At 52.5% G+C, this 69,565-nt stretch overlaps 3 protein-coding genes and 1 long non-coding RNA gene across 5 annotated transcripts; 2 read left to right on the top strand and 2 right to left on the bottom strand.

Annotated features, from left to right (window-relative positions):
- Positions 1–12,585: 12,585 nt before the first annotated feature.
- On the bottom strand, positions 12,586–17,458 carry TMEM270 (transmembrane protein 270). Its single transcript, XM_005549392.3, has 3 exons — positions 17,387–17,458; positions 13,055–13,483; positions 12,586–12,899 (listed from the first exon to the last, which is right to left on the bottom strand). The coding sequence occupies exons 1-3, from the start codon at positions 17,456–17,458 to the stop codon at positions 12,603–12,605; spliced, it is 798 nt and encodes a 265-aa protein (XP_005549449.3). The 3' UTR covers positions 12,586–12,602.
- A 19,016-nt stretch (positions 17,459–36,474) lies between these two features.
- On the top strand, positions 36,475–44,427 carry METTL27 (methyltransferase like 27). The gene is given in 5 exon segments (XM_015447222.4): positions 36,475–36,993; positions 37,816–37,869; positions 37,872–37,954; positions 38,488–38,622; positions 38,912–44,427. Coding segments are annotated over 5 exon segments (780 nt in total). The 5' UTR covers positions 36,475–36,884; the 3' UTR covers positions 39,311–44,427.
- On the top strand, positions 36,475–54,944 carry LOC135970111 (uncharacterized). 2 transcript variants are annotated; one of them, XR_012432318.1, is made up of 4 exons: positions 36,475–36,551; positions 48,642–48,798; positions 52,424–52,597; positions 52,902–54,944. It is a non-coding gene; the product is annotated as an uncharacterized lncRNA (long non-coding RNA). The 2 variants fall into 2 exon arrangements; XR_012432319.1 differs by having other exon boundaries at positions 50,363–54,944.
- On the bottom strand, positions 42,740–44,427 carry CLDN4 (claudin 4). The gene has a single exon (XM_005549393.4). It carries the CDS (start codon positions 44,218–44,220, stop codon positions 43,591–43,593), a length of 630 nt encoding a protein of 209 aa, XP_005549450.1. The 5' UTR covers positions 44,221–44,427; the 3' UTR covers positions 42,740–43,590.
- Positions 54,945–69,565: the final 14,621 nt, after the last annotated feature.

The following is a 69,565-nucleotide window of genomic DNA, read 5'->3' as shown; positions in this document are numbered from 1 at the left end:
ATCCAGGCCGGGCACGGTGGCTCACACCTGTAATCCCAGCACTTTGGGAGGCAGAAGTGGGCAGATCATCTGAGGCCAGGAGTTCGAGACCAGCCTGGCCAACATGGTGAAATCCCGTCTCTACTAAAAATAGGAAAAATTAGCAAGGCATGGTGGCGGGCACCTGCAATCCCGGCTACTCTGGAGGCTGAGGCAGGAGAATGGCTTGAATCAGGGAGGCAGAGGTTGCCGTGAACCAAGATCACACCATTGCACGCCAGCCTGGGCAACAAGAGCGAGACTCCGACTTAAAAAAAAAAAAAAAAAGAAGAAGAAAAAAAGTCACATCCAGAAACTTGACCCATCCTGGGTACCCAGAACAAGGCTGAGTCTTTCCATCTTGTCCGTTGGTATCATGTGTGACAATCCCCAAGTGAGCGCGGCTGCAGGGATACAGGTGTTCAAGGCCGCTTTGAGAACTAGTCTCCCATCTCACAGGACTCAGGCAGGACACATCCTCCGGGGTGACCAACCAGAGCACCGAGGCCCAGAGATACACACTCCTGGGGACCAGGGGTGGAACAGGGCAAGTGGCCCTTAAACACTGCCAGACATGTGCCTTAGGACCATAGCAAGGGACATCAAAGATGACTCAGACTGACCCGGGTTGCTCATCTGTACTCAGGCCCTCAGGGCAGGCGAGGGACCAGGAAGGGCCACCCTGAGAGACTGTGGGGGTAGCCAGACTGGCTGGCGGTAAAACCAGAGCCTTCTGTCCAGCACCAGGCAGGGGTACTGAACCCATCACCCCAACTCCCTGCCCAGCGGCTGAACCAGCAGCTTCCTTCTCATGCCAAGTTCAACAGTGTAAAATCAAGTTAATCTTAGACTTCCCAGAATCACAGCACTTTGGGAGGCCAAAGTGGGAGGATCACTTGAGGCTAAGAGTTCAAGACCAGTCTGGGCAATATAGCAAGACTGCATCTCTACAAAAAAAAAAAAATTAGCCGGGCCTGGTGGTATGTACCTGTAGTCCTAGCTACTCAGGAGGCTGAGGCCAGAGGATCACTTGAGCTCAGGAGTTGGAAGCTGCAGTGAACTATGATCATACCACTGCACTCCAGCCTGGGTGACAGAATAAGACCCTGTTTCCAAAAAGAAAAAAAGAAAAATAAAGAGGCCGGGCATGGTGGCTCATGACTGTAATCCCAGCACTTTGGGAGGTCGAGGCAGGCAGATCACCTGAGGTCAGGAGTTCGAGACCAGCCTGGCCAACATGGTGAAACCCCGTCTCTAATAAAAATACAAAAATTAGCTGAGTGTGGTGGTACATGCCTGTAATCCCAGCTACCTGGAGAGCTGGGGCACAAGAATCTCTTAAACCTGGGAGGCGTAGGTTGCAGTGAGCCAAGATCGTGCCACTGAACTCCAGCCTGAGTGACAGAGCAAGACTCTGTCTCAAAAAAAAAAAAAGAGAAAAAAGAAAAAGAAAAAAACCGTCTCCACTGGCCCCGTCAGGCCACAGCTCCCCAGGGAGAGCCAGGCCCCTAGGACCTCAAGACAGGGCCCATGTTGGTCCTTCCTGACTCAGTCTCCCCATGCAGGGCCAGGCCAGAGCACCTCAAAAGCACACAGAAAGCATGGCCGGGGCGCCCCCTTTCTCCCCACCTCTGCCCCCTGCCCCAGGGGCCCCAGGACCCAGCCTGTATGGAAAGCCCCGCTGGCCTGGCCTCCTTCCCTGCACTTGCTACCCAGAGAGTTTCTGCTCCCTCCACTCCATTGTTCTCCCAGCACTGCCGATCCCCTCCGCTGCCCTCGGCCCTGGGCCAGCCCCCACAGGCCAGGTTGAGCCCAGCTGAGGCACAGGGACATCACGCCAAGGCTCTGGGAAGCCTGATCCCACACCTGGAGTTTGGGGAATGTGGGGGGTTGCCTCTCAGCCCTCCTGGTCGAAGTGTGAATTAGGGGCTCAGTGGGGCAGCACCACAGAGACACACCAATGGAATTGGAGGGCAGACAGCTCTGCTTGGTCCCCAGCTGAAGTTCCCCTTGGGAAATGCCAACCTTGGCTAAACTAAAGGCTCGGGAGATTGGCACACACATGGCTGGGATGGGCTAGGGCACCTGTCACCAAATGTACCTGCAGCCGTGTGGCCGCTCCACCATGGAAACTACAGGATCACTGCATAGTTAGCAAAACCAGAGGTCCTGTCCCCATGTTCGATAAAGACTCCGATGCCTCCTGGAGTCCCCTCCCGGCAGCCTTTCCCATCCCCTCTAATGGGACGTCCCTTTGCCAACCTCAACACAGCCCTGAGGTGATGAAGTCACCTGCACTGGAGTCCCAGCTCTGCCACTTCTCAGCTATGTAGATACATGACTTTGCCTCTCTGAGCCTCAGTTTCCTCATCTGTAAAATGGGGATGACACCGGGGCCTTCCAGCCAAGGGTGTTGTGGGGAGTATGTGGGTTATCACATCATGTAGAAGTCCCCTCTGTGTGCCTGGCACGAAGGAAGGGCCTCATGAAGAGCACCTCTCATGCTTCCTAGAGAAGGTTGGGGACTCTGGGTGATGAGAGAAGTTGCTAGAGCATACCTGCGGATGGGATGAGATGGGAAGGTCCATTAGGGTGGTCCAAGGATGATGCCAAGGGCCCCAGGGTGCTTTCTGCTCGTTCTGTCTCTGTAGGTCCGCTAGCAGGTCAGACAGCTACAGACACAGAGGGAAGCCCCCTCACACACACCAGCGGAGACCCCTAACCCCAGTCTTGGAAGCCCTGGTGATCATAAAAACAATTAGCCAGGTGTGGTGGCACATACCTTTAGCCCCAGGTACTCAGGAGACTGAGATGAGAGGATCACTTGAGCCCAGGGGTTTGAGACTAGCCCTGGGCAACATAGCAGGACCCCATCTCTATAAAAATTTAAAAATTAGACAGGCATGGTGATGTGCACCTATAGTCCCAGCTACTCGGGAGGCTGAGGTGGGAGAATCGCTTGAGCCTAGGAGTTTGAGGCTGCAGTGAGCTATGACTACACCACTGCACTCCAGCCTGGGCAACAGAGCAAGACCCTGTCTCAGGAAAAAAAAAAAAAAAAAAGAAGGCGTGGGCCGGGCACAGTGGCTCACGCCTGTAATCCCAACACTTTGGGAGGCTGAGGCAGGTAGATCACCTGAGGTCAAGAGTTTGAGACCAACCTGAGCAACATGGTAAAACCCCGTCTCTACTAAAAATACAAAAATCAGCCAGGCATGGTGGCGCGTGCCGATAATCCCAGCTACTCCGGAGGCTGAGGCAGAAGAATTGCTTGAACCCGGGAGGTGGAAGTTGCAGTGAGCCAAGATCGCACCACTTCACTCTAGCCTGGGCAACAAGAGTGAAACTCCATCTCAAAACAAAACAAACAAAAGTGTGGAGGTACACAGGCTTTGAAGTCAGACCCTCTGGTTTGAATCCCAGGCAGCACCCTCACCTCAGGATCAGCTGTTCCCCCAGGAGACTGGGCCACAGTGGGTGGGTTCTCCAAGGTTGACCTCTTGGCCCTCCGCAGCCCCAAACTCCCACCCTTTAGAAGAGCCAGGGGAACCCAGCTCCATCCCTGGCCATCGGGATCAGATCATGCAAAGCCCTTCTTTGTTTGACGTTGGAAGGCTTGATAAGGCAGGGCACTGCCCTTCCACACCTGGACACCTCGTCTGATGGCCTGGGGGAGATAGGACAGATGGCCCTGGTAACTCAGCCAGTTCTGCTTCTCCTCCTGGGCAGAGCCCAAGGACATCACCTCTGAGGGCCTCAATGCCATCCCTCTCGCTGTCTGGCTCTGTCTACCCCCGTCTCTGCTCTTTCTGTCTCCCCCACCCCACCCCAACTTTCAGAGAGTTTGAAGGAGCAGTGGTCAAGGACACAGATTTGGCCAGGCATGGCGGTTCATACCTGTAATCCCAGCACTTTGGGAGGCCAAGGCAGGAGGATCACTTAAGTCCAGGAATTTGAGACCAGCCTGGGCAACACAGTGAGACCCCATCTCTACTGTTTTTTTGTTTTTGTTTTTGTTTTTGAGATGGAGTCTCACTCTGTCACCCAGGCTGGAGTGCAGAGGTGTGATCTCGGCTTGCTGCAACCTTTGCCTCCCAGGTTCAAGTGATTCTCCTGCCTCAGTCTCCTAAGTAGCTGTCGCTACAGGCACCCACCACCACACCCAGCTAATTTTTGTATCTTTAGTAGTTTCACCATGTTGCCCAGGCTGGTCTTGAACTCCTGAGCTCAAGCGATCTGCCCACCTCAGCCTCCCAAAGTGCTTGCTGGGATTACAGGCATAAGCCACCGCATCCAGCCAAGAGATTCCATCTCTTAAAAAAAATCATATATATATATATATATATATATATATGCACGCCAGGTGTGGCAGCTTGCACCTGTGGTCCCAGCTAATCAGGAAGCTGAGGCAGGAGGATTGCTTGAGCCCAGAAGTTCAAGACTGCAGTGAGCCATGATCATGCCACTGCACTCTAGCCTGGGCAACAGAGACCTTGTCTAACAAAAGGACGTGGGGGACACAGACTTTGGAGCCAGACTTCCCAGTTTGCATCCCAGCTCTGCTACCCAATAACCAAGCAGAACTTAAGCCTCAGGTTCCCCATCTGTAAAATGGGTTAAATGGTAACAACAGTGCCTCCCTCCCAGGGAGACTGGAACAAGTTAATACAAGCAAAGCCCTCAGAACAGTATCTGGCCCATAGCGAATATTTAATAAATGTTAGCCCTCATTATTTTTTATTTGTGTCTTCATCCCGCATGTTTGCTGACTCAAATTTTCCATGGGTAAGGAGGTACAGGAGAAGGCATGGGGCTCTGTGGTTTGAATTGCCTGTTGCTCCAGGCCTCCGGGCTGCAGGCTAAAACAATAAAGAACTTCTTTCAATCAGAGCCAATGATGCCTCGATAAAGCCTGACCACAGGATGCAGGATTGCCAGGCTCTGCAAACACACCCCAGGTCTCGGAGGCTGGGCCAGCACCAGAGCTGAGACCATTCGGGCAAGCAGGCAGCAAGGTCACTAGTTCCAGGCCACTGGCTCTGGCCATCCCCTGCTTCCCTCCTTACCCCCACTCACCCCAACCCTGCACGCCAAATCTCCAGCCTCCATCCCAAGGCTATTCACATCCCCTATCCTAGGAGACTGAGAATCTGGGAAGGCAGCATTACAGAATCCTTGAATCTTGGAGTTACAAGGCTTTAGCGTAGTGCTAGGAGGTTGCCTCACACAGCCTCAGGCTCCTTGCAAGAATAACCTCGGCCGGGTTCGGTGGCTCACGCCTGTAATCCTAGCACTTTGGGAGGTCGAGGCAGGCAGATCACCTGAGGTCAGGAGTTCAAGACCAGCCTGGCCAACATGGTGAAACCCTGTCTCTACAAAAAATTAACCAGGCGTGGTGGCGTATGCCTGTAATCCCAGCTACTCTGGAGCCTGAGGCAGTAGAATTGCTTGAACCTGGGAGGCAGAGGCTGCAGTGAGCCGAGATAGTGCCATTGCACTCCAGCCTGGGCGACAAGAGTGACACTCCATCTTAAAAAAAAAAAGAAAGAAAGAAGAAAAAAGAATAACTTCTGCCATTGCCATGTTCCTGACAAAGAGCAGTCTCACCAGCTTGGATCCCTCCATGACGGGGAGCTCACTACCACAATTGTGACTTAAGACTCCCACATGCTTTTAGCTCGCGTGCTTTAGCTCACATGTCCCTAGTGAGGTCAGAGGGGCCTACAACCCCACGGAAGAGGAACCTGTCCAGGCCACCACCAGGCAGTTCCCATGGGTGTCTTTGCCCAGGCAGTCCTTTGTGCCTGAGATGTCCATTTCTTCCAAATGCCCTCGGGTGACCTCATCCTCAGGCTTTCTTCTCTGAGTCTGGGGCCCCTGGGGGGACATCCAGCCTCTCCCCTGCCGAGCACGGGTGTCGGCAGGGAAGGAGGGAGGAGAAGAGAGGACTCCTGGGAAGGGACAGCAGGGCTGGTTGTGTGAAGTGAGTTTCGTGATGGGGACCCAGTGCAGTGCCCCGCCCTCCAACAGTTGGTGGCACCCCCTGCTGTGCCTGAGGCATCCCAGGAGGCCGTGGGCAACCAGGCGATCCAGGGGGGGCTCAGAGGCTTTTTCAAGTGCTGCCAAGGGGCTGCCAGGTGTGTTGGTGCAGAGTGACAACTGTCACCACCCCTGGCAGGGGACATGTGTCCAGATTATGTCTAAACTAAGCTGTTCCCCAGGCAGCACCCAGGAGAAGCCGCATGAGCCCTCTGCGCACAGGACCCTGCCTCAGGACAGGGAACCCAGGCAGCACCGACTCCAGACCCAGCTAGGCACGGGAAGAGGCGGGGTGACCACAGGGCCCCAGCTGTCCAGATGTGCAGCCAGCATTCTGCCGTGGAGACGGGGCGGAGCTGCCGCGAGGGGCCCAGATGGGCCGCGTTAACCTGGGAACAGGCTCTTCGGGGCCCAGATGCTCTATGTTTAGCCGGCTAGCTGGTTTTGGTCTCCAGATGTGGGCCTGGGGTGAGGGGCAGGACACAGATCCAGATGCATGCAGGCGAAGCTGCAGGGCCCAGCTGCAGCACCCAGGCCCAGGGGCTCCCCCATCGGGCCCTTCTCCAGCACCCCAATCCACGCCTACTGGCCCCTAGGCTAAGAGGGGTTCAAGGTTCACTCAGGCTCAGAAGCTGGCAGAGCCCACAGGCACCCTCATGGCAGGAACAGGGACAGAGCCCAGGGACCTGCCCAATGCCACACAAGCCAGGGACAGGCAGGACCCCCAACAGGAGTAGAGAGTCTGGGGTCCCTCCAGCCACAGGCAGCTGCAGATGAGGGGTCTGGGGAAATGCCTTCCTCTCCCTAACCCACACAGACACTCTCAGACACTCACAATTAAGTAATCTGGACAGCCCTGGCCAAGCAGTGGGAGGAGGGGCTGCACTCACGGTGGAGGAGAATTCCCAGGGGACACAGTCCTGCCCCAGGGGGATCTCAAAGAATCCAGCCTTGTCCTGGGGGCCCCACCCCTCAGCCTCCTCCCAGTCCATCCAGAGAGTGCAAGAGCCCCGCTAGCTGGAGGACTTGGGGCTGCCACTGACCCCCCAATCCCAGGCACTTTTGGGGTCTCAAGCCCCCAACCCCAAGCCAAGGTGGTCAAAGGCGAAGAGGGGTGAAGGAAGAGAAGGCACTACCACTGCTAAGCAGGCACTGGACGGGGGCGCTGGAGAAAGCCTCCAGAGGGATCCCAGACACGACGGCTTCCCGGGTGCCCAGCCATCCTCACCCATCTAGCACAGATATGGGGAGCAGCTGGGGAAGGCCAGAGGCCCCTGCATTAGCCCCCAGCATGGTCCTGAGACCCTGTAGCCTCCCCTCCTGCCACGCAGAGGGCTCCATCCTAGAGAACCCCAAATCTCCTAGCAGCCCCCTTCCCAATACCAACAGCTGCCCAAGGTCTGCAGCCTCTTCCCAGCACCCTCCATCGGCCCCTAGAAGTGCAACCGAGAGTCCAGGCACGGTGGCTCACGCCTGTAATCCCAGTAGTTTGAGAGGCCGAGGTGGGCGGATCACCTGAGGTCAGGAGTTCGAGACCAGCCTGGCCAACATGGCGAAACCCCATCTTTACTAAAAATACAAAAATTAGCTGGGCATGGTGGCACGTGCCTGTAATCCCAGCTACTTGAGAGGCTGAAGCATGAGAATTGCTTGGGCCCAGGAGGCGGAGGTTGCAGTGAGCCGAGATCATACCCCTGCACTCCAGCCTGGGGGACAGAGCAAGACTCTGTCTCCAAAATAAAAAAAAAAAAACAGTGCAGCCGAGAAGGCAGAGACCCGCACAGGGCAGGAATGCAGGAAAGCCCCTTGTCCTCTAAGTTGCAGTCCCATGACTGTCCAGTGGCCCAGCTCTGGACCCTGAGGCAGGAAGTCATCATGGCCACAGCGGTCACCGGTCAAGGTCAACGATCGAGTCCACCTGACCACAGGGCAGCCTAGCAGGGGACGGGCAAACAGGCACAGCTACTCTTGGGGCCCTCGGGCATCTTGCCAGCTCCTTCTCACCCTGTCGGGGCAAAGCAGCTCAGGAGAGAGACAACAGGACCGGCACAGTCTGGCCTGGGTGGGGAGGCTGGCTGGGGGAGCTGGATTGAGGCGAGAAGCACTAATAGGTTATGTCAGGCGAGCGCTCTGGGGAAGGGGCCGCGCCTCTCAGCTCTGGCAGCCCCACCTGGGGCCTGAGCCCAAGAGCTGGGGCCTGGAGAGAGGCGCTGGCTCGGTGCTGAACCCAGCGTGCAGACCGGGGAGCGGGGAGGCAGGACAGAAGTGAGCCCCCCATCCCCTGCCAGGCCTGGGGCAGTAGGGCGGCTGGCGATAGACACAGAGACCCCTCTGGTGGGCTAGGCAGGTCCCAGGTGACAAAGGCCACCCATGCTTACATGATGGGACTGGGCTTGGTGGAGAGCGAAGCTCCAGGGATGGGACCTGCTCAGGAGATCCCTCTTATTATGTATCCCCTCATTTCCTCTTCTGTCCAGTCCCCCCATCCTGGGCCCCAGGATCCCATCCCCAAACCCTCCCGACCCTGGTCTCTCCCCTGAGCTCCTGCTGCTCTGGGTGGACTTCGCCACCCCTCCCCCATCCTCCAGTGTGCACTTTCACAGCCCCTAACACCGCAGCCTTTCCTGGGGTTGGGATGAGGTCAGGATGAACTGGGGGACAGGGAGAGGCCTGCAGATGAACCCCTCTCCAGGGAATGTGGGTTCCAGGAGCTCCGGGAGGTAGAGAAGGTCTCAGAACAAAGGGGGGTCAGGGAAGGGCCAGGAACTCGGGCCGGGGCCTGCGGGCAGACTGAGGAGGGGGCCCCTTACAACCATAGCGGGGCAGCCAGGGCCTTGTGTGTCTTGGCGAAGCGGGACCCCTGGCCCGCCAGGTATGTAACAATTCCAGCCATTTCCTGCCCTATTAATGAAAAAGGGACTGATATAAATACACGCTCAGCATAAATAAATACAGGCCAGGCCCGGGACTGCATAGCAGACAGATTGCGTGAAGCTGCTGGCCGGCCTTGCAGCCAGCTCCCCCCACCCTGCCCGTGCCCCCTCCACCCCCCGACACCGGCCACCACTTGTTTTCCTCCAGCAGGCCAGGGCCCCTCCATGCTCACAGGCCTGAGACAGACGGACTGACTGCTCCCACCCCAGGCCTCAGAAGCTGCAGTCCCCGGGAAGGCGGCAGGCCTGGGAAATGGGGAGCCAGGGAATGGGGTTCCAAGAGCCTCCCATAGCTGCCCTGAGTGGGGACCGCACGTGCACAGACCAGGCAACAGCCCTGTGACATCTGGGGTGCTGTGATTATACCCTGATCACAGGAGGGGAAACTGAGGCTCTCAGGGTTCAGTAACTCGCCAAAGGTTACACAGCCGAGAGGTTGTGGATCCAGCATCCAAACCCAAGGCTCTCTGATCCCAAGGCCTCTGCTGTGCCTACCACTGTGAGTGGCAGCTGAGGGGAGATTCTGGCCTTCTCCCTTTTCCCCAGGATGCCAGGGACCTTGGAAGGCCAGGAAGACTTCAAATCCTAGAAGAGACTGCAAAAGCAGCAATAACTCCAGGACAGGGGATTCGGGGAGCCAGAAGTCAGCCAGTGTAGGGCCTTATAGGCAGGCTGCATAGACAGAGGGCCTGCTCCTCTCCTGCCCCACCCCACCTCCTATCTGGGCATTCAGAAACAAGGCCTGGCATCGAGGAACCCCAAATGCTGACTCTCGGCCAGGCACAGTGGCTCACATGTGTAATCCCAGCACTTTGGGAGACCAAGGTGGGCAGATCACCTGAGGTCAGGAGTTTGAGGCCAGCCTGGCCAATATGGTAAAACCCCGTCTCTACTAAAAATACAAAAATTAGCCGGGCATGGTGGCGCACACACGTAGTCCCAGCTACTCGAAGATTGAACCACAAGAATCGTTTGAACCCGGGAGGCGGAGGCTGCAGTGAGCCGAGATCATGCCACCTCACTCCAGCCTAAGACCCTGTCTCAAAAAACAAAACAAAAACAAACCAAATGCTGACTCCCTTATCGGGGATCACCCCACCCATCCCGCATTGCACAGACATGGGAACCAAAGCCCAGAGCAGGCAAAGACAGCCTCATCCAAGATCACACCCAGTGACCTCGGCAGGGCAGAGGCAGAGGCACAGAATCCAAGCTTCTGTCCCCAAGCCCGGATCTTCTCCAGGGGGCTTGGGCCACATCCTTGTCTGTCCCCACCTTGGCGCCAGACTGTTCTGGGGCCTCTTCTTTTCCTCCAGTCCCCACCTCAGCAATGGGCTGACATCACCTACTCCTGCACTCACGCTTCCCTGAAAGTTGTGTGTATGTCCTAGAATTCCAGTCGTGTTACCCCTCTGACCAGGCGCTTATAGGTCCTTCCGGGTACATGTTCTGCCTCGTTGGCCAGATGGGACCTCTCAGATGTACCTCCTAGGGCAGGACAGGCTTGCTGCTCAGACTTGGAGGAAGGGTCTGGAAGTTCACCCCACATCTACCCTGGGCTATAAGGGAGGCCCTCACTGAGCTGGGAGCCTGAGTGGAGAAGGGCCACGTTCACACCACCACCCTCTGGCTTGGGAGTGGGTGAGAGGTGACTGCAAACACTCGAGAAACCATCCCTTCCCCTCTCAGCAGAATCACTCACCTGAAGGCTGAGTCGTGGGGATGGGAAGCACCACAGCCTGAGCTGGCACAGCAGCATGAGCCGAGCCACCCCTGCAACAGGACCCTGTGTCCTTACTCACAGGTTAGAGGAGTGCTGAGATACTGGATAGGTTTCCCCTTTCCCCAGGGAGACAGATGGCTCTTCAACAGACTGGGTGGGTGAGTGCGGTTGGTTCTGCGAATGAATGGATGGGTGGGTGGGTGGATGGATGGATGGATGGATGGATGGATGGATGGATGGATGGATGCATGAATGGGTGGATGAATGGGTGAGTGGATGGGTAGGCAGATGGGTGGGTGAATGGATGGGTGGTTGGGTGGATGGATGGGTAAATGGATCAGTGGATGGGTAGATGGATAGATGGATGGATGGATGGATGGATGGATGGATGGATGGATGGATGGATGGGTAAATGGATCAGTGGATGGGTAGATGGATGGATGGATGAATGGATGGATAGATGGGTGGATGGATGGGTGGATGGGTGGGTGGGTGGATGGGTGAGTGGGTGGATGGATGGATGCATAAATGGGTTGATGAATGGGTAAATGAATGGGTGAGTGGATGGGCAGACAGATGGGTGGGTGAATGGATAGGTGGGTGGGTGGGTGGATAGATGGATGGGTAAATGGATCACTGGTTGGATAGATGGATAGATGGATGAATGGGTGGATGGATGGGCGGGTGGGTAGGTGGATAGATAGATGCATGAATGGGTTGATTAATGGGTAGATGAATGGGTGAGTGGATGAGTAGGTAGACAGGCGGGTGAATGGATGTGTGGGTGGGTGGATAAATGGATGGGTAAATGGATCAGTGGGTGGGTAGATGGATGGATGGGTGGGTATGTGGATGTATGGGTGGATGGATGGATGTATGGGTGGATGGATGGGTGGATGGATGGATGGATGGATGGATGGATGGATGGATGGATGAATGGGTGGACGGGTGGATGGATGCATGAATGGGTGGATGAATGCATAGATGAATGGGTGATTAAATGGGTAGGTAGATGGGTGGGTGAATGGATGGGTGGTTGGGTGGATGGATGGGTGGATGGATAAATGGATCAGTGGGTGGGTGGTTGGAGGGATGGATGGATGAATGTGTGGGTTGGTGGGTGGATGATGTATGTATGTATGTATGGATGGATGGATGGATGGATGGATGGATGGATGGATGAGTGGATGAGTGGATGGATGCATGGGTGGAGGGATGGATGGATGGATGTGTGGGTAGATGGGCAGGTGAATGGATGAGTGGATGAATGGATTGGTGGGTGGGTGGATGGATGGTTCTGTGGATGCCTTTGTGGCAGGTGGATAGGTGGATGGATGAGTGGCCAAGTGCATGAATGAATGGGTTCCTTGAAGCCTGGCTCACAACTGTTTCTCAAAGGAAGTTTCTAAATCTCTGAAATGTGAGGCCCTGGCACCCCCCAGAGGCCAAAGTCTCTAACTGCCCATCTCCCCTAAAACCCTGGGCACCAATACTTCTGAGAATCAGGGGCACGCACCTAGAGAAAGTTAAGGATTCTGGGAAACAAAAAATCTAGAGACCCAGTGCTGGTTCTGCCCTTGACAGACTGTGACCTTGGGAAAGTTCAACCTTCTGAGGCTCAATTTTCTCAGCTGTAAATGGTGCTAATCAAACCTGATGCCTGTGTTGCTAGGAGATTTAAACCCGATTATGAGTAAATTGTCTGAGATGGTTGATATCTGGCCCATAGAAGATGCTGACAGAATGTAATTTCCTTCCCAGAGGCAGTCCTGGGCTCACATGCACGCACACACATGCACGTCATTCACACAACGTCTCTCCAGCCCATTAGGGAAGAGGGAGTGAGACCGTGAGCCAGGCCAGACCAGGAGAGGCAGATGGGAATACATTTATGCTCTGGGAGTTTCTTGCTCTGACAAAACTAGTCCAGACTCCGAGTCCGAGGACCCAGATAGTGAGGGCAGCAAGGAAGACCCTGAGACCTCCTGGGGTTCAACCTCCTGGGCCTGGGCCAGCTGGGCCGTGTGTTCAAAGGCAGCCTGCAGCAGGTGGGAGGCCAGGCAGGTGGTCCAGGTGATGAGATAGGCCAGGTGCCAGGAGGTGAGGGCAGTCATAGTCTCCACCCACCAATACAGACGTCTCAGCTGTGCCAGGAGCTTCCTCACCACGCAGTTCATTTGCAAGGCCTGGAACAGGGAGACAGATGGGCGGGTGGCCCTTAGGAGCTCATAGGGTTACACTGCTTGGCTGTGGCTCCCCCGCACAAGCCCAACCAGCCCTGGTCACACACAACACCCCAGGTTTGCCCTCCACACCCCAGTCTCACCCCGAAACCACCCACCTTACTGAGCTGCCTGTCCGGTCGGAAGCAGTGGGCCTTCTGACACACCCTCCAGGTCACTATCACCAGGAGCAAGGCCACCAACATCAGGCCGTGCAGACATGACAAAAATAGGTCTGTCCAGATGGCCACAGACAGGCCCAGCTGCTCCCAGGCACTGAGCAAGGCCAGGCCCAGGGCCCTGGTGCCGCCCCACATGCCAGCCCACATCAGCCTGGGTCCCTGTAGCACGAGCCACACGGGGACCTGGATCAGAGCCAGCCCAGCCCGGAGAGCCCGGCCCAGCGGGCAGGCTGCAGCTCCCAGGGGTAGGTGGGCCTGCCAGTTACAGGACCCCCGGGCCTCCTGGGCCAGCCCTGATACCCAGTGGTTGAAGAGGTTGATCTTGAGGAGCAGGAAATTATAGAGGTGATCTCGGTTCTGAACCAGCTGCCGGAGAAGAGAGAGAGACAATCATCACCCATCATCACCCTCCTGGGGCAGGAACCCCACTTTTTTTTTTTTTTTTTGAGACGGAATTTCACTCTTGTTGCCCAGGCTGGAATGCAATGGTGCTATCTCAGCTCACTGCAACCTCCATTTCCCGGGTTTGGGTGATTCTCCTGCTTCAGCCTCCTGAGTAGCTGGGATTACAGGTGCCCACCACCACGCCTGGCTAGTTTTTCTATTTTTAGTAGAGATGGAGTTTCACCATCTTGGTCAGGCTGGTCTTGAACTCCTGACCTTAGGCGATCCACCCACCTCGGTCTCCCAAAGTGCTGGAATTACAGGCGTGAGCCACTGCACCTGGCCAGGATCCCCACTTTTATTGTAGAGGTGAAGCTGCTGGACCACCTTGAGTCAGATCCCCACCCAAAGGCCTCAGCTCCCCATATGTGCAAGGATGAACTCTGTCCACTTTGAAGGACTCCCTTCTGAGAAGGGAACATTAGAAGGTGTTTCATATTATATTTGGGTTCCTTTCCATTGGATTTGGATTTTTTTTTTTTTTTAAGAAACAGGATCTCACTCTGTTGTCCAGGCTGGGGTGCAGTGACGTCCTCATAGCTCACCGCAGTCTTGACCTCCCACACTTAAGCAATCCTCCCATCTCAGCCTCCCAAAAAGCTGAAACCACAAGTGCATGCCACCATGCCTGGCTAATTTTTATTTTTTATTTTTTTTTAAGAAATGGAGTCTTTCTATTATGCCTGGCTGGTCTTGAACTCCTAGGCTGAAGCAATCCTCCCCTCATTAGCCTTCCAAGTAGCTGGAGCTATAGGTGCATGTCACTACGTTCAGCTAATTTTTTTTTTTTTTTTTTTTTTTTGTAGAGGTGGAAGTCTTGCTATGTTATCCAGGCTGGTCTCGAACTCCTGACCTCAAGCAATCCTTCTGTCTCAGCCTCCCTAAGTGCTGGGATTGCAGGCGTGAGCCACTACACCTGGCCTCCATTGGATTTAAATGATTATTTACAATACTCCAGACTGAAGGAGGTTGCGTGGCTATTATTACCATGTGAGGATCCCCTGCCCCAATCTTGTGGGCTTTGAACCCAGGTCACTTCTTCTAAGTAGCTGGGCTTTGCCTCTGCACCAGTTGTCCTCTGGCATCAGGAGGGCTGCTGGGGGCAAAGGACAATGCCATTGGGGGCAGGGAGGCGTGAGAGACGTGGGGCAGGGGCCACAGAATTCATGACAGACCTAATGAGAAGGGTGAAGGAGAGGGACCCAGAAAGACTTCAGATTTTCGGCCGGACACAGTGCTTCACGCCTGTAATCCCAGCACTCTGGGAGGCCGAGGCAGGTGGATCACCTGAGGTCAAGAGTTTGAGACCAGCCTGGACAACCTGGTAAAACCCCATCTCTACTAAAAATGGAAAAAATTAACCAGGCATGGTGGCGGACGCCTGTAGTCCCAGCTATTCAAGAGGCTGAGGCAGGAGAATGGCATGAACCCAGGGGAGGCGGAGCTTGCAGTGAGCCGAGATCCCACCGCTGCACTCCAGCCTGGGCGACAGAGTGAGACTCCGTCTCAAAAAAAAAAAAAAAAAACTATAAAAGTTAGCTGGGCATGATGGTGCACGCCTGTAATCCCAGCTACTTGGGAGGTTGAGGCAGGAGAATCGCTTGAACCCAGGAGATGGAGGCTACGGTTTGCCAAGATCGTGCCACTGCACTCCAGCCTGGGTAACAGAGTGAGACTCCGTCTCAAAAAAAAAAAAAGATTTTCTGATCTGGGTGGCGAGTTGGACAATGGGGTCTGCCATTCACTGAGATGAAGCGTGCAGGACTGGGGTGAGGTGGGGGAAAGCTGTTCTTGAGTCCTGGAGTTGAAAGATCCTTCATCAGAGCTGGAAAGCCCCCAGCCCTTCAGCGACACCGATCCACCCATCTGGACTCCCATCCCCGTGTCCACAGGCACACCATCTGAGATTGGCTGCAAGCCCCCCACTCATGGGCTGGATTTGCAGAGCTTGGGGCATGGAGGGTGGAGCTATGCTGAGACCAAAGGGTCCAGCAGGGAGAAGAATGAGGGTAGAGGTAGGAAATAGGACCTCCCAGGTTATGGTGCTGAGACCAGGGAGGAGGGAAACCTATGCTATCCCACGTGATCCCACAAGATCATTTCTATAGGAGAGGAAACGGGGGTTCGGAGTGGTGAAGTGATTTGCCCAAAGTCACACAGCTAGAGAGTGAAACAGCCGAGATGCAAATCTTTTTTTTTTTTTTTTTTTCCTGAGACAGAGTTTCACTCTTGTTGCCCAGGCTGGAGTGCAGTAGTGTGATCTCGACTCATGGCAACCTCCGCCTCCTCCGTTGAAGCGATTCTCCTGCCTCAGCCTCCCAAGTAGTTGGGATTACAGGCATGCACCACCATGCCTGGCTAATTGTGTATTTTTAGTAGAGATGAGGTTTCTTCATGTTAGTCAGGCTGGTCTCGAACTCCTGACCTCAGGTGATCTGCCCGCCTCGGCCTCCCAAAGTGCTGGGATTACAGGCGTGAGCCACTGCGCCCGGACCCAAGATGCAAATCTAATGGTGTCTGTCTTTCTCAACTGCACCCTGTTATATGATCATGGCTCACTACAGCCTTGGCCTCCCAAGCTCAATCTATCCTCCCACCTCGGCCTCCTAAGTGTGACTGAGCTGTGACCCCAACCGCAAGCATTTGTATGTTTAAAAAAGATGAATGGCCGGGCACGGTGGCTCACGCCTGTAATCCTAGCACTTTGGGAGGCCGAGGTGGGTGGATCACGAGGTCAGGAGTGTGAGACCAGCCTGGCCAATGTGGTCAAACCCCGTCTCTACTAGAGATACAAAAAATTATCTGGGCGTGGTGGCGCATGCCTGTAATCCCAGCTACTTGGGAGACTAAGGCAGGAGAATCGCTTGAACTGGAGGCGGAGATTGCAGTGAGCCAAAATCATGCCATTACACTGCAGCCTGAGCGACAGGGCAAGAGTCCATCTCAAAAAAAAAACAAAAAAAACAAAAGATGAATGGGCCGGGCACAGTGGCTCATGCCTATAATCCTAGCGCTTTGGGAAGCCAAGGTGGGCAGATCACAAGGTCAGGAGATCGAGACCATCCTAGCTAACAGGGTCTCTACTAAAAATAAAAATAAATAAAAAATAAATTATCAGGCGTGCTGGCAGCCGCCTGTAGTCCCAGCTACTCGGGAGGCTGAGGCAGGAGAACTTCTTGAACACGGGAGGCGGAGCTTGCAGGGAGTCGAGATTGCACCACTGCACTCCAGCCTGGGCGACAGAGTGAGACTCTGTCTCAAAAAAAAAAAAAAAAATATATATATATATATATATGGGAAAAACAACGATCCACCCATAGGAGGGACCCTCAATAGAGAAAACTCTGCCAGGTGCGGTGGTTCACGCCTGTCATCCCAGCACCTCGGGAAGCTGAGGTAGGAGGATCATGTGAGGCCAAGAGTTGGAGACCAGCCTGGGCAACACAGTGAGACACCATCTATACAAAATACAAAAATTAGTCGGGCGTAGTGGTGCACACCTATAATCCCAGCTACTTGGAGGCTGAAGGGGGAGGATTGCTGGAGACCGGGAGTTGGAGGCTGTAATGAGCTGAGCCGGCACCACTGCACTCCAGGCTGGGTGATAGAGCGAGACCCTGCCTCTAAATAAAGAAAAGAAAAGAAAATTTCAGCACTGTAGTTTGGAGTGGGGCTTCTGGGAGCTGTCAGATTATTCTGGAAGGCAGGCAGCTACCTAGTTCCACTGGATGGGACAGGCAGGGCTTGGGTCCGGCAGCTCTGAGGTGACTTTGTAAAGAGCCCGGTGTGTCGTCCCCGCCCCACTTACCCCCAGCCCCCACTCACCAGCACTGTGAGCCTTATAACCTGCAACAGAATCCCCAAAAGGCTGGATCTGACTGGAGGAACGGCCTCCATGTCTGGCCTCCCACTCCTCCTCCGGCTGGGAAAAGCAGGGTGACCTCACAGATGCCACAGAGTGGGGGCCAAGTTACCATGGGGACCCGTTTGCCACAAGAGATTCCCTACCTTTACCTGGCTCCTGCCACTCCACTGCTTCCTCTGAAACCTCAGTCCACGTCTGGCCCCAACAAGGCCAAGGAGGTCTTAGAGCAAAGCTTTCTTTGGGTCAGATTTTCCCAGATCTTGGAACAGGAATCAAGTGCTGCCTAGGAATGGGGTTCATGCCTGTAATCCCAATGCTTTGGGAGGCCAAGGTAAGAGGATCGCTTGAGGCCAGGAGTTTGAGACCAGCATGGGCAACATAGCAAGTCCCTGTCTCTACAAAGAAACAAAAAAATTAGCCAGTCATCGTGGTGCACACCTGTAGTCCCAACTACACAGGAGGCTAAAGTAGGAGAATCGCTTGAACCCAGGATATAGAGGTTGCAGTGAGCCCAGATCACTCCAGCCTGGATGACAGAGCAAAACCCTATCTCTAAACAAAGAAAAAAAATTGAAGTGCAAGGAGTTTATTTGGGGAGGGGACCCTGCAAGCATCCATAGGGAGTCAGAAAGTGAGGCAAGTGGCCAGGCGCGGTGGCTCACGCCTGTAATTCCAGCACTTTGGGAGGCAAAGGTGGGTGGATCACGAGGTCAGGAGTTCGAAACCAGCCTGACCAACATGGTGAAACCCCATTCCTACTAAAAATACAAAAAACAAATTAGCCAAGCGTGATGGTGTGCCCCTGTAATCCCAGCTGCTCAGGAGGCTGAGGTAGGAGGTTTTTGGAACCTGGAAGGTGGAGGTTGCAGTGAGCTGAGATCATGCCACTGCACTCCAGCCTGGGTGACAGAGCAAGACTCTGAGGAAAGAAAGAGAGAGAGAGAGAGAGAGAGAGAGAGAGAGAGAGAGAGAGAGAGGGAGGGAGGAGGGAGGGAGGAAAGGACAGATGAGTTCATGAGAAGGGTTTGGGTTCAGACAACTGGGGCTGATCCCCAAAATCCCCTGGAAAATGGTGCAGAACACACCTCAGAGTCACCCCACCCAAGGAGCATGAATACTGGGGTATTTGTCTTCCATGACCTGTCTGCTTCCTGTTGTACATTAACTTCCCCTGAACGTCCGACCTCACCAGCACAAACACCAGAGAAAGCCCTCCAGCAGATGGTCAGGTGGGGGCCTTGCAGCAGGCAGCTCAAGCAATGTGCATGGAAACTGAGGCAGAGGACTCTGGGGTAGGGAGAGCAAAAAGGAATCCAGAAAAAATAAACCCCCAGACATGTGATGATGGGAGCCTTGGGCTGAGGAATGGAGACAACAGATGCCAGAAATCTGTAGCAGGTACAACAGACAGAATTGGAGGATGTCAAGATCCAAGATGATCTGAGACGATGCCCACTTGCATGCTAACAAGTTAACCAGCCAGAGCTCCATGGCTGCCACAAGAAGACAAAAGACTCCCAGGTCAGAGATCAAAGACAATGTTACTCATGGCAATAGCAGTGAACTAGAGTATTAGTACTTTCCATTCATTCCTTGAGCCCCAAATCCCACAGGGTGATGTGACAAGGGCCTGATGATACCTGGCAGTATCTGAGGTGGGTGTGTTACAGGAGAGGTGGCCTGAGCTTAGGGAACCCAAATCTTTTCTTTTCTTTTCTTTTCTTTTGAGATGGAGTCTTGCTCTGTCACCCAGTGTAGTGGTATAATCTCAGCTCACCACAACCTCTGCCTCCCGGGTTCAAGCGATTCTCCTGCCTCAGCCTCCCAAGTAGCTGGGATTATAGGCGCCTACCACCATACCCAGCTAATATTTTGTATTTTTAGTAGAGACAGGGTTTCTCCAGGTTGGCCAGGCTGGTCTCAAACCCCTGACCTCAGGTGATGCACCTGCCAATGCCTCCCAAAGTGCTGGAATTCCAGGAGGGAGACACCTCGCCCAGTCTTCTTTTTTTCTTTTTTTTTTTTTGAGATGGAGTCTCATTCTGTTGCCCAGGCTGGAGTGCAGTGGCACCATCTCTGCTCACTGCAACCTCCACCTACCAGGTTCAAGCAATTCTCCTGCCTCAGCCTCCTGAGTAGCTGGGATTACAGGCACGCACCACCATGCCCAGTTAATTTTTGTATTTTTAGTTGGGATGGGGTTTCACCATATTGGCCAGGCTGATCTTGAACTCCTGACCTCAGGTGATCCACCTGCCAGAGCCTCCCAAAGTGCTGGGATTATAGGCATGAGTCACCACGCCTGGCCAGGGAACCCAAATCTTTTCTAATGAGCAGTAAGCAGGGCTGCCTTTTGCCCCAGAAGGAGACACTATATCTTCCAAGGTTGTCTGATACACAGATAACCTAGAAAAGAAAGTCCAGGGCAAAAGGCAATCCATTAGTGCCTCACTCACAAGACATACAGAAACATGAAAGACACATAGAGAGTTGCATCCCAACAGAGGAATGAACAGGAAAAGATGTAAAGCGAGACAGGAGTCAGGGATACGCCCAACCCAGAAGACTCGAGTGAAGGGCAGATAGTAGTGCTGCCCACCAAGTAGGGGTGGGAAAAGAAGGAGTAGGTTTGGGGAGAGAGGCAAAGGGATTGCTGGGGGTCAGAAGGTGGTGGCTGAGCCAGGTGCAGTGGCTCACGCCTGTAATCCTAGCACTTTCAGAGGCCGAGGTAGGCAGATCACTTGAGGCCAGGAGTTTAAGACCAGCCTGGGCAGCATGGTGAAACCCAGTCTCTACTAAAAATATAAAACTTAGCTGGGTATAGTGGTGCACGCTTGTAATCCCAGCTACTCGGGAGGCTGAGGCAAGAGAGTCGCTTAAACTCGGGAGGCAGAGGTTGCAGTGAGCCGAGATCAGGCCACTGCACTCCAGCCTGGGTGACAGAGCAAGACTCCATCTCAAAAAAATAAAAAAGAATGAAAGAAAGTGGTGGCTGAGACTGGGATTTGCAATTTGTTTTCCCTCCTCTCTTTGGTTTGCTGCCACCATCACCTGGCATCCCTGTCCCCAGAACTCCACCGCCACAGAGGCTGAGCTGATATCTCCAGCCTCATACTGACCACACTTCCCCGTGGTCAGGGTGGGAGCTAGAGCAGAAGGACCTCACTCTGCCCCACAGCCCCTACGGTGGCCCCATGGGAATGCTAGGCTCATGTCTCAGTCCTAGCTCTAGTCACCTGCCCTTCCCTACCCCCACCAAAGCCCTGGTCTTGATCCCCAAGCTAGATTCCAGCCAGGGTTCTTTGTGGCTCTGTGGCTGCCCAGACCACAGGAATGGGTGCCCACAGAAGCCTGGATATCTAGTGTCAGAGGTCAGAAGCCTCCGCTGGGGAATGAAACCAACTCGGGATGTCCCCTAAGCTAACTGAGGGAGAGCAGTCCCAATCACGCAGGCCCACAAGCCAGAAACCCCGGGATCGCCTTCTCATCTTCCTGCCTTCTTACCTTCCTGCCAAGCCACTTCTGAAGGCAAGGACCGTGAACCTCCCTCACTGCTGTGTCCCATGCCTAGAATGGTGCCAGGGGCACAGAAGGAGCTCTGTGTAAATTTTTTGAATTAAGAAATGAAAGCTGACTGGGCACGGTGACTCACGCCTGTAATCCCAACACTTCGGGAGGCTGAGGCCAGTGGATCACCTGAGATGAGGAATTCTAGACCAGCCTGGCCAACTTGGTGAAACCCCATCTCTACTAAAAATACAAAAAAAATTAGCCCAGCGTGGTGGCGGGTACCTGTAATCCCAGCTACTTGGGAGGTTGAGATAGGAGAATTGCTTGAACCCAGGAGGCAGAGGTTGCAAGCAATGAGCCAAGATCATGCCCACTGCACTCCAGCCCAGGTGACAGGGCGAGACTCTGTCTCAAAAAAAAAAAAGAAAGAAAAGAAAAGAAGAAAAAAGAAGAAAAAAAAGATGGCTGGGTGCAGTGGCTCAGGTCTGCAATCCCAGCACTTTAGGAGGCGGAGGTGGAAGGATTGCTCGAGCCCAGGAGTTTTAGATCAGCCTGAGCAACATAGGAAGACCCCATCTCTACAAAAAAATTCAAAAATTAGCCAGGCATGGTGGCACATAACTGTGGTCCCAGCTACTCAGGAGGCTGAGGCAGAAGGATCGCTTGAACCCATGAGGTCAAGTCTGCAGTGAGCCGTGATTCCACCACTGCACTCCAGCCTGGGTGACGAAGTAAGATCCTGTCCAAAAATAAGAAAGAAATGAATAACGGCCCTACCTACCAGGTTGCACCTGAAGGCAGCAGGACCTGCTGTGGGAGAAGCCTCCGATGTAGACGAACTGGGAGCCTTGAACCCTCAGTCCAAAGCTTCCCCCTGCTCGCGCCCTTCTCTCTCTTATTCGGCACCAGGTTCAAGGTCACCCATGCACTATTGCTCTGTGTGGCCTTGGAGTTTCACTTTGCAGGGGAGCAGGGAGGACCAGGCGGGAAACCCCAGTTATCAGTAGCCGCTGCCTTGCACAACGCCGGGAGGGCGCCATTCACCGGCCTTTGCCCTTCTCCGCCCCAGGACCCAGGGAGAGGAGAAGCAGGAAGCCCACCTCTGACTTCTGCCAGCCCGGGTACCCATCGGCTCTCAGGTGCGCCCCGAGGGTGCAGGACTGCAGGGCGGCCGCGCGGGGGCAGCAGACACCGGGTCGCGCCTGGGCGCCCCGCGCGAGGGGGTGGAGAAGTTCCTAATGACTCGCTTTGTCCCCAAGGCCTGCGAGGCCGGTTTCCTGGTAACAGCAAGGTCACGTCATCCCCAGGAGCTCGCCCTGTGCAGGTCTCGTCATGCCTGGGTTGCTGGAGGCAAAATCACAAAGAAATGATCAGGACCAAAATCTTTTTTTACGTCATGTTCCTAAGTTAAAACTTCATTTTGGGCCGGGCGCGGTGGCTCAAGCCTGTAATCCCAGCACTTTGGGAGGCCGAGACGGGTGGATCACGAGGTCAGGAGATCGAGACCATCCTGGCTAACACGGTGAAACCCCGTCTCTACTAAAAAATACAAAAAACTAGCCGGGCGAGGTGGTGGGCGCCTGTAGTCCCAGCTACTCGGGAGGCTGAGGTAGGAGAATGGCGTGAACCCGGGAGGCGGAGCTTGCAGCGAGCTGAGATCTGGCCACTGCACTCCAGCCTGGGTGACAGAGCAAGAAACTTCATTTTGTTTCAAATCTTCACTTTTTTTTTTTTTTGCCAGAAAATATGCAAAAAGGATAAATATGTCTGTATACTTATTGGAGCTTGGTATTTCTTCTGTTTTTTATTTTTTTTTTTTTTTGTTTGTTTGTTTTAATATTTTAGAGAGGGGGATCTTGCTATGTTGCAAATGGTCCTCCTGCCTCAGCCTCCTGAGTAGCTAAGCTACAGGCGTGCGCCACCATACCCGGCTATTTGTGTGTGTGTGTGTGCTTGTGTGTAGAGATGGGGTTTCACTAAGTTGCCCAGGCTGACCTCAAACTCCTGAACTCAAGGGATCCTCTCACCTCAGCCTCCCAAAGTGCTGGAATTACAGGTGTAAGCCACCACTCCTGGCCTGCATTTTTTCTTTCTAAAGATGGTTTTATCCAAGCTACTTATATGCGAAAATAATAATTAAAAAGCAATGAAAGTATGAAGGACTGTATCCTGGTTAAACAAATTGATTCGGAGATGACAGACTTGGGTTTGAACCGAGCTGGTTCAAGAGCTCCTGCCCCACATTTCCTTATCTATAAAACTGGAGAATACTTAGAACCGGGCAGGGAAAGTTGTGGGGAGAAACCAAGGAAAGAGCCTGTGAGGGGCCTTTGGCAGCGTGTGGGAGCTGATGAGTAATGAAGTCGGTATCTGTGAAGGAAAAGGAACTCAAGAATTTTTCAAAACAAAATAAGCTACAAATGAGACAAAATTACTTTCAAATAAGTGTAAATTTGTAAAAAGAAACCACTCAGGGTGCAAAAATTGTATTAATTCACAAACCAATGTGTGGAAATCATTATTGCAACCAAACTGTTTTCAGGCGATTCACTTGGAACCCGATATGATTTTGAAATTTAAATTTTAAAAAACCCACTGCCAAATGTAAAGAAAAATCTTTGCTACCTTAAAATTAATTCAAAAATGTTTAAAGAAAAACAAATGGAAATACTTTAAAAATGTTTTAAAAGGGATATAAAGTCGTCAAACCATCCCATGTTTCAAAAACATTATTCATCCCAAAATAAAAGTGTAAAAAATAAAATAAAACGGGCAAAAAAGCATAAATGCAAGCCGGACACAGTGGCTCATGCCTGTAATCCCAGCACTTTGGGAGGCTGAGGAAGGAGGATCGATTAAGCCTAGGAGTTCAAAGCCAGCCTGAGCAACATAACAAGACCCCTGTCTCTACCAAAAAAAATACAAAAATTAGGCAGGAGAGGACTACAGGAGTGAACACCTGTAGTCCCAGCCACTCAGGAGGCTGTGGTAGGAGGATCGCTTGAGCCCAGGAGGTGGAGGCTGCAGTGAGCTGTGTTTGCGACACTGCACTCCAGCCTGAGTGACAGAGCAAGACTGTGTCCCAAAAATAAATAAATAAATAAATTTTAAAATCATCAACATATTAAAAAAACAGCAATGGAAATTATTCATAACATTTACCAATTCATTTATCGATCAATTTGTTCAGAACCAAACTTTTTAGACACTTGTTTTCTGCCAGCTCACCTAGACCTTTCTCTGGGACATTCTCCCAGCACCCCTGCCCCATCCTCATCCACTCCCTCTTTCTCTACTTGCTCTTTTTATTTTTGTTTTTGTTTTGTTTTTTTTGAGACAGAGTCTCACTCTGTCACCCAGGCTGGAGTGCGGTGGAACATTCTCGGCTCACTGCAACCTTCGCCTCCCGGGTTCAAGCGATTCTCCCACCTCAGCCTCCCAAGTAGCTGGGACTACAGGCACGCACCACCAGTCCCGGCTAATTTGTGTATTTTTAGTAGAGGTGGGATTTTAGCATGTTGGTCAGGCTGGTCTTGAACTCCTGACCTCAGGTGATCCACCCACCTTGACCTCCCAAAGTGCTGGGATTACAGGCATGAGCCACCCTGCCCAGACTCATCTCAGCTTCTTGAGTAGACTACAGATGCATGTCACCAAGCCTGGCTGATTGTTTAAAAAAATTTTTTTTTGTAGAGGCAGGGTCTTGCTAAGTTGCCCAGGCTGGTCTTCAACTTCTGGCCTCAAGCAATCCCACTTCTTCAGCCTCCCAAAGTGCTGGAATTACAGGTGTGAGCCACCATGCCCCGCCTCTACTTGCTCTTATGTCTCATGTCCTAAAGCAGATGTTTCTAGGACATTTCCTAGGGTTTCACAAAGTTAGAAATAAAATAAGAAAAAATAAAATGTTCCTCAGAGCCCCGTTACCTCTCTGTTTAAACCATACTGTGTGTCAGGTATGGGGGCTCACATCTATAATCCCAGCACTTTGGGAGGCCAAGGCAGGTGGATCACCTGAAGTCAGGAGTTCGAGACCAGCCTGGCCAACATGGCAAAACCCAGTCTCTACTAAAAATACAAAAATTAGCCAGGTGTGGTGGTGCACACCTGTAATCCCAGCTACCCAGGAGGCTGAGGCAGAAGAATCGCTTCAACCTGGGAGGTGGAGGTTGCAGTGAGCCAAGGTCACACCACTGCACTTCAGCCTGGGTGACAGAGTGAGACTGTGTCTCAGAAAAATAAATAAATAAATAAATAAACCATAAACCATATTGTTGAAAGAAGTCCTGCAGCCCCTCATGGCCACCACCAGCCACCGCCACTGCCCTGGCCCAAGTCACCAAGCAAAGCCAAAAGCCGTGAGAGCCTGGGGGAAATGGTTGCAACCCCGCAAACAGTATCCACAATCTGAAGTATCTGAGGAACTCCTACAAACTAGTAAAGATAAAATTAAATGACCCACACGGAATTTTGGTTAGCCAGAGGAGTGAATTCAAGAGATGTGTTGTATATCATGCTACCTATAGTTGATAACAATCTCGTGAACACTTGAAAGCTGCTGGCTAGGCACGGTGGTTCACGCCTGTCATCTCGCTCAGCACTTTGGGAGGCCGAGGCAGGTGGATTGCTTCAGCTCAGGAGTTGGAGACAAGCCTGGGTAGCATATTGAGACCCTGTCTCTATTAAAAAAAAAAAAATGCAAAAATTAGCCAGGCATGGTGGCATGTGCCTGTAGTCCCAACTACTTGGAAGGCTGAGGTAGGAGGATTGCTTAAGCTCAGAAGGCAGGGGTTACAGTGAGTGGAGACTGCACCACTGTACTCCAGCCTGGGCAACAGAACAAGATCCAGGCAGGAGGGAGGGAGGGAAGGAAAGAAGGAAAGAGGGAAGGAGGGAAGGGAGAGAAGGAGGGAGGGAGGGAAGGAGGAAAGGAGGGAGGGAGGGAAGGAAGGAAGGAGGAAAGGAAGGAGGGAAGGAGGGAAGGAAGGAGGGAGGGAGTGAGGCAGGGAAGGAAGGAAGGAGAGAGAGAGAAAGAGAGAAAGAAAGGAGGGAGGAAGGAAGGAAGGGAAAAAAGAGAAAGAAATAAAAAGAGAGAGAGAGGGAGGGAGGGAAGGAGGGAGGAAGGAAGGAAGGAAGGAAAGAAGGAAGGAAGGAAGGAAAGAAGGAAGGAAGGAAGGAAGGAAAGGAGGGCCAGGTGGGTGGATCACAAGGTCAGGAGTTCAAGACCAGCCTGGCCAGTCTTGAATGGTGAAACCCCGTCTCTACTAAAAATACAAAAATTAGCCAGGTGTGGTGGTGGGCGCCTGTAATCCCAGCTACTCAGGAGACTGAGGCAGGAGAATTGCTGGAACTCAGGCGGCAGATGTTGTAGTGAGCTGAGATCACGCCGTTGCACTCCAGCCTGGGCAACAGAGGGAGAGACTCTGAGAAAGAGAGAAAGAGAGAGAGAAAGAGAGAAAGAGAAAGGAAGGGAGGGAGGGAGGGAGGGAAGGAGGAAAGAAAGAAGGAAGGAAGGAAGGAAGGAAGGAAGGAAGGAAGGAAGGAAGGAAGGAAGGAAGGAAGGAAGGAAGCCAAGAGAGTAGATTTAAATGTTCTCACTGCAAACTAATGATGTAAGTATGTGAGGTGATGCATACGTTAAGTGATTAGCTTAGTCATTCGACAATACATCCATATATCAAAACACCATGTCATACACCATAAATATGTACGCTTGTTCCTTGTCAGTTAAAAATAGGGAAAGGGAAAAAAATCAAATGACCCAATGGAATACAAGAGCAAAGCCATTCACAGAAAAGGAAACTCCAGGAGCCAATAAAGCGATGGAAAGAGGTTCAACCTCATTAGTCATTAGGGAGGAATGCACATTGAAACCACAGTGAGATATGATCTCACCCTCATTTGCAAAAACAAAAAAAAAGTCTACAGCACACGTGCATTGATGACTCTATAGGATAACCAGAGCCTCAGACACTGCCTGTACCCTGACTCAATAGTGCCCTGCTGGTTTTTAGTCTCTGGGTGCCACCATGGTAAGAATTGTATTAAACAGGCTGGGCGCAGTGGCTCACATCTGTAATCCCAGCCCTTTAGGAGGCCAAAGTGGGAAGATCGCTTGAGGCCAGGAGTTGGAGACCAGCCTGGACCACATAGAGAGACCCTGTCTCTACAAAATATTTTTAAGAATTAGCTAAGCGTGATAGTGCATGCCTGTAATCTCAGCCACTCAGGAGGCTGAGGCAGGTGGATCACTTGAGCCCAGAAAGTTGAGACTGTAGTGAGCTAGGATTGTGCCACTGCACTCCAGCCTGGGCGACAGAGTGAGACCTTGTCTCTAAAAAGAAAAAAAAAGAAAAAAAAAAAAGTATTGCACAAAGCTGCTCATTAAACACACATGTGAAACTGAAGCAAGAGCCTAGCAAAACAATAATTACTCTTACTACATGCAATGTGCTCTTCTAATTTCTACTCATTCTATTTCACAACCAGCTGAATTGTTTTCACTACCCTCCAGTGGGTTAAATCATTTCTTCCAGAAACTTCCACTTGTGAACAAAGAGACACGTGCATGGCAACGTTATTTCCTATCCCCAGGAAAGGGGAGATGTATCAACTGGGTGTGTCAGCTTGAGGCTTGAGGGATGACTAAGCGGTGGTGAAAATGAACCCAGTCCACAAGCATCAACACAGAAAGAGCTCGTAAAGGGCCGGGCGTGGGGACTCATGCCAGTCATCCCAGCACTTTGGGAGGCCAAGGCGGGAAGATCACTTGAAGTCAGGAGTTTGAGACTAGCTGGGTAACTTGTTGAAACCCTGTCTCCACTAAAAAGACAAAAAATTAGCCAGGCTTGGTGGTGCGTGCCTGTAATCTCAGCTACTCGGGAGGCCGAGGTGGGAGAATCGCTTGAATCCAAGAGGTGGAGGTTGTAGTGAGCCGAGATCATACCACTTCACTCCAGCCTGGGCAACAGAGCAAGACTCCATCTCAAAAAAAAAAAAGAAAAAGCCACTGAAGCAGAGTTGAAGGAAGAGTGGGCAATGTGGCAAAACCCCACCTCTACGAAAAATACAAAAAAAAAAAAAAAAAAATTAGCTGGGTGTGGTGGTGCACACCTGTAGTCCCAGCTGCTCAGGAGGCTAAGGTGAGAGGATTTTCCTGGCTGGAAAATAATTCAAAGGCCCTGTGATAGCCTTGGCACTTTCCAGGAACAGCAGAGGCCGGAGTGGCAGAGCAAGGAAAAGAGACACTACAGACGAGGAGAGGAAAGAACTTGGATTTTAGGTTTTAAGCAGAGGGATAAGCTCAATTAGATGGATACTGTGAAAACGCCACTCTGGCTGGGCACAGTTTGTTAACTATTGAAACGCTCATGAAGAAATACATGGGGAGTTATCACACTAGTCTCTTCTTTTGTGTGTGTTTGAGATTTTCTTCTTTTTTTCCTTTTAATTTTTTCAGACAGAGTCTCACTCTGTCGCCCAGGCTGGAGTGCAATGGCACGATCTCGGCTCACTGCAACCTCTGCCTCCCGGGTTCAAGTGATTCTCCCGCCTCAGCCTCCCAAGTAGCTGGGATTACAGGTATGTGCCACCACACCCGGATAATTTTTGTATTTTTAGGAGAGACAGGGTTTCGCCATGTTGGCCAGGCTGGTCTCGAACTCCTGATCTCATTCAGGGGCATTTGCAGAGATGGGCCCTGAGGAGGAGCAGATTTGGGAGTGGAAAGAATCACTCTTGGGTCTGGGCTCACTGCCAGACCTGTGGCCTCCAAGGAGATGTCAGTTTCATGGCTGGGTGAACAAGTTCAGAGTTCAGGGGAGAGCCAAGACTAGGAGTCATCAATTTGGGAGTCACCCACAAATAAGCAGTATTTAAAACCATGGGACTAGATGAGATCACCTAGGAAGTGGGTGTAGACAGAGAAGGAAGAAGACCCAGGACAGAGCCCGGGGCCTCTCCTAAGCTTAGAGGTAGGAGAAAAGCGAGGAGGAGGCGGTGAAGAAGATGAGGTAGGAAGAAAACTCCAAGGAAGGGAAGTTGCCATCTGGTCCTCAACAGCCCCACACCCCATCAGCACCAATGTCACCCCCTCCTCTGCAGCCCCTGACTCTTGACACTCCAGCTCTTGCCAAGTAATTGCAACAGCTTCGGAACTTGCAGTTCATCCAGCCAGCTCTCCCCGCCGCCTTCTGGAGCCATTTTGGTAAAATGCAAATCTGAAGCCACAACTCCCATTGCACATTCAGGGTTAGAAAGCGCGTCCATAAGTCAGGCGCAGTGGCTCATGCCTGTAATCCCAGCACTTTGGGAGGCCGAGGCAGGCGGATCACCTGAGGTCAGGAGTTTGAAACCAGCCTGGCCAACATGGCAAAACCCCGTCTCTACTAAAAATACAAAAAAAATTTAGCTGGACGTGGTGGCGCATGCCTGTAGTGCCAGTTACTTGGGAGGCTGAAGCAGGAGAATTGCTTGAACCCAGAAGGCAGAGGTTGCAGTGACCAAAGATCACAACACTGCATTCCAGCCTGGGCGACAGAGCGAGACTCCATCTCACACACAAAAGAAAAAAAAAGAAAGAGAAAAAAGAAGGAAGGGAAGGGGAAGGGGAAGGGAGAAAGCAAACAAGCAAGCAAGCAAGAAAGAAAGAAAGGGAGAGGAGAGGAGAGAGAAGAGAAAGGAAAGAAAGGAAAGGAAAGAAAGGAAGGAAAGAAAGAAAGAAGGAAGGAAGGAAAGAAGGAAGGAAGAGGAGAGAGAAAGGAGGGAGAGAGGAAGGAAGGAAAGAAAGAAGGAAGGAAGGAAGAAAGGAAGGAAGGAGAGAGAGAGAAAGGAAGAAAGGAGGGAGGGAGGAAGGAAGGAAAGAAGGAAGGAAGGAGAAAGGGAGGAAGCAAGGGAGGGAGGAAGGGAGGGAGGGAGGGAGGGAGGGAGGAAGGAAGGAAGGAAGGAAGGAAGGAAGGAAGGAAGGAAGGAAGGAAGGAAGGAAGGAAGGAAGGAAGGAAGGAAGTCCGTAGCCTGGGGACCAAGCTCTCCACGGCCTGGGTCCTGCACACATCAAAATGGACACCTGCGACATTCCCTGCTCATCACACAGGTGCACATGAAGGAACACACACCCTCACACCCCAGGAGCAGCAGGGGAACCCACGCTGTGGCAGCCAGGTCTCCCTAACAACTGTTTCAGTACTGACTGAGTTGTTAAGTTAAATATTAAAAGCCAGTGCCCTTATACAAAGGCTGGGATGTAACAAAAGCCCACCAAGAGTTTTGCCCAGGCCTTTCCTGGGCCTTAAAGCATGACAAAATAATGAAGGAATTCTTAACAGGACCATTTAGAATTAAGCAAGTTTTACTGTGGGTCTAAAGAAACTCCCCAGGCCTCCGCAAACAAATGTATTGGCAGTCTGAAGGAACTCCTCAAACCTCCATGATTTAGCAGGAGATAATGGTAATCACCCCAGCACCTGGACCCATTTAGATAAGTAAATTTACTGAGGCTCCAGAGGAAGAGCTTCGGGACTCAGACCTTAGTTACGGATTAAAATAAATTAATCACTTATGTCTTTAGATGAACGCACACTTACACACAGACATGTAGCTTAGAAGGTATATAACCTCTGGAAAACTTTGTAATTTGGGGTTGGTCTGGTGGTAATTTCCAGGCCTTCTCCCTCTAACCAGTTACAGAAATAAAAACTCTCTTCCTCCCCCGTTATGTGCATCTCATTATTGGGCCGCGAGAGGTAGCAGCCGGAGCCTCAGTGTGGTCCAGTAATAGTACCACAAGCCATTCTCCCCTCCCTCCTTCCTGGATGGAAAGCTCACACCCCACACCTGAGCCTCAAAGTGCCAGATCACACTTTCCCAGCTTCTGTGGCTTCTGGAAATATCCTCCCCATGTAGAAAGACAAGTTCCTCACGCCTGTAATCCCAGCATTTTTAATGCCAAGGAGGGAGGATGGCTTGAGCCCAGGAATTGGAGATCAGCCTAGGCAACATAGCGAGACCCCATCTCTACAAAAAAATTTTTTTAATTAGCCCGACTTGGTGGCGAGCATCTGTGGTCCCAGCTCCCCAGGAGGCTGAGGTGGAAGGATTGCTCGAGCCCAGGAGGTAGAGGCTGCAGTGAGCTAGGATTGTGCCACTGCACTCCAGCCTGGAAAGAGAGCAAGACCCCTCTCAAAAAAAATTATAATAAATAAAATTAAAAATATAAAGGAAAAAAGGGAGAGAGGGAAGGTGGAAGGGAGGGAGAGAGTGAGGGAGGGAGGGAAGGAGAAACAAGGAAAAGCTCCTGCGGTTCCTAGCCTGCCTTGGGCTTTGTTTTGTTTGTTTTTATTATTTGAGGTGGACTTGCTCTGTCGCCAGTCTGGAGTGCAATGGCACGATCCTGGCTCACTGCAACTTCCACCTCCCAGGTTCAAGCAATTCTCCTGCCTCGGTCTCCCGAGTAGCTGGGACTACAGGCGCCCACCACCATGCCCAGATAATTTTTGTATTTTTAGTAGCGACAGGTTTTCACCATGTTGGCCAGGCTGGTCTCGAACTCCTGACTTCAACTGATCCACCCACCTCGGCCTCCCAAAGTACTGGGATTACAGGCATGAGCCTCCGCACCTGGCCTGCCTTGGGCTTTGAATGTAAGGATGCAAGAAATGTTCAAGCTGCTGGCACCATTTGTGACCAGAAGGAGCCAACAGTGCAAACACACAGTGTGGTAAGTGAGAGGTGGGCACCAGGGTCCTTGTGAGATCAGTGGGCCCCTGGGCTGGCCCCTGTGCTGCTGACCACTGGCCTTCTTGCTGTGAGAAAAATACCAAACTCCTAATATTTAAACCACTTGGGGTTGGTTTTTGTTGTGTGTGTGGGAGGGTTTTTTTGTTGTTTTTTGTTTTGTTTTTTTGGAGACAGGGTCTGCTCTGTTGCTCAGGCTACAGTGCAGTGGCACAATCCTAGCTCACTGCAGCCTCAACCTCCTGGGTTCAAGCAATCCACCTCAGCCTCCTGAGTAGTTGGGACCACAGGCACATACCACCACACTCAGGCAATTTTTGAAGTTTTTTGTAGAGATGGGGTCTTGCTATGTTGCCCAGGCTGGTCTCAAACTCCTGGGTTCAAAGCGATCCTCCAGCCTTGGCCTCCCAAAGGGCTGGGATTACAGGTGTGAGCCACTGCACCCAGCCAATGGATTCTTTTAATACATCTCCCACCCCAAACTGTTTTCTCTTCCCCAAGTCCCCAAGCTCCCCCCATCACTTTGGCAGGAGCTGGACTCGGAGGGGAGGGGAAGCTTGATATCCACTGCCCGGACTGAGAGGGTCATTTTCAGCAAAAGACACAGAAAAGGCTTTGAGGCTCCAAAAACTTAAGACTTGAGGGGAGTAAAGGATTAGAGGAAAAAAATAAATAAAACTTGATGAGTCAGAGAAAGGCCTTCCAGCCCCAAGGCTAGAACAGGTTTCTGGGTCAGGGAGGAGAAAAACTAGAGAAGGCTCGCATTTTGGGATATTTCAAGATGTTTCGGGCATATCTCATACTTTTCCTGCCCCAAGAATTTCAGTTATTTTTTTTAGAGACAGAGTCTCGCTCTGTTGCCCAGGCTGGAGTGCTGTGGTGCAATCTCTGCTCACTGCAACCTCCGCCTCCCAGGTACAAGCGATTCTCCTGCCTCAGCCTCCCGAGTAGCCAGATTACAGGTGCACGCTACCACTCCTAGCTAATTTTTGTATTTTCAGTAGAGACAGGGTTTCTCCACGTTGGCCAGGCTGGTCTTGAACTCCTGACCTCAAGAGATCTGCCCACCTCGGCCTCCCAAAGTGCTAGAATTACACGCATGAGCCACCACACCCGGCAAGAATGCAGTTTTAGAACAAGATCCGGATGCCCAGTGTGGTGATTACTACTGCAGTGTTACTGTGTTTAGGTCATTTTGGCAGACAAAGCTAGGAAATTCACAAATACACACACATATATGTATGTCTACTTATATATCTTCCCATCTATTTATGTTAAAATCCATGAGTTGGCCAGGCGCGGTGGCTCACGTCTGTAATCCCAGCACTTTGGGAGGCTGAGGCGGGTGGATCAGGAGGTCAGGAGATCGAGACCACCCTGGCTAACATGGTGAAACCCTGTCTCTACTAAAAATACAAAATAATAATAATAATAATAATAATAATAATAATTAGCCGGGTGTGGCGGCGGGCGCCTGTAATCCCAGCTGCTGGGGAGGCTGAGGCAGGAGAATGGTGTGAACCTGGGAGGTGGAGCTTGCAGTGAGCCGAGATCGCGCCACTGCACTCCAGCCTGGGCGACAGAGCAAGACTCGGTCTCAAAACAAAATAAAACAAAACATAACAAAAAACCATGAGTTTACTCTAATATCTCCCACTCTCCTCTAATGCTAGAGGGTTCATTCTACTCTTCATCCCATAAACCCAGAAAATCTGAGACGGGTCTCAGTTAATTTAGAGAGTTTATTTTGCCAAGGTTGAGGATGCACGCCCGTGACACAGCCTCAGGAGGTCCTGGAGACATGTATCCAAGGTGGTCGGGGCACAGCTTGGTTTTATACATTTTAGGGAGACATGAGACATCAATCCATATATGTAAGATGTACATTGGTTTCGTCTAGAAAGGCAGGGACAACACAAACTAGGGAGAGGGCTCTAGGTCACAGGAAGGTGAGAGACAAATGGTCGTATTCTTTGAGTTTCTGATAAGCCTTTCCCCTGTAATCCCAGCTTCTCAGGAGGCTGAGGGAGGAGATGGAGGTTGCAGTGAGCTGAGATCGAGTCACTGCACTCCTGTCTGGGTGACAGAGAGAGACCCTGTCTCAAAAAAGAAGAATGCCTTCACCATCTGGGAATGCAGTCCAGTAGGTCTCAGTCTTATTTTATTCAGCTGCTATTCAAGATGGAGTTGCTCTGGTTCAAACATCTCTGACACTACTGCCCCCTAAACATCTCTGAAGTTCATCTGTTCCTCTCCCCAGTCATGACCTCTACCCAAGGTCATGCAACCATCACCTCTCGCCTGGACAGCTGCGATAGATTCTGCCAAATTCTGCCTGCCCAAACCTTTGATTCCCACACAGTTCCTCTAGACCAGAGCTTCTGAACCTTCAGCTGCCTAGAAATCGCCTGCAGAGTTTGTAGAAACACAGAAACTCTGGCTCCCATTCCCAGCAATCTAATTCCGATTCAGAAGGTCCCAGGTCAACTGAGAATGTTTACTTTTTTTTTTTTTTTTTTTTTGAGATGGAGTCTTGCTCTGTCACCCAGGCTGGAGTGCAGTGGTGCAATCTCTGCTCACTGCAATCTGTGCCTCCCAAGTTCAAGCTATTCTCCCGCCTCAGCCTCCTGAGTAGTTGAAATTACAGATGCCTGCCACCATGCCCGGCTAATTTTTGTATTTTTAGTAGAGATGGGGTTTTGTCATGTTGGCCAGGCTGTTTTCAAAGTCCTGACCTCAAGTGACCCACCCGCCTCAGCCTCCCAAAGTGCTGGGATTAAAGGTGTGAGCCACCACGCCCGGCCTAATTTTTGCATTTCCAACAAGCTTCCCTAGGGCATCTCCTAGAGGAACCCAAGATGTTGCAGGGGCTGAGACTGCACATCTTCGGGTTATACTTCCAGCAGCAAGACTCTCTGTGCTGTCCAATACAGTAGCCACTAGCCACATGTGGCTATTTAACTTATTAAAATAAAATTTGCCGGGTGCGGTGGCTCACACCTGTAATCCCAGCACTTTGGGAGGCCGAGGCGGGTGGATCACAAGATTAGGAGTTTGAGACCAACCTGGCCAACATGGTGAAACCCCCGTCGCTAATAAAAATACAAAAATTTGGCCGGGCGCGGTGGCTCAAGCCTGTAATCCCAGCACTTTGGGAGGCCGAGACGGGTGGATCACGAGGTCAGGAGATCGAGACCATCCTGGATAACACGGTGAAACCCCGTCTCTACTAAGAAATACACAAAAAAAAACTAGCCGGGCGAGGTGGCGGGCGCCTGTAGTCCTAGCTACTCGGGAGGCTGAGGCCGGAGAATGGCGTGAACCCGGGAGGCGGAGCTTGCAGTGAGCTGAGATCCGGCCACTGCACTCCAGCCTGGGCTACAGAGCGAGACTCCGTCTCAAAAAAAAAAAAAAAAAAAAAAAAAAAAAAAAAAATTAGCCAGGCATGGTGGCAGGCGCCTGTAATCCCAGCTACTCAGGAGGCTGAGGCAGGAGAACTGCTTGAACCTGGGAGGCAAAGGTTGCAGTGAGCCGAGATCACAGCACTGCACTCCAGCCTGGGCGACAGAGCAAGACTCCATCTCAAAAAAATAAATAAATAAAATAAAACTTAACATTCAGTTCCTCAGTCACGCTGGCCACATTTCAACCACTCAATAGCCACAGGTTCCTAATGGCTACCCTATGGAACAGCACAGATTATAGGACATTTACATCATCGCAAGAAGTTCTGCTGGACAGTGCGGCCTAGACCTTGGTGAGTTCTACTGGACAGCATAGCCTAGACCCAAGATTCGTTCTAAAAAATGAAGGCGGCCGGGCGCGGTGGCTCAAGCCTGTAATCCCAGCACTTTGGGAGGCCGAGGCGGGCGGATCACGAGGTCAGGAGATCGAGACCATCCTGGCTAACACGGTGAAACCCCGTCTCTACTAAAAATACAAAAAGAAATTAGCCGGGCGTGGTGGCGGGCGCCTGTAGTCCCAGCTACTCCGGAGGCTGAGGCAGGAGAATGGCGTGAACCCGGGAGGCGGAGCTTGCAGTGAGCCGAGATCGCGCCACTGCACTCCAGTCTGGGCGACAGAGCGAGACTCCGTCTCAAAAAAAAAAAAAAAAAAAATGAAGGCTGGCTCACACCTATAATCCCACCACTTTGGGAGGCGGAGGTGGGAGAATCGCCTGAGACTAGGAGTTTAAGACCAGCCTGGACAACATTCTTTGTCTCTACAAAAATTCTGAAAATAAAAAATAATAATAAAAAAACTGGGCAAGGTGGCATGCACCTGTAGTCCCAGCTACACCGAAGGCTGAGGCAGGAGGATGGCTTGAGCCCAGGATTTCAAGGCTGCAGTGAGCTATGGTCGAGCAACTGCACTCCAGCCTGGGCGACAGGGTGAGACCGTCTCAAAACAAAACAAAACAAAAATAAAACAAAATAAATAAATACAAACACAAAGTAAAAATGAAAGCTAATCCTAGGCCCCTCTCCTGCCCACTAGAATTCAGGGACTCCCCAGTGCCTACAAACCTCATGCTTTTAGGAAGCATAAAGGACTTCGGGAGGCAGGAGAGCAGTTGGAGGGGGACGGTGGAGGTGCTGCTACCTGACGGTGGAGGGGGAGGCCGGGGCCAGACCACGGAGAAGCCCCTAAACCCGCACAGCAGGAAACGTCTCAGCAGTCCCTGCTCCACCCAGGCTGGAAGAGGGCCACAAGCCTTGAGCTCATTGGCTGGCGGTAGGGGGCGGGCTGCCAGCGCCTTCCTTTAATTGGCTATTTTCTCTTGGCGGAAAGCCAATCACTGCGGGCTGGTGCTGAGGATGTGGCCAGGATCGCCGCACAGGCCCAGCCCGGAGTACAGGTGCCCACGCCAGGCGCGCTCGATTGGCGGTGAGTTCTGACTCCGGCCTCCTTCGAGACCCTTTTGCTCCGGATGTCGCCCACCTCCGACCCTCTCCCAGTCGGAGGGCGGGAAAGAGGAAGACAGGTCCTTCCTCCAGCTGCGGGGCACCCTGCCCCTTCCCCGAGCCCTGCAGCCCCAGAGTGTAAATATCCAAGCCCGCCCTCTCTGCGCTCAGTGTCGCCATCTGGGATAGGGGCCGGGATAGGGGTCGCGCTGGTGGTCTGGCAGCCTCCTCTGCAGGGGGAGGAGGGAAGGGGGAAAGTAGGGGATGGGTGATTGAGGTGGACTTCGAGACAGGGCAGCCGTGTCCCCGCAGCAGCATGGCCCAGGAGGAGGGTGGGAGCCTGCCCGAGGTGCGGGCGCGGGTCGGGGCCGCGCATGGCATCCCCGAACTGGCCCCAAAGCTCCACTTCTATGACCGCGGACTCCTCACTACCACCAGGTAAACTCATCTGGGTCCTTGCCTCCACTAGACCAGCCTCCATTTTTCTACCTGTAAAGTGGGGAATCAGCCTTGCACCCGGGGGCGGCTGTGAGAATGAAGTGAGGCCTGGCTAAGAACCCTACAGTCCTGCCCCTTCCAGAACCCGCCCCACAGCTCTGGATTGGCAGCACCATCAGGGGCCATGAGGTCTGCCTGGAGGAGGTGCTGTTGAGAAGGCACTGTGGGGCTGGGCGCGGTGGCTCACGCCTATAATCCCAAACCGTTTGGGAGGCTGAGGCGGGCGGATCACCTGAAGTCAGGAGTTCGAGACCAGCCTGGCCAGCATGGTGAAACCCTGTCTCTACTAAAAATACAAAAATTAGCCAGGCCCACGTGGTGGCAGACGCCTGGTAATCCCAGCTACTCGGGAGACTGATGCAGGAGAATTGCTTGAATCCGGGAGGCAGAGGTTGCAGTGAGCCAAGATCTTGTCACTGCCCTCTAGCCCAAGCGGCAGAGGGAGACACTGTCTCAAAAAAATAAAAGAGAGAGAGAGAGAGAGAGAGAAGTCATGTGGACTCAGCAGAGAGAGCTGCCTTGGCCAGGAGAGAAGGTCCCTGGAGGACTGAGTCTACCATACAGTGGGCTGGGGGCTAACTCTCCAGTCCTGGCCCTATAGCAATGGGAAGTACCTCATGCCTGGGCATCCCCTCATAGTAGCCCCAGCCAGGCTTGATCCCCAACACACACAGCTTGGCCCGGCATACTCCGAGACCACCCACAAGGGAGATCCCCCAGACACTAGGGCACCGGTGTTGTAGGCCCGGCACTCTTTCCTCAGGATGTGGCCACCCTGCAGTACCATGCCCCCCGCCTCGCAGTCGCCTCACACAAACCCTTCCAGGCCTGCCCCACAGTGCCCTGATCCTGGACGTGGCCTGCGGCACAGGCCTAGTGGCTGCCGAGGTGAGGCTCTTCCAGATCCCCCACCTACTCCTTAGCCCCACACTTCCTCAAATCTCCTACTGTCCCTGGCCCCAGAACCCTGCACCGTGCCTTAGACTCACTGTTCCAAATGCATGAGATGGGACCAGGCACAGTGGCTCGAACCTGTAATCCCAGCACTTTGGGAGGCCGAGGCAGGAGGACAGCTTGAGGCCAGGAGTTTGAGGTCAGCCTGGGCAACATAGCAAGACCCCTGTCTCTATAAACAAATTTTAAAATTAGCCAGGCAGGGTGGTGCACGCCTGTAGTCCCAGCTACATGGGAGGCTCAGGTGGGAGGATCACTTGAGGCCAGAAGTTCAAGGCTGCAGTGTGCTGTGATCATGCCACTGCACTCCAGTTTGGGCGACAGAAAGAGATCTTGTCTCAAAATTTTTTGAAAAGCAAACGCATGGGCCACATTCAGTGCAGAATCCACTGCCCTCCCAAGGCACAGGGACCCAGCCGGGAAGTGGCAAGTGTGAACCATGACTGAGTCTCCCACCCCTACCCCAGCTGCGGGCTCGAGGCTTCCTCCAGCTACATGGGGTGAATGGGAGCCTAGGGATGCTGGAACAGGCCGGGGCCTGCGGCCTCTATCAGCACCTCAGCCTCTGCACCCTGGGCCAGGAGCCTCTGCCTGGCCCTGAAGGTACTTCCTCTCCCATCCCAACACCCCACAGTGCCCCCTCATAAAGCCCTTTCCCTTGCCGAACCTCCATCCCCCTCCCACACTAAGCCCCCAGTCCCTCACTCAATCCTGCACCCCATGATCTGACTGCAGCCCAGAACTGGGCCATACTTACCTTATCCTCCAGGGAACCTGGGTCCTGCAGATGCGGGTGGTAGCTTCGTCCCCTCCAGGGTGGTCTGAGGCCACACCATAGACAAAGCACCTTCCAAGCATCACGCCATGTCCCCACCCCTCCCCACGCACACTGGGACCTTCGACATGGTACTGATAGTTGGCGCCCCCAGTGATGGCCAGGTGCCCTGCAATGCGATACCTGAGCTCCTATGTGTCACCAAGCCAGGTGAGGAGCAGCCCAGCCAAGCACCCCCAATCCCCATCACCATACACCTTCCCCTCTGCACAGCACAGACACAGGCCCCAGAGTCCCTCAGGCTAAGCGAGGGGCAGCGTTCTGCCCATCGCCACATACAGCCTAGCCTAACATCCCAGCCACCAACGGCAGACCCACGCAAACAGGCGGGGCAGACAGGTGGCCAACTTGGCTCTTATCCATGGGCAACCAGGAGCAACTCCACCCTCCCCTGCAGCCTCCATTTCCTAGCCCGGGAGCCAGGTGGTATAAATGCTACAATCCCGTCCCCATAGGACTAAAGTGAGAATCAGGTGAAATCCTGTCTCTAAAGCTTTTGCTTTGGTCCCGGCCCACAGTGAGGGCTCAGTTCTGTTCCCTCCTCTGCCTGCTTCCTCACTCATTCGTGGACTGCCTTCGGGGCGTCTCTTTCTCTTTCCTGGTCTGTTTCCTCATCTGGGAAATAGGGCTGCTTAGGGGAGATGAGAGCTGTGAGCACTGTTTGTAAACTCCACACATCGCGCTGTCCAGGCAGGTGTATCTCCCGTCTCCTGCTGTGTTCTTGCTCGGGGCTTTTCTCTGCTCTGGGCAGAGGGCTCAGACCCTGCCCTCTGGGCCTTGATCTCCAACCCACTGGGGCCCAGCAAGGGGCCAGAGAGCACAGGGTCTGGTCAGAGGTGGCCCCACCACAGCCGTGAGTGCTCATTGCCCCCAGAATTTATTTACTTATTTATTTATTTATCTAATTTGAGACAGAGTCTCGCTCTGTCGCCAAGGCTGGAGTATAGCGGCACGATCTCAGTTCACTGCAACCTTCAAGAGATTCTCCTGCCTCAGGCTCCCAAGTAGCTGGGATTACAGGAGCCCACCACCGTGCCCAGCTGATTTTTGCATTTTTAATAGAGACGGGGTTTCATCATGTTGGTCAGACTGGTCTCGAACTCCTGACTTCAAGTGATCCACCCGCCTTGGCCTCCCAAAGTACTGGAATTACAGACTTGAGCCACCACGCCTGGCCCTGCTCCGAGAATGTAGAGAAGAGAGGCATTTCTGAGACCCGGTGAGGAATCCACGTAGGGCACAGCCTAAGGCAGAAAGGAGAGGGGCTGAGCATGAGAACCAGGAGGCACAGGACAGGAAATCACAGAGGGAAAAATGCTTCCTCTCCCTCCTCTCTCTGCACCCCTTTCCAGGCCCAGCAGAGACTGTGGCTAAGCCTGGGCAGGTCTGGACAGGCATCCAGGGGAGCCCTGAAGGCTGACAAATGCAGAGACATGGATGAGGTCAGCCGAAAAGGTCGAAGTTGGGCCAAAAAAGACAGGAACTTTCTACTGGGTGAAGCAGCCAGGATCGGACATCCTAGACCAACCTGTGCTTACTAAGCCCTTCAACCCCATTGGGCTGCCCAGGGGTGACGGTCTCCCCTGCTCCGGAGCCTCTCCTCTCACCGCACTCCCTTCTACCAGCAACGCCTTGCTTCTCCTTACCCCCTCCTCCAGGAACCTTCCCAGACCAGTCACTGGGTCTTCCCCATCTGTCCTTCTCAGTGCACCTGAGGCCACCCTGGGCACACTATAGGTGCCTGGACCTGAGGTGACAAGGTCATTCAGCCAGCACTTACTGTCAGGCACTTCAAACACACATACCAGCCTTCCTGTGATGTTAGATAATCATCCTCTGTGCCAGCTGGGAAACTGAGGCCCAGAGAGGTGAAGGGACTAGCCCAGGATCCAAAGCCCACATGCGGGTTTTCTTCCTGTCCATTCAGACACAGTCATATCCTCCGGCAGAGGTGTGGGTGAGTGGTGAGGAGGGCGTCTCCTCAATCCAGGAGATTAAGTCAAGAATTCCCCACCAGGCACAGCAGCTCACCCCCATAATCCCAGCACTTTGGGAAGCCAAGGCAGGAGGACTCCTTGAGCCCAGGAGTTCAAGAGCAGCCTGGACAACATAGCAAGACCCCATCTCTAAAAAAAAAATTAATTAGCTAGGCGTGGTGGTGAGCACCTATGGTCCCAGTTACTCAGGAGGCTGAGGTGGGAGGATTGCTTGAGCCCATGAGTTGGAGGCTACAGTGAGCTATGATTGTGCCACTGCACTCCAGTGTGGGAAATAGAGTGAGATTCTATCTCAAGAAAAAAAAAAAGCGGGGAGCGAGGCACAGTGGCTCACGCCTGTAATTCCAGCACTTTGGGAGGCCAAGGCAGGCAGATCGCCTGAGGTCAAGAGTTCGAGACCAGCCTGGCCAACATGGCAAAACTCCGTCTCTACTAAAAATACAAAATAGCTGGGTGAGGAAGAAAGGAAGGAAGGGAGGGAGGGAGGAAGGGAGGGAGGGAGGGAGGGAGGGAAGTAGCAAGAAGTGATGGAGAAGACCCCTCCCTGGGGCCTCCCGGGGTCACTCCTTCCAGGGTGCTGGGTCTGCTCACCTCCAACTTACTGACAAGAAAATGAGAAAATGAAGCCCGAGCAACCTTAGAACATCCTTTCCACAACAGCGGCAGGGCAGACCCAAGGCCAAGGCCAAGCCCAAGTGGTTGCTGAGGCTCAAGCCCTGTCCTGGACAGCTTCCCCACCCAAATTCGGAGTCCAAAGTCCCAAGCTGTAGGTCTGAGCCTGGGCCACACTCCGTTCCCTCATCTATCAAGGGATCAGAATGCCGAGCTCTGGACGTGGCTTGGAGGCTGCCCTCCAGGTGAAAGGCATTTGGTGACCCTCAGCACCTCAGGGGTTTGAACAGGGCTGATAATAATTTCTCCATCCAAGAGAGTGGGAAGACTTCATGGGGGAGGCGCCTGGGAGCTGGGCTTTCAGGACAAGCAGGATCCAGAAGGGTGGAGGAGGGAAAAGGGACATTCCAGGCTGGGAGCAGGGACCGGCTATGCAAAGGCTGGGAAGGGGAACCTGGGTGACTCAGCAAAGAGGAACAGACCAGCCTGGCTGCCCAGACAAAACTGGAGCAACAGCGGGGTGGGGGTGGCTGGTGGCCCATACCTCAGAGCTGGGAGCGTATGTGGGCACCTCCCTCCTAGGGTCCCCAACCCTTCACTGGGGTCCCAGGCATACACTGTTTCCTGTATACGGGTTTACCCTCCAACCAATGAAGGGCCCCCATCTGGACAAAGTGATACCTTGGGGGCCTATCTCATTTTTTTTTTTTAGGTGATGGCTTGGGGGTCCATTTCTTTTTTTTTAAACTTTGATACGTTGGAGGCCCATTTAATTTATTTTTTAAGGTGACACCTTGGAGGCCCGTTTCATTTTTTTTTGTTGTTAAGAGATAAGGTCTCGCCCCGTCACCCAGGCTGAAGTGCAGTGGTGCGATCAAAGCTCACTGCGGCCTCATAAACTCCTGGGCTCAAGCAATTCGCTTACCTCAACCTCCCCAAGTACAGGGATTACAGGCATGAGCCACCAGGCCCAGCTCATTTTTTAAACTTTTTGGAGAGATGGCGCCACGATGTTGGGCAGGCTGGTCTCAAACTCCTGCCTCGACCGATCCTCCCACCTCGACCTAGTAAAGTGCTGGGATTACAGGTGCTCACCGCCACACCCAGCCCAGCTCCAGTTTTTCACAGTTCCCTGGATCTCGTCGTTTTTTTTTTTTTTAAGTGTTCATGTACTGGCCAAAACACAGCGGCCTTGCCCCTCACCTACCCCCTGCCTAGGCCTCCAGCCCTGCCCCACCCACCTCCACAGCTGATATCAGAGACAATACAAGTTCCTCCTGTGCACAGGTTCCATTTATTGTAGAAAATAATAATAATTACAGTGATGAATAGATCTTCTTAAATTACAAAACAGAAACCACGAAGAAGGAGGAGGAAGAACCCCAGGACTCCCGAGGGTGAAGCCGCCCCTCCTCCCTGCCACCCTCCCAGGCTGGTTAGTGTCCTTGGCAGGGGCAGAGGACTCAGAGGGGATCAGTCTCCAGTGGCCCAGGGCTGAAGTGGGTGAGGCAGAGTCCTGAGGCCACAGAGCTGGGCAGCCTGAGCGGCCTCTCTGGCCCCCTCCCCCACCACTGCCCAAACCTGTTTACAAAGCCTTCACCCCTCCCCTCCAAACCCGTCCATCCACTCTGCCCTCCTCAGGCAGGTGGGTGGGCAAGGCCTCAGCCATACTCCTGGGTGCGGGTTTCGGTGAGCAAGGCACAGTCCTAGAGGTGACATCAAGGCCTGCCCGGAACAGAGGAGATGCAGGCAGACAGAGTGGGGAAAATGTAAATGGGGACAGTGGCCAACACCGATGCAGGCAGAGCCCAAAGTCACGGTTGAGCCATCCTGGCCAGCAGAAGCCAGCTCCCCACTCCACTGCCACACCCTGTCACTTCCGTCCCTCCACAATATCCAGAGGAGGGTGGACTCTGTTCTTGCTAGCAGGAGGCGGCCTTGGGAAGGTGTCCGAATGGGCCAGAGAGGCTGAAGGCTGCTGCCTTCCTGCCTGGCTCAGTCTCTGCCCAGTCCCCAGTCCCCAGCAGCCAGGGGCCCGTGGCAGGGCCCTCCTGGGGTCACAGCCTGTGCTGAGCTCAGTCCAGGGAAGAACAAAGCAGAGAGGGACAGAGTGGAGCCGTGGCACCTTACACGTAGTTGCTGGCAGCAGCAGAGCGGGCGGCAGAATACTTGGCAGAGTAAGGCTTGTCTGTGCGGGGTGGGCAGTTGCAGCAAAGCAGCCCCCCGCCAAGCAGCAGCAGGCCGGAGGCAGCCCAGCCGACGTAGAGTGAGGCACCCATCTCCCGCTTCTGCCCGGAGGCCACCAGCGGGTTGTAGAAGTCTTGGATGATGTTGTGGGCCGTCCAGGACACGGGCACTATCACCAGCAGGCCGGCCAACAGGAACACCACACCCGCCACGATCATGGTCTTGGCCTTGGCACTCTCATCCTCCAGGCAGTTTGTACACTTGCCCCCCACCACGGACAGCAGCACGCCCAGAGCGGCCACGATGATGCTGATGATGACGAGGGCACGGGCCGCCTGCAGGTCCTGCGGCAGCGCCAGCAGCGAGTCGTACACCTTGCACTGCATCTGGCCGGTGCTCTGCACCACGCAGTTCATCCACAGGCCCTCCCAGATGGTCTGCGAGGTGACGATGTTGCTGCCGATGAAGGCCGTCACGCGCCACATGGGCAGCGCGCAGCACAGCATGACGGCCAGCCAGCCCAGGACGGCCAGCGCGATGCCCGTCACCTGTAGCCCCATGGAGGCCATCGCTCAGCGTCCGCGGAGGTTGAGGACCTGGAAGGCTGAGGGGATCCGGCTGAGGAGGTCGTAGGATTCCAAGCGCTGGGGACGGACTTAACGTTCACAGAGAGCTCCTTTGCGCTGTGAGTCAGGAGAAAAAGCCAGTCCTGACGCACAAGCCAGCGAGTGTGAGCAGACCAGTTCCTTCCAGCCGACAGCTGCCAGGGCACGCTCTCTCTCAGGACAGGTTGAGCAGTTATATGGCTCTGGCAGAGGGGCGGGGGCAGAGGGAGGGGCTTTCATCACCGGGACCTCCTCCTGACCAGTTTCTCTGGATTCCTGAGCCCAGGCCAACAAAGGCACTTTTGAGGCCCCTGCCCCTGGTCCCTGAGTCACTATCCAGTCTCAGAAGAAACTACCCTCTCCCCTTCCTCAAAGCCCATGCTGAGGTCACCCGGGAGACAGACACTGAATCACAGCCCAGGGACAGCTGGATATTCACAGGGCAAGGCCAGGGGGCAGCCAGACCAGCCAGGTTTGGGAGCCTGAAGACCAGGGTCCCCACAGGCCAGGGTCCCCTCATTCTAGGTTTAGGTGGGAGGACAGGGTGGAGACCCTCAGGGAGAGAGTTTGAGGATGCAGTCTTGGAAACATCCACGAGAAACCGCACCTCGATTACTGTCCTTTCTTGTCCTTATCAGTTTCATCACTGGCAGTTTCACTGCTATTGTGATTATGATCATTCATGCATCTGGCCTCACCAGCAGCCTCTGCGGCACTGGCTGGATAAAGTTACGTGTAGGGGAGTGAGGAGCCGGGAAGCCGGGACTCCTGGGTACATCACCCACTCTCACCCATCTCTATCACCGGCTTCTCTGTTTGGCTAGAAGAGGGGCCTTGGATATGATGCACCTTTAGCCAAAAAGAGACAGAAGCCTGCCCCTCTCCACCTCCACAGAAGTTTAGTCTGGTGGGCTCTGTTCCTGCCAGGGGCCACCCTGCTTGCCCAGAACTGGGTGGGGCTGGTCACCAACGACGACAAACATTAACTAGATCCTGGAGACATCATCACCCCAGTAAATGGGTGTTTACCCTGTGGAGACATACAAAGCCTTCCAATAAAGCCAGGGTGGGTGCAAAGTCCCATGAGATTTCAAAGGGAAGGGGAACTCTTCCGGGGTGGGGAGGTGTGGTGCTGGGGGAGCTTGACTGCAAAGGGGTGCTGGGTGGCACAACTCCTGGGGGCACTGGATTCTTGGATTATGCCACAGAAGGCATCATGAACGGGTCCCCCAGAAAAGTTTTGCAAGGCAACGGGACTAGCTGAAGGAGGACATTCTGGTAGACGGTGGGCCAGGCTGAACAAACGCAGCTCGTTCTGGGAACACAGCCCTTAGGAGAGATGTGCAAGGCAGCGAGACTGGTGAAGGAGGACATTCGGGCAGAGAGAACAAGGGCAGAGGTGGCAAGGTGGGGAAGGGCAGCTTGTTCTGGGAACAGCCAGGAATCCAGTTTGACTAGAGACTGGGCTGGGGAGGGAGGTTCCAGAGTAAAAGAGTCAGAAATTTCTGCCTGGAATGTCACCGAGCCCTGGGAGATGGAGGGAGGGAGGAGGGTCTAGGATCAGGAAGATCTTGGTTCAGGGCAGATGACTGAGGGGACCTCTGGGAAGGGGTCATCGTGGGGGTGATCGAGAGTGTCTAGGGCTCATCCCCGCAGCACCGAGGGAGCCCCTCCTCACCCGCCGTGTGGTCATTTTGCATCTCTCATCCAAACCCTGCTGGGAACTCTGCAGGGGCCAGGGCTCCAGTGTGTCCCTGAGCTGCCATTGTCCAGCACTGGTGGCTGTGTGCCCAGTTCGGACCCAGAGGGATGCATAGTCCTTGAGCTTCCTGAGGGAAAGTCATCAAGGGTGCCATGGTTTGGGTTGAAGCAATCAGTGAGTACCCACGGGAGGTATTTGAGACGGATCTGTTGACCGGCTAATGAAGCACCGGACAGGCTGGAACAATCTAGCATGATCCACCCATGTTACAGATGGGAAGTTGAGGCCTGGTATTGTGGTTAACTCTATACACATCTATCTCCCCTGTTAGCCTGGGGCTCCTGGAAGACAGGAACAATGCCTTCTGCAACCTCAGTGCCCAGCACCAGGCTTGATACATCACAGATGCTCAAGAAATGTTAGAAGTGGTTGCTGCAGCTCATGCCTATAAGGCCGGCACTTTGGGAGGCCAAGATGGGAGGATTGCTTGAGGCCAAGAGTTGGAGGCCACAGTGAGCCATAATCACACCATTGCACTCCAGCCTTGGGCAACAGAGCAAGACCCTGTCTCGAAAAAAAAAAAAAAGAAAGAAAAAGAAATGTTTGGGCAGGGTGCGGTGGCTCATGCCTGTAATCCCAGTACCTTGGGAGGCCAAGATGGGCGGAACATGAGGTCAAGAGTTCGAGACCAGCCTGGCCAACATGGTGAAACCCCATCTCTACTAAAAATACAAAAATTAGCTGAGTGTGGTGGTTCACACCTGTAATCACAGCTACTCAGGAGACTGAGGCAGGAGAATCGCTTTAACCTGGGAGGCGGAGGTTGTGGTGAGCCGAGATCACGCCATTGCACTCCAGCCTGGGTGATAGAGCGAGACTCCGTCTAAAAAGAAAAGAAAAGAAAAAAAAAAGGAATGTTTGATGATGGAAAGAATGAAGCATTCTCCAGTTTCAAACCACACTCCTACACCTTGACCCCCATCATAAGCACACTCACCAAAACAAACAGGGATGGTTTCTGCCCGGACCACGCCTCCCTGGGGCTTTCTTTACAAGGCTCTCTCCGCACACAGAGCCTATGGGCTAAATAACACCAGAGATAAGTAACCATCATGACTGATGATAAGTGCTTTCCTGGCGATGATGTGACCTCATCACAGCCTCCGGCCGTCAGCAGGGCAGGGACTTTTATTGCCTTGGCTCAAAGGAGTAAACTGAAGCCCAGAGAAGGCCAGGGGCTTGCCTAGGACGGGTGGGCACTCCAGCATGGGTGCCTCCTTCCCCAGGTGCCTCTTACCTGTGGTCCCAGCCAGGTAGCCTTTAGCAAGCTTTCTGAGTAGATACATGACTTGGCCAGATGGCCAGAACCTACCCCCCCGCCTCCCCCGCACCTCCTGCCCCACCCCGCCACTTCCTGCCCTTGCTTTCCTGGGACACAGCCAACTGGCACTTGGAGAAGCAGGCATGGGGGAGGGGGCATGCAAGTCCTACAACAGTCCACCTGTGGCCCTACAGAAGTGACTTAACAAGCTGTCCTTCCCTCCCAGGCACAGCCACGCGTATCGGGAGCAGAGAGCAGGGAGGGGTTGGAGGTTGAGGGGAGGGCAGGTGCAGGAGGGCCTCCAGGCATAGAGCAGACACAAGGCGGGGAAGAAGCATGGAGCTCACACAGGGCTAGAGGACCCAGGTGTGAGGGAGAGGCCAGAAGGATGTCCTTGGGGATCAGCCAGCAGCTCAGTGGAGCTAGAGAGGGATTTGTTGATGCTTTGTTGATGCCAAGAGACCGTTGGCTCAGTCCCACCCACCCGCTGCAGGAAAAACACCAGCAAAGGCAAGAGGTGCTTCTCTCCTCTCCGCTCTGGCTCCCACAGCCCTAAGGCAGAGGAAAACAAGGAAATTTACCTCCAGGCCTGCATCTGGCCCTCTTTCCAAAGCCCAGAGATCTTTTACAGGAACACCTTATAAGACATCTGTTGTTATCACCTTGGTTTTGGGGTCAGAGAGTGCAGGGTTGCCACTCATTTATTTTCTTTTTCTTTTTTGTAACTTGCACTATGTGATTTTGTGCTGACAGAATTGGATCACATGTGCTGGTTTCTAACTTTTGTTGTTGTTTTGGTTTTGAGACGACGCGATCTCTGCTCACTGCAGTCTCCATTTCTTGGGTTCAAGCAATTCTCATGCCTCAGCCTCCCGAGTAGCTGGGACTACAGGTGCACACCACCACACTCAGCTGATTTTTGTAGTTTTAGTAGAGACAGGGTTTCAGCATGTTGGCCAGGCTGGTCTCGAACTTCCAGCCTCAAGTGATCTGCCCACCTTGGCCTCCCAAAGTGCTGGGATTGCAGGCGTGAGCCACCGTGCCCGGCCACACGTGCTGGTTTCTATCAAGGATAAAAACCACCAGATCAGCTCACCCATCTCTGCCCACCCCGTAAACCATCTTTCCAACCCAGGGACCATCTCTGAGCCACAGCTTCCTCCTTTGTAAAAATGAGGATGTTGCACCCCTTCCAGTATCAAAAACAAAAACAGACGTGAAATGAGATGGGGATGTGAAAATGCTTCGCAAGCCAAAAAGGACAAAAGCTGGGAAGCTGTGTATCCATGAGCCATCCTACCAGCCCTGTGACCTTGGAGAAGCCAATTCCATCTCTGAACCCCAACTTCCTCCTTTGTACAGTGAGAACACTGGGGCCCACTCCCCAATCTGAGACACACGTGAAATGAGAGAAGGATGTAAAAATGCTTCGTGAGCCGAAAAGTGTAATACCAAGAGGCGGGAGCAAAGTTCCGGACGCAAAGCAGCTGCTGCTCAGTTCGGATCCTGGTCATATCAGGTGGGAGCTAGGACTTTTCAGACCCCTGTCCCCAGAGTTCCAGGGGCTTGGCCAAGTCCCCAATTTTTTTTTTTTTTTTTTTTTTTTTGAGAAGGAATGTCGCTCTGTCACCCAGGCTATAGTGCAGTGGTACAATCTCGGTTCACTGCAACCTCTGCCTCCCAGGTTCAAGCAATTCTCCTGCCTCAGCCTCCCAAGTAGCTGGGACTACAGGTGCCCGCCACCGCACCCGGATAATTTTTGTATTTTTAGTAGAGACGGGGTTTTGCCATGTTGGCCAGGCTGGTCTCGAACTTCTGACCTGAAGTGATCCACCTGTCTCAGCCTCCCAAAGTGCTGGGATTACAGGCATGAGCCCCAAGTTCCCAGTTGTAACACACACACATGCAGCTTGCCCTGAGCTCAGCTCCCTGGGAGTCCTTAGCAAAGGGGCAAAAACAAAGTCTCCCTTCTAACCCCAAGCTCCTGCTGGCTTCTGAGCCCTAGGGCCGGTAATAGATGACTGTCCTGCAGCCAAAAAGATCTCAGTGGGCTGAGCAGTCTAGCTCCCAGAGCCTGTACTCCATGCCTTCTGGGAACAGGAAGACAAAGCCAGGGAAGCCAGTGTATATTAAATTGATTCCTAGGGCGGAAACAGTAGCTCACGCCTGTAATCTCAGCACTTTGGGAGGCTGAGGCGGAAGGAACTCTTGAGCCAAGAGTTCTAGACTAGCCTGGCCAACATGGTGAAACCCTGTCTATACTAAAAATTAGCCGGGCGTGGTGACGTATGCCTATGGTCCCAGCTGCTCGGGAGATGGAGGTGGGAGAATCGCTTGAAACCTGGAGGCAGAGGTTGCAGTGAGCTGAGATCGCACCACTGCACTCCAGCCTGAGCAACAGACCAAGATCCTGTCTCTTAAAAAATAAAAAACAGTAGGTTTGGCGTGGTGGCTCAAGCCTGTAATCCCAGCACTTTGGGAGGCCGAGGCGGGTGGATCACGAGGTCAGGAGATCGAGACCATCCTGGCTAACACGGTGAAATTCCGTCTCTACTAAAAATACAAAAAATTAGCCAGGCGTGGTGGCGGGCACCTGTAGTCCCAGCTACTCGGGAGGCTGAGGCAGGAGAACGGGGTGAACCTGGGAGGCAGAGCTTCCATTGAGCTGAGATCGCGCCACTGCACTCCAGTCTGCACGGCAGAGTAAGACTCCGTCTCAAAAAAATAGTAATAAAAAATAATAGTAAAGGATGGATTTTGCCGGGCGCGGTGGCTCACGCCTGTAATCCCAGCACTTTGGGAGGCCGAGGCGGGCGGATCACGAGGTCAGGAGATCGAGACCATCCTGGCTAACACGGTGAAATTCCGTCTCTACTAAAAATGCAAAAAATTAGCCGGGCGAGGCGGCGGGCGCCTGTAGTCCCAGCTACTCGGGAGGCTGAGGCAGGAGAATGGCGTGAACCCGGGAGGCGGAGCTTGCAGTGAGCCGAGATCGCGCCATTGCACTCCAGCCTGGGCGACTAAGCGAGACTCTGTCTCAAAAAAAAAAAAAAAAAAGGATGGATTTTTTTTTTTTTCTTTAGGCAACAAGATCCTATTTCTTTCTGAAGTCCTTGAGCTCAGATTGGAGTCTTGGCACCAGGCTGAAAGGGAGAGTCCCTGGCCCTCAGCCTGATTGCCCACACCAGCGGACCATCCACCCCCTCGGCCTGGTGCTAGGTGATGGCAGGCGTGGCTGACCAGTCTGGCCAGACTGGCTGAGCGGGTGCTGCCCCCAGGTTGGGCACCACGTGGGCCGTGGGTGGGGGCGGTGGCCATGTCTGGGGGTTCTTCTAAGGAAGAGAAGAAAGACCACATTCCTGGCTGGAGTCCCAGGGTCGGGCACTTCTGGTGGCAGAGATGGGAAGAGGGGCTGAGCAAAGGGAGGGGACTTGGTGAGAGAGCTTAGTTAGAGAGACTCGGAGGAGATGACTGTGTGAAGGGGAGGAGGCTTACACAGGGGACAGGACTGAGAGGACCGTTGTTAAATTACTTTCCTCCAAATCGGTGCATCGATTTCGGTTTATGTCTGTCGGTTTCAAAACGTCTGGCCAGGCATGGTGGCTCATGCCTGTAATCCCAGCACTTTGGGAGGCTGAGGCAGGAGGATCGTTTGAGGCCAGGAATTCAAGACCTACCTGGGCAACATAGTGAGACCCTTTTTCTATTAAAAAAAAAATTTTTTTTTAATTAGCCAGGCATGGTCGCATACACCTGTAAATCCCAGCTATTCGGGAGGCTGAGGCAGGAAGATCACTTAAACCCTGGAGTTGGAGGCTACAGTGAGCCATGATCATGCCACTGCACTCCAACCTGGGTCACAGAGCAAGACCTCATCTCTTTTTTTTTTTTTTTTTTTTTGAGACGGAGTCTCGCTGTGTTGCCCAGGCTGGAGTGCAGTGGCCGGATCTCAGCTCACTGCAAGCTCCGCCTCCCGGGTTCACGCCATTCTCCTGCCTCAGCCTCCCGAGTAGCTGGGACTACAGGCGCCCGCCACCTTGCCCGGCTAGTTTTTTGTATTTTTTAGTAGAGACGGGGTTTCACCATGTTAGCCAGGATGGTCTAGATCTCCCGACCTCGCGATCCGCCCGTCTCGGCCTCCCAAAGTGCTGGGATTACAGGCTTGAGCCACCGCGCCCGGCCGACCTCATCTCTAATAAATAAATAATTAGCAAGCCCCATATTTACCATGACCTTCAGCATTCCCACCGTCCTACCCAGCTGTCCAGCCCCTCACAGGCCACTCCCCCACTTCACAGAGAGGTCCATCCAGGTCCCAGGCATAAACCCTCCCTCCTACCCTCCTCCACCCCTCCCTCTGGCTCCCCCCACCTCACTTCAGGGCAGTCCTGTCTCTACTGGACTTTACTCCAATTTCCCAGAGGCGGGGGAGGGAGAGGACCTAAGGGCTGTGGAATTCCTGAAGACCCTCTAATCTGATGGAGGAGTCAGTCCTCCCCAACCCCACCCCTCCCTCTCCCCATCCAGGGCAGCCTCCTCTTGCCCTGGCCTCTCAGGGAGCAAGCCAGCCAGTAAACCATGTTTTGAGCGTCTGCTTCAGGGCCAGGCACTATGCTAAGTGCCTTCGAATAACATTGAATAACAGGAAATCATTTTATCTCACTGCAAAACAGTGTAGGGGTATCATTGTCGTTCTCTTGTTTTCGTTTTTAAGATATGAAGCCTCGCTCTGTCACCCAGGCTGCAGTGCAGTGGCACAGTCATAGCTCACTGAAGCCTCGAACTCCTGAGCTCAAGCAAACCTCCACCTTCAGCCTCTGGTGTAGCTGGGACTACCGGTGTGCACCCCCACACCCAGCTAACTTTTTGTTTTTCTGTAGAGACAGGGTCTCCCGATAATGCCCAGGCTGGCCTTGAACTCCTGGCCTCAAGTGATCCTCCTGCCTCAGCCTCTCAAAGTGCTGGGATTCCAGGTGTGAGCTACCATGCCCAGCCCGTTCGCATTTTAGAGATGAGAAAACTAAGGCTCTGGGAGCTGATGTGACATTCCAGGGCCCCCAGAATAATGGCAAAACCGGTATTCACACCCTGCCCGATGTCTGATTCTGGGGCTCATCCTCTACCCCTACTCTTCTATTGCCCAGGGCTGGCATGGAGCTCATCAGGGTGTAATCAGCCCAGCCTGAATTGAAATAAACAGCTCCCATGCAGGGAAAACCAGCTCTGTGTGAGCACTGGAGAGGGAAAAATCAACTCTACCTGGGGCACACCAGGCAGGCTTCCTGGAGGAGGTGGCATGTGGAGAGGAAACCAGAAGGGTGAGTAAAAGCTTAGAGACCTGTGAAGAGGAGAGAGTTCTCCCAAAAGGAGAGTAGCAGGGACAAAAACAGGGGTGTGTGTGGGGAGGGAGTATCTGTGGAAAACTGAACTTGAGGAGTCGGAAGCCAGGCAGGTGAGGGCGTAGGGCTGGGAAATAAGTTGGGAGCATCAGTGTGGGCCTCAAGGGCGCAACCCAGGAGCTCGGGTCAGTTGGAGGGAGAGTGAGGAGGGCGGTCTTGCTTTGGGCTGGGTGATGGAGGACAGAGGAGGCGGGGCTTCACTGGGAGGGTGCCTTTGTCTCAGGACCAGCCAGGACTCCCAGAGAAGCGCCCCCTGGTCCCAGGCCAGGACAGGCCTTGGCACCAGTCAGCGGCGCAAAGAGCTGGGATCATCCCTTCCTGCTCCGTCTTGGAAGATCAGAAGATGCCAGAACACAGAACCCAGAAGCCGGGCACACCCCCGATGACGAGGGTTCACAGAGAGGCTGTCTCTGACACACTAAGAGGCTGAGAGAAACCCGCACGCCGACCAGGAGACTCCTAGGTCAGCAGCCCATGAGTCAGCAGTGACAGAGCCAGGGACAAAACCCAGGAGTCCGGGATCATCAGCACCATCTCGCCCCATTTCCAGGTGACTCAGATCATATTATCCCTCCCGGCACAGAGGCCCTAGGCCTGGCCCCTCTCCTGCCCTGTGTCCCCCGCCCCATCTCTCCCACATCTCCCCCCACCATGGATGGGCAGACACCAGCCACGCCCTCTCCTGTCACACACAGATACCAATCTCTTGCCTTCTCAGGGCCCAAGAAGTCCAGCTGCCAGATCTTTGCCCTATTGCCAGGTGCTCCTACTGACCCAGCCCTGCTGGAGTCCTCATTCCCTGCCAGCTCCCATATCTGGATCATCTCAGGCCCCCGGAAGGGCACATCCCTGTCTGAACTGTCCCCTCCCCTGGGGAGTAGGAGGCAGGGTGGGGCCAGGAGCAGCCACACGGGTGATTAGGTTTGAGCTTTGTAATTATTCAATTTTTTTTTTTTTTTTTTTTTTTTTGAGACAGAGTCTCACTCTGTCACCCAGCCTGGAGTGCGATGGTGCAGTCTCGGATCACTGCAAGTTCCGCCTCCCAGGTTCAAGTGATCCTCCTGCCTCAGCCTCCTGAGTAGCTGGGATTACAGGCGTGCACCACGCCCAGCTAATTTTTGTATTTTTAGTAGAGACGGGGTTTCGCCATGTTGGCCAGGCTGGTCTCGAACTCCTGACTTCAACTGATCCACCTGCCTCGGCTTCCCAAAGTGCTGGGATTACAAGTGTGAGCCACCTCGCTCAACTCAATGCTCTTTTTATATCAGGGCATAAGCATCGTGGCTTGAGCTTTTGAAGTGTGCCTCAGTGTTCACCCACAGCACTCAACTCCCACCTCTTTTCCTTCCTCCCTCCCTCCCTTAATGCTTTCTTGCTTCTCGCCAACTGAGCAGGGGGAGTGTGGATGCCCAGGGGCCTGCCAGCTGCCACCCAGTTGGTGTCACTACCTCCCAGCATCAGTCTCCATCCCCATGTCCCCATACAGGCTGGCTCTCCTCACCCACAGCCATGCAACAAGCATCCATGTTTATTTTCTTTCAGGCAATTTTATTCCCATTCTTTGCCATCTCAGCAGGCTGGCAGAGAACTCACAGTCCATCCCTCCTGTAGCTCCCGCTCTGACCTAGATATATGCAGTCCCAGGACATCGGGAATGGAAGGCTCTCACTTGTCCCATCAGCCATTGCCCAGCTTTGGCTGCCATGGAAACCTCCAGGCTTCAGTCTGTGTGGTCTCTTCAGGGCCTGGGTCTCAGTGGCCTTGCAGCCACACTGAGGAATCAGAAATCACTGGTGGGACCGGACGAGGTGGCTCACGCCTGTAATCCCAACACTTTGGGAGGTCCAGGTGAGAGGATCACTTGAGCTCAGGAGTTCCAGACCACCCTGGGCAACATAACAAGACCCTGTCTCTACAAAAAATAAAAAAATTTTTTAAAGATTTTAGGCCGGGCGTGGTGCCACACACCTGTAATCTCAGCACATTGGGAGGCCCAGGTGGGTGGGTCACTTGAGGTCAGGAGTTCGAGACCAGCCTGACCAACATAGCAAAACCCCATCTCTACTAAAAGTACAAAAATTAGCTGGGCATGGTTGTGCACACCTGTAATCCCAGCTACTTGGGAGGCTGAAGCAGGAGAAATGCTTGAACCCAGGAGGCAGGGGTTGCAGTGAGCCGAGATCGGGCCACTGCACTCCAGACTGGGCGACAAGAGCAAAACTCTGTCTGAAAAAAAAAAAAAGGTTTTTTTTAGTTAAAAAAAAAAATTTTAGGCCGGGCGCGGTGGCTCATGCCTGTAATCCCAGCACTTTGGGAGGCCGAGGTGGGCGGATCACAAGGTCAGGAGATCGAGACCACGGTGAAACCCCGTCTCTACTAAAAATACAAAAAATTAGCCGGGCGCGGTTGTGGGCGCCTGTAGTCCCAGCTACTCGGGAGGCTGAGGCAGGAGAATGGCGTGAACCCGGGAGGCGGAGCTTGCAGTGAGCCGAGATCGCGCCACTGCACTCCAGCCTGGGCGACAGAGCGAGACTCCGTCTCAAAAAAAAAAAAAAAAAAAAAAAAAAAAAATTTTAACTCCAAAAAATGTATGCAGCTACTTCTGCCCTCATGGAGGGGAGAATAATGTGAGTATGGGCTGTGCACAGTGACTTAGTTCCAAGGGTACAGTACAGGAAGGGTAACCTTACAGTGAGTGGAGAAAGCCAACAATCACTGCCCCAGCCAGGAGATCAAAGTCAACATCAGTAGTTATTTATCATGTTGATAATCTATACTCGTGATAGAATGTAAAGCAAATGGCACTTTACCTGAGATCTTTCTGCTGCAAACCCATAATCCTAATCTAATCATGAAAAAAACATCAGACAAATCCCAAGACAGGAGCATCTGCGATATAGCTGACCAGCACTCCTAAAACCTGAAGATTGTCCTAACAAGGAAAGTCTGAGACACTGTGGCAGCCAAGAGGAGCATCATTACATGATGACTAAATGTCACCTGGTGTCCTGGGTGGGATCCTAAAACAGAAACAGGACATTGGGGAAGAGCCATGGAAATCAATATATGTAAACAAATGCAAATATGTGTAAATAAATGTAAATGGTATATAAAGAAATGTAAATTGTATATAAACAAATGTGATATGGGATCCCAGATGAGATGCAGGAACAGAAAAAGGCCATTAGATAAAAACTGTGTGGCTGGGCAAAGTGGCTCACGCTTGTAATCCCAACACTTTGGGAGGCCAAGGTGGGTGGATCACCTGAGGTCAGGAGTTTGAGACCAGCCTGGGCAATATGGTGAAACCCCGTCTCTACTAAAGATACAAACGTTAGCTGGACGTGGTGGCAGGCGCCTGTAGTCCCAGCTACTCAAGAGGCTGAGGCAGGAGAATCTTTTAAACAGGGGAGGCGGAGGTTGCAGTGAGCTAAGACCATACCACTGCACTCTAGTCTCGGCGACCAAGCCAGACTCTGTCTTAAAAAAAAAAAAAACCTGTGGAAATCCATATAAAGCATACACTTCAGTTAATAACATTGCATCAATATTGATATCAACATTGGTTCATTAACTGAAACAAATAGGCAGTATTAATATAAGATTTTAATATTAGGAGAAAGTGTGGGGATATACAGAACTCTGTACGATCTTCTCAATTTTTCTATAAATCTGAAACTGTTCTTAAAAATAAAGCTTGTAGGCCGGGCGCGGTGGCTCAAGCCTGTAATCCCAGCACTTTGGGAGGCCGAGACGGGCGGATCACGAGGTCAGGAGATCGAGACCATCCTGGCTAACACGGTGAAACCCCGTCTCTACTAAAAAATACAAAAAACTAGCCAGGCGAGGTGGCGGGCGTCTGTAGTCCCAGCTACTTGGGAGGCTGAGGCAGGAGAATGGCGTAAACCCAGGAGGCGGAGCTTGCGGTGAGCTGAGATCCGGCCACTGCACTCCAGCCTGGGCGACAGAGCGAGACTCCGTCTCCAAAAAAAAAAAAATTAACTTGTAGGCCAGGCCCAGTGGCTCATACCTCTAATCACAGCACTTTGGGATGCTGAGGCAGGAGGATCACCTGAGGTCAGGAGTTCGAGACCAACCTGGCCAACATGGTGAAAACCAGTCTCTACTTAAAATACAAAAAAAATTAGCTGGGCGTGGTGGCAGGCATCTGTAATCCCAGCTACTCAGGAGGCTGGGGCAGGAGAATTGCTTGAAACTGAGAGGTAGAGGTTGCAGTGAACCAAGATCATGCCATTGCACTCCAGCCTGGGCGACAGAGTGAGACCCAGTCTCAAAATAATAAATGAATAAAAATTTCAAAAATAAATAAAAAAAAGTAAGGGCTGGAAGAAAGAAAGAAGAGGCCAGGAACAGTGGCTCGAGCCTGTAATCTCCCAGCACTTAGGGAGGCTGAGGCGGGAGGATCTCCTGAGGTCAAGAGTTTCAGACCAGCCTGGCCAACGTGGTGAAACCCCGTCTCTACTAAAAATACAAAAATTAGCCAGGCGTGGTGGCGCTCAACGTAGTTCCAACTACTCAGGAGGCTGAGGCACAAGAATCACTTGAACCTGAGGGGGTGAAGGCAGTGAGCCAAGATCATGCCACTGCACTCCAGCCTGGGCAACACAGCAAGACTCCATCTCAAAAACAAAAAAAAAGGAAGAAAGGAAGGAGGGAGGAAGGGATAAAGGAAGGAGAAAGAGAAAGAAGGAAAAAGGGAGAGAGGGAGGGAGGAGGGAGAAAGCAAGGGAGGGAAAGAGAAAGGAAAGAAGGAAGGAAAGGAAGGAGGGAGGGAGGAAATGAAAAGAAGAAAGGAGGGAAACTGAGCCCGAGTCTCACCTCCTCCAGGGAGCCTTCCTGGCTTCTGCTTGGGCCGTGAAGGGGCATTGAAGGAGCCAGCAGGCAGGACTCAGTAATCAACGTTGCTCAAGTTCCAGAACCTCTGGTGGAGAATGTCCTGCTCATAGGAGACGCATGCTGAAGTTCTGAGCAGTCAATTGTCATGATATATTCATCTAGCTTTCAAATGGTTCAGGAAAAAGCAAAGTGCGTGTATATAGGGAGAGAAAAGACAGACTACAACCACAGCAATGTTAGCATTTGGTGAACTGGAGTAAAGCGCATCCGAAAGTTCATCGGACTATTCCCGCAACTTCTCCGTAGATTTTTTTTTTTTTTTTTTTTTTGACACGGGGTCTCACTCTGTTGCCCAGGCTGGAGCACAGTGGCATGATCTCGGCTCACTACAACTTCTGCCTCCCAGGTTCAAGCGATTCTCCTGCCTCAGCCTCCCAAGTAGCTAGGATTACAGGTGCCTGCCAACACGCCCAGCTAATTTTTGTATTTTTAGTAGAGACAGGGTTTCACCGTGTTGGCCAGGCTGGTCTTGAACAACTGGCCTCAAGTGATCTGCCCTCTTCAGCCTCCCAAAGTGCTGGGATTACAGGCTCAAGCCACTGCACTCAGACTTCTCACTGTGTTGCCCAGGCTAGAGTGCAGTGGCAACATCTTGCCTCACTGCAGCCTCAACCTCCCCGGGCTCAGGTGACCCTCCCACCTCAGCCTCCTAACTGAGACTACAGGCACATGCCACCACACCCAGCTAATTTCTGTATTATTTGTAGAGATGAGGTTTTGCCATGTTGGCCAGGCTGGTCTTGAACTCTTGGGCTCAAGCAATCCACCCACCTTGGCCTCCCAATGTGCTAGGATTACAGGTGTGAGCCACTGCGCCCAGCCAGCCTGGTTTTAAGTTTGCAAAATAAAAACTGGAGAGAAAACTTAAGAAGGGGCCAGTCAGGTGAGTGGGTGGGAGGAACTCACCTTCCAGGTGGAAAACTACGTATGCAAAGGCCCAGAGGCATGGGAGAGCCGGGGTAGGACCTTGGGCTGGGAGGTGTGGCTGAAAGAAGGTGAGGGAGGGCAACTGGAGGTGGAGGGACTGGTGCTATGGTTTATGGTTTCCATATTTGTCCACTTGAAATCTCATGTTGAATTTTTTTTTTTTCCCCCAAGATGGAGTTTTGCTCTTGTTGCTCAGGCTGGAGTGCAGTGGTGCGATCTCGGCTCACTGCAACCTCCACCTCCCGGGTTCAAGCGATTCTCCTGCCTCAGCCTCCTGAGTAGCTGGGATTACAGGCATGTGCCACCACATCTGGCTAATTTTTGTATTTTTAGTAGAGACGGGGTTTCACCATGTTGGTCAGGCTGGTCTTAAACTCCTGACCTCAGGTAATCCACCTGCCTCGTCCTCCCAAAGTGCTGGGATTAGAGATTTGAGTCACCTCACCCGGCCCAGTGTTGAAAATGGATCCCCAATGTTGGAGTTGGATCTGGTGGGAGGTGTTTGGGTTCTGGGGACAGATCCCTCATGAACAGCTTGGTGCCATTCTTACAGAAGGGAGCGAGTTCTCACTCTTAGTTCCTCCAAGAACTGGTTGTTGAAAAGAGCCTGACGGCCGGGCACAGTGGCTCACACCTGTAATCCCAGCACTTTGGGAGGCCAAGGCGGGCGGATCACGATGTCAGGAGATCAAGACCATCCTGGCTAATACGGTGAAACCCCGTCTCTACAAAAAATACAAAAAATTAGCCGGGCGAGGTGGCGGGCGCCTGTAGTCCCAGCTACTCAGGAGGCTGAGGCAGGAGAATGGCGTGAATCCAGGAGGCGGAGCTTGCAGTGAGCCAAGATTGCGCCGCTGCGCTCTAGCCTGGGCCACAGAGTGAGACTCCATCTCAAAAAAAAAAGAAAGAAAAGAGCCTGGCACCTCCTTTCCCTACTCCCTGCTAACTCTCTCTCTACCTTCTTCTGTCATCATGTGATCTGCAAACACCTTTGGAAACTTCCTGAGGTTCTCACCGTAATCGGGTGCTGGCTGGGTGAGGTGGCTCACGCCTGTGAATCCAAAGCTTTGGGAGCCCCAGGCTAGGGAGGATTACTTGAGCCCAGAAGTTCAAGACCATCCAGAGCAACATTATGAGATTCCATCTCAAAAAAAGGACGTTTTTTACTGGTGCACACCTATAGTCCCAGTTACTTGGGAGGCTGAGGTGGGAGGCTCACTTGAGCCAAGGAGTTGGAGGCAGCAGTGAGCTAGGATCTCACCACTGCACTCCCATCGGGCAGCAGAGTGAGACCTGGTCTCTTATAAAGAGGCAGATTTCAAGACCAGCCTGGACAACATAGAGAAACCCCGTCTCTACCAAAAATACAAAAATTAGCTGGGCGCGGTGGTGCACACCTGTATTCCCAGCTACTCAGGAGGCTGAGGCAGGAGAATCGCTTGAACCCAAGAGGTGGAGGTTGCAGTGAGCCCAGATTGCGCCACTGCACTCCAGCTGGGGGGATAGAATGAGACTCCGTTTCTTAAAAAAAGAAGAAGCAGGTGCTGGCACCATGCTTCCTGTACAGCCTGCAGAGCCATGAGCCAAATAAACCTCTTTCCTTATAAATTTATCCTTGGGGGAAGCAGGGAGAGATAGCATTAGGAGAAATACCTAACGTACATGACGAGTTAATGGGTGCAGCACACCAACATGGCACATGTATACATATGTAACAAACCTGCACGTTGTGCACATGTACCCTAGAACTTAAAGTATATATTAAAAAATTATCCTGCCTCAAGTATTCCTTTACAGCAGCATGAAAGGGACTAAGACATCCAGAGAGGCCAGAATCAGAATCTTCAGGGTGAGATGCTGAGAAGAGCTTTGGTGCAGGTGTGCCAGCCCAGGGACAGTGCAGGGACAGCAAGGGGACAGAGGCAGCAATCAGCTCAAGGCAGAATGGAAGCTCCTTGAACCTGGCTTCCTCATCCAGTCCATCCTTGCCCAGGCCCCAGAGCCACCCAAGGGACAGCAGACACACACACAAGGCTCTCCCTGTCTCCGTGTCCCCAGCCCCGTGACCACCAAAGCCACATTCCCTGCTCTGTCTCTAGCATCTGACCAGCACCCTGTACATCTGGCTTCCCTGCTTTTGGGGATGCGGCATCCCTGTACCATCTAACATCACCTTGGATGAGTCTGGTCCAAAATGACCCTCCCAATTCTTTCCCTTCTCTGTGTTCTGGATGAACTGGGGAGAGCTCAGACCTTTTTATCTTGGAGGACAAGGCCAGTAACATTTATTTATATATTTATTTTATTTTTTTTTTTTTTGAGACGGAGTTTCGCTCTTGACGCCCGGGCTGGAGTGCAATGGCATGATCTCGGTTCACCACAACCTCCGCCTCCCGGGTTCAAGCAATTCTCCCTCCTCAGCCTCCCAAGTAGCTGGGACTACAGGAGGACACCACCACGCCCAGCCAATTTTGTATTTTTAGTAGAGACAGGGTTTCTCCATGTTGGTCAAGCTGGTCACAAACTCCCAACCTCAGGTGATCCATCCACCTTGGCCTCCCAAAATGCGGGATTACAGGCGTGAGCTGCTACACCCGGCTCTTTTTTATTTTTTATTTTTTAGAGACAGGGTCTTACTCTGACACCCAGGCTGGAGTACAGTGGTGCAATCAGAGTTTACTGCAGCCCTAACCTCCTGGGGCTCAAGTGACGGTCCAGCCTTAGCTTCCTGAGTAGCTGGAACCGCAGGTGCATGCCACCATGCCCAGCTAAATTTTTTTTTTTTTTTTTTTGGTACAGGCAGGGTTTTGCTATGTTTCCCAGGCTGGCCTCAAACTCCTGGCATCAAGTGATCCTTCCACCTTGGCCTCCCAAACTGCTGGGATTACAGACATAAGGCACTACACCCAGCTCTTGTTTGCAGTTTCTCTTTGTAGTGATGAAAATGTTCTAAAATTGACCATGATGATTGTTGCACCCCTCTGTGAATATTCTAAAAGCCATTGAAATGTGCATTTTGAAAGGGGGAATTGTATGATATGTGACTTCTATGTCAATAAAGCTGCCTCAAAAATAATAATTAGCACTTCTTGAATGCCTGTCCAATGCCAGGCTGGCCCCACACACAGCCACTATTAACCCTCAGGACACAGAAACTTGGTGTATTAACGTGACTCACCCAGAGTCACACAGCTAGTGGAGTTAGGATTTGAACCCAGAACCATTGATAAACAGTTATATCTCAATAAAGCTGCCTCAGCTATTCTGGAGGCTGAGGAGGGAGGATCACTCCAGCCCAGAAGTTTTTGGGGTTTTTTTTGTTTTTGAGACGGAGTCTCACTCTGTCACCCAGGCTGGGGTGCAGTGGTGCAATCTCAGCTCACTGCAACCTCCACCTCCCAGTTTCAAGCAATTCTTCTGCCTCAGCCTCCCAAGTAACTGGGAGTACAGGCACACGCCACCACTCCCAGCTAATTTTTGTATAGTTAGTAGGGATGAGGTTTCACCATGTTGGCCAGGCTGGTCTCGAACTCCTGATCTCAGGTGATCCACCTGCCTCGGCCTCCCAAAGTGCTGGGATGACAGGCATGAGCCACCTCGCCTGGCCCAAGCCCAGAAGCTTGAAGCTGCAGTGAGCCATGACTGTGCCACTGCACTCCAGCCTGGGTGACAGAGTGAGCCCCTGTTTCTTAACAGAAAGAGAGAGAAATTCCAAACCCTTTATCCCCATTCCATATATTTCATATATCCTTAAGTGATTAATCTTTCTGTCTTGGTGGATTTGCCTGTTTTGGACATCTCAAAGCAGGCATGGAATCATAGGTCTATGAAATGTCCAGAATCATGGAATCATTAATCACATATTATAGATGCTTTGTGTCTGGTTTCTTTCACTTAGTATAACCAGGGTGTGTAACCATAACAAGCATCAAGTCTACCCAAGTTTGTTTCCAAGACATTACTGAGCCCCAAACTCACTTATGCTAGGGAGGAACTCAGAAACCCACAGACCAGTTCTTCAAGGGCTTATGGTCAGGCCATGGACATGCAGGAGGCAATCAGAGCTGCCTGAGATGGCACAGGGCTGTGATAAGGGAGGGGGACAGAGCAAGGTAGTGGAAATTCAGGGTTCCTAGGTCCAGCATGTCCAAAAAAACAATAACAACAACAAAACCCCAGCCTACTAAAACAAAAATATCAACATTCTCCATAGAATTTTACAAAGATCCAGATTCCTATATTGTAATATTTAAAATATCTTGGAGACACTCCAAAATTACTCAGCATACAAAGAGCCAGGAGAATTTCAACTCACAGGAGAAAAGACCATCAACAGTGGTCAATGCTGAGATGACCAAAAATTGGAAATATCAGATCAAGGCTTTAAAGCAACTATTGTCAAAATGTTTCAAGAAAGGCCAACACTCTTGAAATCAATTGAAGTATAGAAAGTCTTTGCAAAGAAGAGAAGATGTAAAGGAGAACCAAACAATTTTTTATTTTCTTTTGAGACAGGGTTTCCCTCTGTCGCCCAGGCTGGGGTACAGTGGCATGATTATAGTTCACTACAGCCTCGACCTCCCAGGTTCAAGTGATCCTCTCATGTCAGCCTCCAGAGTAGCTGAGACTACAGATATGAGCCACCACGCTATGTTAATATTTTATTTTTTGGTAGAAATGAGGTCTTGCTATGTTGCCCAGGCTGGTCTCAAACTCCTGGTCTCAAGAGATCCTCCCACTTCGGCCTCCTAAAATGCTGAGATTACAGGCATGAGCCAGTGCATCCAGCCCCAAACAGAAATTTTACATGTTTGTAATTCTAGCACTTTGGGAGGTGAAGGCGGGCGGATCTCTTCAGTCCAGGAGTTCAAGACCAGCCTGGGCGACAAAGCAAGACTCCATATCGACAAAAAAATTAAAAATTAGCCAGGCATGCTGGCTTGTGCCTGTGGTCCCAGCTACTCGGGAAGCTGAGATGGGAGGACTGTTTGAGCCCAGGAGGTGGAGGCTGCAGTGAGCCATGATTGTGCCACTGCACTCCAGCCTGGGTGACAGAACAAGACCCTGTATAATTAATTAATTAATTAATTAACAAATAAAACTTAAATTAAGTTTAGAACTAAACAATATAATAACCACAATAATAAAACAAAGCCAGGCTGAGCATAGTGGCTCACGTCTGTAATTCCAGCACTTTGGAGGTCAAGGCAGGTGGATCACCTGAGGTTAGGAGTTCAAGACCAGACTAGCCAACATGGTGAAACCCTGTCTCTACTAAAAATATAAAAATTAGCCGGGCACCTGTAATCCCAGCTATTCAGGAGGATGAGGCAGGAGAATCGCTTGAACCAGGGAGGCAGAGGTTGCAGTGAGCTGAGGTCGCACCACTGCACTCCAGCCTAGACGACAGAGTGAGATTCCCTCTAAAATAACAACAACAACAACAACAACAACAACAATAATAATAATACAAAACCTTGAATGAGCTCAAAAGTAGAACAGAGATCATTAATGAAGTCAGTGAACATGACGTAGATGGGGGAAAAAGCAAAAAAACAAAAAGTCAGTCAAATGGTTAGTTAATTCCTATTCTAAGCAATGCACCTTGCCCCAACCACAAATCCCTGTCCAGAAGGAGCAGGGACCTCCAGCAAGAAGGCAGCATCGCCGGCCGTGGTGCTGGCAAACTCTGTGTGTCACTGCTCTCCCCAAGCCTGGGCCAGCCCACGGCCATGGTGAGTCTCCCTAGAGTCGCCCTCGCCTGTTTGCTTGTGAGAACTGCAACCTCCAGGGTGTCCCACACTGGCTGATGGAAATTTTGAAAATCGCACCTGTGCTAGTGGCAGGTGGAGGGGTGGAGAGGGAGAATTGTAACTGGCTGCCCCAGACACCCCCAAATTGGCTGTTTTAATGGTGAGCCAGAGGTAGGATTTGTAAATTCTTCTTCTTCTTTTTTTTTTTTTTTTTTTTTCTGAGACGGAGTCTTGCTCTGTCATCCAGGCTGGAGTGCAGTGGCAAGCTCTCAGTTCACTGCAGCCTCTGCCTCCTGGGTGCAAGTGATTCTCCTGCCTCAGCCTCCCGAGTAGCTAGGATTACAGGCACACACCACCGCACCTGGCTAATTTTTGTATTTTTAGTAGAGATGGGGCTTCACCACGTTGGCCAGGCTGGTCTCGAACTTCTGACCTCAGGTGATCCCCCCGCCTTGGCCTCCCAAAGTGCTGGGATTATAGGCGGGAGCCACCGCGCCTGTCCGTTTGCAAATTCTTTGGACAAGTTGCTTATCATGATGAAAAGTAGAAGCTGCCCAGTGCCCTGTGTATGGCTAAGGCTGTGGGTCTGTCCTTCCCAGGGTCTGGCTTGGCAGCTGATGGCTACCTGTTTCCTGGACTGGGCATGGTGTCCCCTTGGGTGTTTGCAGAGGGCACAGCAAGTGTGGCCAAGGCTCTGGGGGAGGCTGAGGAGGTGGCCACCCTGGGGCAGGACTGCCAGGTCCCTGGGAAGGTCAAAAGGCAAGAGGGTAACCCACCCTTGGAGGAGCAGCTATGGTCCCAGGAGTAGGGGAGGGTCCCTAGTGGTGGCGGGCATCATCGCAGCCCTGGGCTAACTGGCTCTGGAAGGTGGGGAGGTGAGTGGGGGCAAGAAAGAAGTGGAGGAGGAGGAGAGGGGGGAGGTGTTCCTAACCCCTGGGGTGATGTGATTGGAGTTGCAGCCCCTTCCTCCACCCCTCCCCATCACCCTCTCAGTCCCAGCCACCCCACCAGGGCCTGGGAGGATGGCAGAAACCCCAGCCACATGTTCATAATGGAATGGAGAGCCAGCCAGGCCAAGACAAGCTGGCTAGCCCCCAGACACGCCCTGCCCCCACCCTGAGCCCCTTCCCCTCTCTTAGCCCCCTCTCCTTCCTCCCCACTCGGGCCTTCCCACCCCAGGGAGCGAGAGCTCAGGGAAGCGACAGGACACAGAGGGACAGGGGACTTAAGAGGGAGAGGCAGTGGAGGGAGGGGGTGCAGGGGGACTGGAAGGGGAGGGGTCTCCAGGAGAAGAGGGGCTTCAGATGGGGGAGGAGACTCTTGGAGGGGAGTGGGGTTCAGGGGAAGAAGGGGAGCTTAGAGAGGGGAGTCTGGGAGTGGAGGGGGCCTGGGGCATAGTCCTGCAGGGGAAGGATGGGCAGAGGGGCTTAAGATATAAACCAGACGTGGCTAGACACGGTGGTTCATGCCTATAATCCCAGCACTCTGGGAGGCCAAGGCGGGTGGATCACTTGAGGTCAGGAGTTTGAGACCAGACTGGCCAAAATGGTGAAAACCCGTCTCTGTTAAAAATACAAAAATTAGCCGGGCATGGTGGTACATGCCTGTAGTCCCAGCTGCTCAGGAGGCTGAGGCAGGAGAATTGCTTGAACCTGGTAGGCGGAGGTTGCAGTGAGCAGAGATGGTGCCACTGCACCCCAGCCTGGGTGACAGAGCTCGACACAGTCTCAAAAAAAAAAAAAAAAAAAAAGATATAAACCAGATGAGACCAGGAACAGAACAGCCCCCAAGGATGGGCTCTGGTTCCTGGCCTTAGCTGGAGCTGGGTCCAAGCTGGGCTGGTTTCCCTCTGGGCTGGGCCCCTTCTGGGCAGCGCCCTTGGCATGCTCCCAGGCAGCCCCCAGGCTTGGTTTTAGCAGCGGAAGAAACCAAGCTTGGGCAGGGCCTTTTTATGGCTCCCAGTGAAACCGGGCCCTGGGGACAGGGAAGAAGCTTCTCCAGGGCAGTGGTGGAATGGTGGGGGTGACTCACTCCTCCCTTCCTGGCTCTGTGACATCTCAGAGCCTGGGAATTACCCAAAAGCAGCCAACCCAGACAGGCCAGGAGAAAACAGTTCCACCCCGCCCTGGCCACTCTCACCTCACCTTCCCACCGTCACTCACACGGAGGGACAGGCCACGCTCGGAACTGAGAACACCAGGAATGAGAAACAAACACCCTCTCACACAAGCATGAATCCACCTCGAAAGCCAAACACGCCCACCCCTTCTCCAGACAGACAGAGGCGCACACACACGGCCCTCTGAGCCCCAAACCAAACCCCTCACCTCAAGAGTTCTGCTTCTCAGATGGCCAGTTTAAGAGGCTGCTTAGGGGGCCAGGTGCGGTGGCTCACGCCTGTAATCCCAGCACTTTGGGAGGCTGAGGTGGGCGAGTCATCTGAGGTCAGGAGTTGGAGACCAGCCTGGCCAACATAGCAAAACTCCATCTCTACTAAAAACACAAAAATTAGCCAGGCATGGTGGTGGGCGCCTGTAATCCCAGCTACTCCGTCTCGAAAGCAAGACTCCGTCTCGAAAAAAGAGGCTGCTTAGGGGCTTCAGGGAGCTGGACAGAGAAGAGAAGGAGCCTGGGGGCAACAGAGATAGGGAAATGGCAATTGGGGAGAGGCGAATGCCAGTAACCCCATTGCACAGGAAGAAAAACAAAAACTGAGTTATGTGGTTTTTTGGTTTTTTGGTTTTTTTCACAGGAAGAAAAACACAAATTGAGTTACGTAGTTTTTTGTTTTTTTCTTTTCTTTTTTCTTTTGTTTTTTTCTTTTTTAAAGACAGAGTCTCGGCCGGGCGCGGTGGCTCAAGCCTGTAATCCCAGCACTTTGGGAGGCCCAGACGGGCGGATCACGACGTCAGGAGATCGAGACCATCCCGGCTAACAGGGTGAAACCCCGTCTCTACTAAAAAATACAAAAAGCTAGCCGGGCGAGGTGGCAGGCGCCTGTAGTCCCAGCTACTCGGGAGGCTGAGGCAGGAGAATGGCGGGAACCCGGGAGGCGGAGCTTGCAGTGAGCTGACATCCCACCACTGCACTCCAGCCTGGGAGACACAGCAAGACTCCGTCTCAAAAAAAAAAAAAAAAAAAAAAAAAGACAGGGTCTCAATATGTTGGCCAAATTGGTCTTGAACTCCTGGCCTCAAGCAATCCTCCTACCTCGGCCTCCCAAAATGCTAGGATTACAGGCTTGAGCCCCCATACCTGGACTGTTTTTTCCTTTTTTAAAAAGCAGGTCAGGGGCAGTGGCTCATGCCAGTAATCCCAGCACTTTAGGAGGCTGAGGCAGGCAGATCATGAGGTCAGGAGTTCGAGACCAGCCTGGCCAACATGGTGAAACCTCATCTCTACTAAAAATACAATGATTAGCTGGGTGTAATGACAGGCGCCCGTAATCCCAGCCACTTAGAAGGCTGAGGCGGGAGAATGGCTTGAACCCGGGAGGCAGAGATTTCAGGGACCCGAGACCGCACCATTACACTCCAGCCTGGGCGACAAGAGCAAAACTCCATCCAAAAAAAAAAAAAAAATAGAGACAGGGGTCTCCCTATGTTGCCCAGACTGATCTTGAACTCCTGGCCTCAAGCAATCCTCCCGCCTCTGCCTCCCAAAGTGCTGAAATTAGAGGTGTGAGCCACGGCACCCCACCTCAAATTGAGTTTTAACTCACCAGGGCCAGGCACTGTATGGTCACAGGGACCTAAGGTGTGGGTGATTTTCCCACTTGCAGGAAGCTCTAAGAGGAAATTTCCTGTCCACGAGCACCAGGTGCCCCCACCCCTCCCTCTTCTGCCTCCTGCCCCCAGTTCTGTCTCCACACTTCAGGCTCTGTCTCTAAGAACACACATAAATATCGGTGTCTCAGCCTAGATGTCAGTATAACAAAAGTTAGCTGGGAAATCACCCTTCCAGGAAGTCCCTGGAGTCCATGGCCATACTTGTCAGAACAGCCCAGCACCTGGATACACAGCCGGAGCACCCAAGATGCAAACCTGTTTGGAGCTTCCTGTATATGCAATGACTTCTTTACTCTGTCTCACCCAGGCTGGAGTGCAGTGGCGTGATCTCAGCTCCCTGCAGCCTCTGCCTCCCAGATTCAAGCGATTCTCCCACCTCAGACTCCCGAATAGTGGGGACTACAGGTGTGCACCACCACACCTGGCTAATGTTTATATTTTTAGTAGAGACAGGGCTTCACCATGTTGGCCAGGCTGGTCTCAAACTCCTGACCTCAGGTGATCCACCCGCCTCGGCCTCCCAAAGTGCTGGGATTATAGGCGTGAACCACTGCACCCAGCAGCAATGACTTATTTTTCCCCTTCTAACCGAGGTTTCCCAGGGCAGGGCCTGCCTCCTTCAGAAGCGTCTCCCAAAGACGTGGCCATGTCTCCATGTCTCTCCAATCAGACTAAGGCCTCCATATAGAAGATAGCAGAGGTGCTAGATACGATTATTTTGATGGAAAGCAATCAAAACTGACAATGCCTAACTTAAGCCAAGGAAAAAAAGTGTGGGTGTTGGAAAGACTGGCTATAGGATGGATTTTATATAGGTATATATGTATGACATAAACTAATGTTAAGAAAAAAATTGTTCAATAATACTTGAGGTTTTTTTTGTTGTTGTTGTTTTGTGTTGTTGTTGTTGTTTTATTTTTTGAGACGGAGTTTTGCTCTTGTCGCCCAGGCTGGAGTACAATGGCACAATCTCGGCTCCCTGCAACCTCTGCTTCCCAGGTTCAAGCAATTCTCCGGCCTCAGCCTTCTGAGTAGCTGGGATTACAGGCACACTCCACCATGCCCGGCTAATTGTTTTGTATTTTTAGTAGAGGCGGGATTTCACCATCTTGGTCAGGCTAGTCTCGAACTCCTGACCTCGTGATTCACCTGCCTCTGCCTCCCAAAGTGCTGGGATTACAGGCGTGAGCCACCATACCCGGCCTCAGTGATACTTGTTAAAGCACAGTAAGGAAGACTTCATTTAGGACTATTGCTTTTGGTTTTGTTTTTTGCTTTGTTTTTTATTTGTTTGTTTGTTTTTTGAGACAAAGTCTTGCTCTGTGGCCCAGGTTGGAGTGCAGTGGCGTGATCTTGACTCACTGCAACCTCCACCTCCTGGGTTCAAGCAATTCTCATGCCTCAGCCTCCCAAGTAGCTGGGTTTATAGGCATGTACCACCATGCCCGGCTGATTTTTGTATTTTTACTAGAGACAGGGTTTCACCATGTTGGCTGGGCTGG

The sequence above is a fragment of the Macaca fascicularis genome, chromosome 3 (assembly GCF_037993035.2).
Source record: "Macaca fascicularis isolate 582-1 chromosome 3, T2T-MFA8v1.1".
NCBI classification, from domain to species: domain Eukaryota; kingdom Metazoa; phylum Chordata; class Mammalia; order Primates; family Cercopithecidae; genus Macaca; species Macaca fascicularis.
This window is presented reverse-complemented; position numbering and strand designations above follow the sequence as displayed.

Coding starts and splice junctions, on each gene's coding strand:
- CLDN4 (XM_005549393.4), bottom strand. CDS start 44,220: ATGGCCTCCATGGGGCTACAGGTGACGGGCATCGCGCTGGCCGTCCTG.
- TMEM270 (XM_005549392.3), bottom strand. CDS start 17,458: ATGGAGGCCGTTCCTCCAGTCAGATCCAGCCTTTTGGGGATTCTGTTG. Junction 13,484..17,386: donor TTATAAGGCTCACAGTGCTG/GTGAGTGGGGGC, acceptor CTTCTCCGGCAG/CTGGTTCAGAACCGAGATCA. Junction 12,900..13,054: donor CGGACAGGCAGCTCAGTAAG/GTGGGTGGTTTC, acceptor TCCCTGTTCCAG/GCCTTGCAAATGAACTGCGT.